Raw genomic sequence first — 72,089 nt, 5'->3', positions numbered from 1 at the left:
CGTTGCGCGACCAGAAGGCATAGGCATGGCTATGCGGCTCGGTGTGCCCCATGGGTAAGCTGACCGGCTTTTACTGGCCCGACCGATTCTCCTCTGGTTCCTTTCCTGATGCGTTCCGGCTTCTTGTTTAGGCTTATTTTGACTCGTTTTTCGCCCTTTTCAACTACTATGACAAACTGAAAATCCTTCTTACTTTTTCAGGCTCTCATCACGACTTGACTCAAATTTTCGGGACGAAAATTCTTTAACATGGGAATGATGTGACAATCGTCAATTTCAGGTTAACCTCGTTAATTCAAACTTTAAGATCGTTGAATCTATAACGCATACTTCATTACATTTAAACTAGGGTTTAAATGACGCTTAACACTTACTACATGTGTAGTAGTCTTTCGGGATTTGCACCGAAACGCAAACGATTGAGGAATAAACGAAGCACACTAAAACACTAATGATGTGATAACTATGTGTTAGGATTATGTGTTATATTATTGTCATGATTATGTGCAAGTTAGGATAGAATGTTCTAGAAAAACAACACTTGAAAGTAGAAGGACTAGAGTGTAACTTGTTTGTTTATAAATATATCACTAATAAACAAACCCTAACCTATTATTCTAAACCTACAACACCACCGATCGGCTCTCTCTCCCTCTCTTGACCCACGGCTGCCGTCCACCATCACACACATATACACATCAAATCAAGATATTAATCCAAGAACTAGGTGCTAGGAAGGTATACTTGATCATCTCTTACCTCTTTGTTGTTTAATTTTGATGTTTGATGGGTTGTGTGAAAACCCTAAATCGGCCGATCTTGTATGTATGTGATTGTTATGATTCTTGTTAGTTGGATAATAGATTGATAACTAGATTGATATTGATACATGATTGATTGTTGTTCTTGATTTGAATTAAAACACAAACCCTAATCTTGTATGTATGGTGTGATTGATATGCATGGATAGTAGTTATAGTGTCTAGAGGGTTATATGGATGCATGATAGTTCATAGATTGTTATTATGATGAGTTTTGATGTGAACAGATTCTGGACAGAACGTATATACGATGTTTAACTGACTGTAACGAAGTGTAAACGTGAAAATTGATTGAGATTGTGGGTACTGCAGTAAACTAGGTTGAGTCTAGTTTCTATGAAGTATAAATTCGTAATTTTTGGATAAGTGGAAGTATACTTTTATGATTTTACAAAAACGTGATGCAAAGCTGAGCTGTTAGACCTGCTGTTAGGTTATGTTGTAAATGTTATATCTCATGAACTACGAGACCAATTGGGTTGGTTCCACTTCTGGAGGTTGACTCACTGAGTTAGGAACCAAACCCAAGTGGTCTTGCATTTATTGGATTTTTCGTTTAACGGGAATTGCAAATAACATTCTGATGTGCATGAATCTGACTGATATAAGTTAGCTGTAATGTTTTGATCATTATGAACAATCTATATGGAATAAAAATAAGATAAAAGATGTTCTGGAAACCTAAGATATGTATGCTCCTGTGGTAATTTTTGGTAAATTAATTGAGACGTTATAATCGGTAAACTAGTGCAATCTTTCAAGTAGAAATTCTGTCATAACGAAACTAGCTGCTGAGTTGTATAGGAATGCATGAAATATGATAGTTTTTATATAATTGTTGTATTTTGACCAAAATACCCTTGCGGGGAATAGTTGCTAGTTGATTGCCATGAATTGACCAAATTGCCCTTATGGGGAATAATGGTTAGTTAGTCTTTGTTTGTTGACCAAAATGCCCCTACGGGAATAATTGCTAATAAGTATGTTATTAATACGTGACACGAAAGTAATTGCTCACTCATGTATCGTATCACAATTTTACTTGTTTAAGTCACACACGATTCACAAACGAAACACGAAACATGTTACGTGCATAGGTATTATGTGCCGAGTCTAGAGACTCGTTAAACATTCCGATACTTAGAAAATCTCTTTGTTATTTTAGAACGCTAGAGAGTTTTCTACGACGCGCATCACTCGGTGATCTAGATCGGATATTCTTCGCAAACAGTGAGTTCACTTACCCCACTCTTAAACTGTTTTCAAACGTTTTTCACTTGGGGGAGATAACATACTCCGATAAACATATTTTCTGAGATAAACGCATATGAAAGATTTTGTTATAAATTATATATCACTTGTAAAGGCTAAGCGGCATACGTAACATTTGAAGTCCCACACATCGGACCGGTTAATATTTGGAATAGCGAGTCACTTTTGGGTAGTACTACTGGGTTTGACAAACCCCACCCGACGCTAAGCTCAACTGGAGGTTGAGTGGGTGTAAATTTTGGCTAACACTTACCATGGTCTGGAGGACCTGGTGACGGGCACTTGATAAACAGTCAGCTTCGGTCGCGAACCACTTAGCGATACTTGTTGTATAGATTAGATACCTATCGATATATAATTTGACATAACACTATCTGGTAATGCAAAACACTTAAACGCTGTAACGTGGTTACACACTCAAACGCCGTAACGGGGTTACGCAACACTTAAACGCTGTAACGTGGTTACACACTCAAACGTCGTAACGGGGTTACGCAACATTTAAACGTCGTAACGAGGTTACGCAAAACGCTAAACGATTTATTTTATTTTACTTGTGAACTCACCAACCTTGTGTTGACACTTTTAGTATGTTATTCTCAGGTAGCCGAGGCGGGCGCGCGGTTTAGGAGCATGCATTAATGAAAACACTTTTATTCTGCAAACTTAATTTTAACAGTTACATTTGGTTTTAAGTCGTCCTGCGTGACGCAACTTTTGAATTAAGGTTTTACGCTTCCGCACTTACTTTCATTTAAACGTTTTTCTTTGGTTTGGTTATAACTAATGATTCCGATCCTGCCAGTTCACACCCTCTGACGGTAAAACTCCGTTAGTGGATTTTGAGGGTGTGACAGATTGGTATCAGAGCCATTGGTTATAGCGAACTAGAAGCTGCATGCATACTAGACTATAACCGCGACGACCCATTAGTTATAATGATACGCACTGCATAGGTTTGTGTAGTCTTGAAATCTTATTTCCTTATCTCCATCACTCATACGCGCGCATATACCCGGCTTACCTGTAGGAATGTCGACGCCACCCTCATCATCATCCGATTCGATGACGCATGCTCACGGGAAGGAACCGCAGTTACCTACTGCCTCGCCACCCCGTGTAGTCCCGGAACTCGAAGCTCCTGCACCAAAGAGGTACCGCCTATCCGGAGGCTTGTATGACAACAACGTTAGCTGGGAATGGTACCCCAACATGATCAGACGTATGGTCTACCGTGAACAAGTTCCCCCATTGCCTCACCCGAACCACCCTGCTTACCCTAACACCCTACCACCCATAACCGAACCTGTGGAGCGAGTTCTCGCAGCTGTCGTTTCTTGTTTGGAGCGTGATGTGGGTTACATGCGCTACACGAGAGAGAATGTTTCCAGACTGTTTAAAGACGGAACCGAGACTCAGGAGGAGATTGCCCGCATGGCAGCGGCAATGAAAGAAATGCAAGAGACTAGTAAGCAACAAACGAAGGTTATGATGAAGATGCAAGCCGAGATGATAGACTTGCATGAGCAACTCCAAGAAGCAAGGACCCGAACCGAAATAGCACTCGAGCGTTGCGATGACCTACAAATGCAACTTGCTCAGAACGCAGCAGAACCTGAGGCCGAGCCCGAGGCAGAGCCTGAAGTAGAACCTGAAGAAGATCCCGAAGAGGAGCCTGAGGAGGATCCCGAGGAAGATCCCGAGGAGGAACCCGAAGGAGAACCGGAGGAAGAACCGGCTGAGCCAGAGGCACACTCAGAGGTGTCCCCAGACGATGTGCAGATGTGCAAATTCTTGGATTGGAACTGGCTAACGCGATGAACTGGGAGGAGTTCAAGAACATGATGCGAGAGGAGTACTGTCCGAGAGAAGAGATTTCGAAGTTAGAGTCAGAATTTTGGTCGCTGAAGATGGTGGGCTCAGAAATTGAAGCCTACACTACTCGTTCTCACGAGTTGGCTGTGATGTGTCCGCGGATGGTGGATCCGCCGAGTAAGAGGATTGAAATGTACATTGAAGGGTTAGCACCGCAGATTCAGGGCATGGTGACGTCTTCCAGACCAGCCACGATCCAACAAGCGATCCGTTTAGCTCACAAACTGACGGATCAGGCTGTGACCCAAGGTGCGTTACCACCTAGGGGTTCGACCACTAAAGCCCGTGACAACCCGAGTAATGACCACGTCAGCAACAGTAACAGCAACAGCAACCCGAACAGCGGGAAGAGAAAGTTTGACAACACCAGATCTTCATCCTCGAACCTTCCACCGCAACAACACTACCGTAAGCCCGAGTTCACTCGGAGTTTCAACACTCAGAATCACAACAACAACAACAACGACGGTAGCGGGCAGGTTTCGAGCGGATATGCTGGGAAATATCCAAAGTGCAACAGGTGCAACTTTCATCATGTTGGCCAGTGTGACCGTGTCAAGTGTCAAAGATGCGGAAAGATAGGTCACCAAGAGAAGGAATGTAGAGTTGACCTTGCGGCGAAGGGTGCTCCTAAGCCACCGATGACGACTAAGGGATGTTTTGAATGCGGACAGGAAGGTCATTTCCGGAAGGATTGCCCCAAGCTGAAACAGAATGACAATATTGGGGGTAATGGAAGTGGCAGTAACGGTGGAGGAAATGGCAAAGGAAGAGCGTTTGTGATTGGATCGGGTCAAGCCCGCAGAGATCCGCATGTGGTGTCTGGTAAGTTCCCTGTAAACGATTGTTTTGCTTCTGTTTTGTTTGACACTGGAGCTGATAGGAGTTTTGTGTCAAAGGCCTTTAGCCAACTTTTAAACCTTACTCCAACCCCGTTAGACGCTAAGTTTCCTGTTGAATTAGCTAACGGTAAAACTGTAATAACAACTCATATACTTGCGGGATGTAAGTTGAAACTGTCAGGTCATGTCTTTGACATCGACCTTATTCCTTTTACGCTTAGTAGTTTCGATGTCGTTGTCGGCATGGACTGGTTATCCGAGAACCGAGCGGAGATTATATGCCATGATAAGATAGTCCATATTACCACCCCTTCTGGCGAGATCATTTCGGTCCGAGGCGAGAGAAGCGGCATGACCACCAGCGTTATTACCCTTTTGAAGGCACAGAAGTATTTACGAAAGGGTCATCCGGCAATTTTGGCGCAGATTGTTGAGAAACCCGCGGAGGAGAAACGAATTGAAGACATACCGGTTGTGTGAGACTTCCCGGAAGTTTTCCCGGAGGATTTACCTGGACTCCCTCCTATTCGTCAAGTCGAATTTCAGATCGAGTTGACACCCGGTGCAGCACCCATAGCACGAGCCCCGTATCGGCTCACACCGGCGGAACTTCAGGAGTTGTCCACCCAGTTGCAAGATTTGTTGGATAAAGGTTTTATCCGACCTAGCTCATCGCCATGGGGAGCCCCTGTCTTGTTTGTCCGAAAGAAAGACGGGACTTTCCGAATGTGCATCGACTACCGGGAGTTGAACAAGATGACGGTCAAGAACCGTTATCCTTTACCCCGAATTGATGATTTGTTTGACCAGCTTCAGGGATCGAGTTACTACTCGAAGATCGATCTACGATCCGGTTATCACCAGGTGAGAGTGCGCGAAGAAGATATTTCAAAGACGGCTTTCAGAACACGGTATGGTCACTACGAGTTTTCAGTTATGCCTTTTGGCCTAACCAACGCACCAGCCGTATTTATGGATCTCATGAATCGAGTATGCAAGGCGTACCTCGACAAGTTTGTGATTGTTTTCATTGATGATATTCTCGTCTACTCCAAGAACGAGACTGACCACGAAGAGCACTTAAGGATAATTCTGGACTACTGAAGAAGGAACAACTGTATGCTAAACTCTCGAAATGTGAATTCTGGCTTCGCGAGGTTCACTTTTTAGGACATGTGATCAACGAGAATGGTATCCATGTCGATCCCGGTAAGGTAGAGGCCATCAAAAACTGGGAAGCACCTAAGACTCCGACTGAGGTGCGACAATTCCTAGGACTGGCCGGCTACTATCGGCGTTTCATCGAGGGATTTTCAAAGATTGCTCAACCCCTCACCGCTTTGACTCACAAGGGCACTAAGTACAACTGGGGTGACGCGCAAGAATCCGCTTTTCAACTGTTGAAAACCAAGCTTTGTAGCGCCCCTATTTTAGCTCTCCCCGAGGGAACGGAAAACTTTGAGGTACACTGTGACGCATCTATACAAGGTCTCGGTTGTGTGCTGATGCAACTCGAGAAGGTTATAGCCTACGCCTCTAGACAACTACGGGTTCACGAGAAGAACTACACGACCCACGATTTGGAACTCGGAGCTGTAGTGTTTGCTCTTAAGATATGGAGGCATTACTTGTACGGTACCAAGTTTACCATTTACACCGACCACAAGAGTCTCCAACATATCTACGATCAGAAGGAGCTGAACATGCGACAGCGTCGTTGGGTCGAGCTGCTTAAAGATTACGATTGTGCCATCAAGTACCACCCTGGCAAGGCCAATGTGGTGGCCGACGCCCTCAGCAGAAAAGAAACAGATAAACCCAGACGGGTGAGAGCATTGCAACTTACGATTCATGCCAGCTTACCCGATCAGATTCGCGATGCGCAACTGGAAGCGTTGAAAGATGATAATCTTCCATCGGAACTCATGCGGGGCATGAGCAAGCAACTTGAAACCAGATCGGACGGGGTCCGATATTTTGAGAACCGGATTTGGGTTCCACGATACGGAGAATTGAGAACTCTAGTGATGGACGAAGCTCACAAGTCCCGATATTCTATCCACCCTGGCTCAGATAAAATGTATCATGATTTAAAGGAACTTTACTGGTGGCCGAACATGAAAGCCGACATTGCCACCTACGTGAGCAAATGCTTGACTTGTGCCAGAGTCAAGATAGAATACCAGAAACCATCTGGTCTACTGCAACAACCGGAACTCCCAATGTGGAAATGGGAACACATCTCAATGGACTTTATTACGGGTTTGCCTAAAACACCGACGGGATGCGATACCATCTGGGTGATCGTTGACCGGTTGACTAAATCGGCGCACTTCCTAGCGATTAAGGAAACAGACAAAATGGAAAGACTGACTCGTGTCTACATGAAGGAAGTAGTGTCGAGACACGGAGTGCCTGTCTCGATCATTTCCGATCGAGATTCTCGTTTTACCTCACACTTTTGGAAGTCGCTGCAAAGCGCACTGGGCACACGTCTCGATATGAGTACCGCATACCATCCTCAGACGGATGGGCAAAGTGAACGGACTATTCAGACCCTGGAGGATATGTTGCGTGCATGCGTCTTAGATTTCGGAAAAAGTTGGGAACCCCACTTACCCTTGGTAGAGTTTTCGTATAATAACAGCTACCACGCAAGTATTAAGGTAGCGCCGTTTGAAGCGCTGTACGGACGGAAGTGTCGATCACCACTCTGCTGGGCAGAGGTGGGTGATAGCCAAATCACTGGTCCGGAACTGGTACTCGAAACCTCGGAAAAGATTGTTCAAATCCGAAATCGCATGGAAGCAGCACGAGATCGCCAAAAGAGTTACGCCGACAAGCGCCGAAAACCTCTCGAATTTCAAGTAAACGATCGAGTGTTACTCAAAGTCTCACCTTGGAAAGGTGTGGTTCGCTTTGGAAAGCGAAACAAACTCAACCCACGGTATGTTGGTCCGTACCGGATAACTGAGCGCATTGGCCCGGTGGCGTACCGACTGGAACTACCAACAGAACTCAGTGGCGTACACGATGTATTCCACGTATCAAATTTGTAGAAATGCCTATCTGATGAATCCCATGTAGTCCCTTTGGAGGAACTACAAGTTGATGAACAGTTACGTTTCATTGAAGAACCAGTCGAGGTTTTGGATTGGGAAACCAAAACGCTCAAACACAGCAAAATTCCAATCGTTAAGGTTCGTTGGAACTCGAGACGTGGACCGGAGTTCACGTGGGAACGCGAGGATCAAATGATGAAAAAGTATCCTCACCTTTTTGAAGGGCTGACCAAACACAGAAAACCGCGAAACCCGGCAAACCGTCAAACATCACCGGAGGTATGAACTAAATTTCGGGACGAAATTTCTTTCTACTAGGAGATGATATGACAAACTGAAAATCCTTCTTACTTTTTCAGGCTCTCATCACGACTTGACTCAAATTTTCGGGACGAAAATTCTTTAACATGGGAATGATGTGACAATCGTCAATTTCAGGTTAACCTCGTTAATTCAAACTTTAAGATCGTTGAATCTATAACGCATACTTCATTACATTTAAACTAGGGTTTAAATGACGCTTAACACTTACTACATGTGTAGTAGTCTTTCGGGATTTGCACCGAAACGCAAACGATTGAGGAATAAACGAAGCACACTAAAACACTAATGATGTGATAACTATGTGTTAGGATTATGTGTTATATTATTGTCATGATTATGTGCAAGTTAGGATAGAATGTTCTAGAAAAACAACACTTGAAAGTAGAAGGACTAGAGTGTAACTTGTTTGTTTATAAATATATCACTAATAAACAAACCCTAACCTATTATTCTAAACCTACAACACCACCGATCGGCTCTCTCTCCCTCTCTTGACCCACGGCTGCCGTCCACCATCACACACATATACACATCAAATCAAGATATTAATCCAAGAACTAGGTGCTAGGAAGGTATACTTGATCATCTCTTACCTCTTTGTTGTTTAATTTTGATGTTTGATGGGTTGTGTGAAAACCCTAAATCGGCCGATCTTGTATGTATGTGATTGTTATGATTCTTGTTAGTTGGATAATAGATTGATAACTAGATTGATATTGATACATGATTGATTGTTGTTCTTGATTTGAATTAAAACACAAACCCTAATCTTGTATGTATGGTGTGATTGATATGCATGGATAGTAGTTATAGTGTCTAGAGGGTTATATGGATGCATGATAGTTCATAGATTGTTATTATGATGAGTTTTGATGTGAACAGATTCTGGACAGAACGTATATACGATGTTTAACTGACTGTAACGAAGTGTAAACGTGAAAATTGATTGAGATTGTGGGTACTGCAGTAAACTAGGTTGAGTCTAGTTTCTATGAAGTATAAATTCGTAATTTTTGGATAAGTGGAAGTATACTTTTATGATTTTACAAAAACGTGATGCAAAGCTGAGCTGTTAGACCTGCTGTTAGGTTATGTTGTAAATGTTATATCTCATGAACTACGAGACCAATTGGGTTGTTTCCACTTCTGGAGGTTGACTCACTGAGTTAGGAACCAAACCCAAGTGGTCTTGCATTTATTGGATTTTTCGTTTAACGGGAATTGCAAATAACATTCTGATGTGCATGAATCTGACTGATATAAGTTAGCTGTAATGTTTTGATCATTATGAACAATCTATATGGAATAAAAATAAGATAAAAGATGTTCTGGAAACCTAAGATATGTATGCTCCTGTGGTAATTTTTGGTAAATTAATTGAGACGTTATAATCGGTAAACTAGTGCAATCTTTCAAGTAGAAATTCTGTCATAACGAAACTAGCTGCTGAGTTGTATAGGAATGCATGAAATATGATAGTTTTTATATAATTGTTGTATTTTGACCAAAATACCCTTGCGGGGAATAGTTGCTAGTTGATTGCCATGAATTGACCAAATTGCCCTTATGGGGAATAATGGTTAGTTAGTCTTTGTTTGTTGACCAAAATGCCCCTACGGGAATAATTGCTAATAAGTATGTTATTAATACGTGACACGAAAGTAATTGCTCACTCATGTATCGTATCACAATTTTACTTGTTTAAGTCACACACGATTCACAAACGAAACACGAAACATGTTACGTGCATAGGTATTATGTGCCGAGTCTAGAGACTCGTTAAACATTCCGATACTTAGAAAATCTCTTTGTTATTTTAGAACGCTAGAGAGTTTTCTACGACGCGCATCACTCGGTGATCTAGATCGGATATTCTTCGCAAACAGTGAGTTCACTTACCCCACTCTTAAACTGTTTTCAAACGTTTTTCACTTGGGGGAGATAACATACTCCGATAAACATATTTTCTGAGATAAACGCATATGAAAGATTTTGTTATAAATTATATATCACTTGTAAAGGCTAAGCGGCATACGTAACATTTGAAGTCCCACACATCGGACCGGTTAATATTTGGAATAGCGAGTCACTTTTGGGTAGTACTACTGGGTTTGACAAACCCCACCCGACGCTAAGCTCAACTGGAGGTTGAGTGGGTGTAAATTTTGGCTAACACTTACCATGGTCTGGAGGACCTGGTGACGGGCACTTGATAAACAGTCAGCTTCGGTCGCGAACCACTTAGCGATACTTGTTGTATAGATTAGCTACCTATCGATATATAATTTGACATAACACTATCTGGTAATGCAAAACACTTAAACGCTGTAACGTGGTTACACACTCAAACGCCGTAACGGGGTTACGCAACACTTAAACGCTGTAACGTGGTTACACACTCAAACGTCGTAACGGGGTTACGCAACATTTAAACGTCGTAACGAGGTTACGCAAAACGCTAAACGATTTATTTTATTTTACTTGTGAACTCACCAACCTTGTGTTGACACTTTTAGTATGTTATTCTCAGGTAGCCGAGGCGGGCGCGCGGTTTAGGAGCATGCATTAATGAAAACACTTTTATTCTGCAAACTTAATTTTAACAGTTACATTTGGTTTTAAGTCGTCCTGCGTGACGCAACTTTTGAATTAAGGTTTTACGCTTCCGCACTTACTTTCATTTAAACGTTTTTCTTTGGTTTGGTTATAACTAATGATTCCGATCCTGCCAGTTCACACCCTCTGACGGTAAAACTCCGTTAGTGGATTTTGAGGGTGTGACAACTACGATCAACTTCCGGAACCTACAAAACACAAATATGTTAGTAGTATATAAATATTAACTAAAAACGAACAAAAATTAATAAAATATTATATAAAATATAAAAGGGAAATATATATAAAAAATCATTATATCAATAATATTTATTATTATCAGTATCGATGCATTAATATAATTATAAAACAATACATATATATATATATATATATATATACATATATATATATATATATATATATATTGATATTGTTAGAATAAAAAAAAGATTTTTATAAACATTACAATATTAATACTAAAAGATAAATTAATAATAATATCTTAATAGTTTTAATTTGGTATATGCAATGAAAACTATTAAATGAAAAAAATATTATAAGGACTAATATGTATGTCAAATAATGTTAAGAGATAATAGTAATTGATTAAATAAGTTTAAGGGTGTGTATATTCAGTATAAATGGTATGGAAGGAGGCATACGTTTTATCAGCACCAAATACTATATTGCCTTTAACAACAATTTTCTTCACCTATTATGTTTTGTACAACAAGAATTAAGATTTTTAACTCTTAAATTTATTTTTTTAACGACTAAATCTTTTTACACTTTAAACTTTAATGGGAATATGAAATTTTAACCATTATTTTACATCCTAACCACCAATTCGCCATACCACTCTACCAAATTAGTAAAATTGATTTACCTCTTAAGCTTTAAATGTCTTTTCAATAATATAAATATAGATATTTAAAAACATATAATCAATTCAAAATTATAACTATATATTTCCTAAGAACTTTCATTAACAATTCAATTAGAAAAAGTTACTTAGATTACAGCTTAATTCATCATCGCTTAAAAGAATAACGATTTTTTTCTAACGGCCAAAGAATTCTTTAAAACGGGCTACTAACTAAATTTACTACATACATCGGGATACACTCGTCTTTCAATCCGGAAGAAAACCTTACCTAAGGCCAACGCCCGTGAACACTCGCCTGAAGGCACGATAGTGGCGTGATATAAAACTCGTTTAGTTCAAAGATTCAACTAGTAGAACCACATACTCGTCTAGTCTCTCACTGTCACTTTAATGTCTCTGATACTAAATGCTGGGAACAAGAATTGAACATGAGTTACATGAAACACACCCACCACTAGCTCATTGACAATAATAATAATAATAATAATAATAATAACAATAATAATAATTATAATAATAATAATAACAACAACGATTTAATAAAGTTTTAAAAAACATAAAAAGTGTTAATTTTGGAAAGTGATTTTTTATAGGAAAAGATTTATTTTTACTATATTAACAATTATTTTATAAGAATAGGTCATTCAAATTTGAACCAACTCAAGCGTTCCTCTCTCCACTTGTTGAACTTTTCAAACCCTAACCTATTCCTATTACTATACAATACATCCACCACATAACAGAAACATCCATCATCAACCTCCAAATTCAAACCCAAAACAAATGCAATGGAAACACGATCTGCCAAGAAACGAATGCTTCAAAACCATTCATTCGATAACAACACCGGAGAAGATCGAATAACCGATCTTCCGGATGCTATCCTTCATCACATCCTCCTCTTTCTACCGATCAAAACCATTGTACAAACAAGCGTCCTATCAAAAAGATGGAGGACTGTTTGGTACGCGTTTCCAGATCTTGATTTCACCTCCATTGTCCCATCAGACACTGCATTAAACAAGATTGTTAGCTTCAAGAACATTAATGTACGTAATGGTAATGTGATCACCCGGATCTTATCTCTACGTGACAAGGTTTCTGATATTAGAAGCCTTAGGTTTAATGCATGCATGCGTTTTTCGGGGCTGCAAACACTTATCTGGAATGCGGTCCGTCTTAGTGTTAAAGAACTCAACATTCGGGTTGAAACGAGTGATGTGTTTAATTTTCCTAGAAGCATAATAACTCATGATTGTTTGAGGGTTTTGAAGGTGAAAGCTTACCCTAGTTTTAGGCTACCACCATCTAGAATAATGAGATCAGGGTTTCAAACGCTTCAAACGTTATCTCTTTCGTATGTTTATCTAGACAAACAATCATCTTTATTCGACATGTTCACGGATGGTTCGTTTCCTCAGCTGAAAACATTGCACTTAAAATGCTGTTACAATTTGATATGCCTTAGAGTTGGTTGTCCTTTGTTGGAAGAACTAGTGTTAAAGAAGTGTTCAGTGTTACAAGGTTTGGAGATTTTGTCTCCTAAATTGATGACATTAAAGGTTTCACATTGCTTTGGTGCTTTTAATTTTGATGATATATGGGTTCGAATCGATACACCGAGATTGCACACGCTTGTTTGGGTGAACAATCCGATTTCTAGCAAGAATTGTTTACAAAATCTAGTTTGCTTGCATGAGGCAACCATAGGGTTTCTTGTAACTCAACAAAATCTAGATGCTAAGAAGCTGCAAAGTGTATCTGGTTTTCTCTCTAGGCTCTCTCATGTTGTGTCTTTAACCCTAGAAGGCCAGTTTGTTGAGGTAATTTTCAAATTTAGGGAAATTGGATTTTAATAATTCAAAATAGAACTCGTTTAATTCGTTGATAATACTTATAAATGCTTCATACGAGACAATAAACCAATGGCACTTCGAACTTTTAGAAACTCAATCACATAATTATCATAGATTTAATTACCCTTGATTTGAAATGAAAAACGTGTCTTTTTTTGTAAGCCAAGTTAAGTGGAAATTAAGGGTAAATCTATGTGCTTGTTTAAAAAGGGGGATTGCCCTTTATAATGAAATTGAAAGTTCGATGCGTCAATTTAACTATACGAATTATTAATTATTGACCAACTAGTCATAATTTATATTATTAAAATCCAGTTAGCTTAAAATTTATAATTTTTAGGTACTTTCATTGATGGAATATATGCTTTTTAGTAATAAGAGTTGAGTTTTCTTGGAATAGATTATAATGAAGAACAATCCACTTGTGGCTACCCTTTTCAATCCATTCACGAAGCTCAATTCATTGGAATTGCACACTAGCGAGGTTATGTCCTTGGCAAGTGTACTCCAGGCCTGCCCGATTATCCACACATTGATTATCAAGATTACCTACAGTTACAAGCATGAAAGAAGAGTAAGCATTATACTATTATTATTCACATAATCTAATTGTCACACTTTAGGCCGTACTGGCCGAAAACTCCATAGTTAAGACCTAAGGGTGCTCGAGTGGGAGTAAGTCCATGATGAGTGACCTCCTGTAAATTTCCACTCGAACAACTAAAACCAATTCCGAAAATACTAACTGGTATGAGAGGTTGGATGTTGCAGTTCTTGTTTACAATTACAAGCTTATTTAATGATTTATTAACCATTCTTGTAGCGGAACAGACTCTCTGAGGGTTTATTAAGCTCTTGGGCAGAAAACTACTGGGAATCCCAACCCAAAGATCTGAAGCCCCTTGTACATCATCTAAAGATTGTAAAGATTCAAGGCTTTTCGGAACATCACATTAGTCTAGTTAAGTTTTTGCTCCAACATGGGATGGTCTTGCAAGATCTCATGCTCAATTTTGGAGAAAACAACACAAGAGGCTACCATGAAAAACTGAAAACACTGATAATGGGATTTTCAAGAGGTTCACTTGATGCTAAAATATCATTTCCTTAACATGACATCAGAACAGGTTCTACTTTTAGCATTGTGTTCTTGTTAGGGTGTACGTGTTTGGTTTGAATGTGATCAATGTTTAACCACTTTAATCACAAATACTCCATGAACCAATGGCCTATGTAATACCTTTTTATCATTTATGCTCTATGCAAAATAGGTATCTAATTAATGTGTTTGTTCTCATATTTTGGATTTTCCCTATAATGACAAGAGATATGGTTAGGTTAGAAAGTTCTCAAATTTATGTCTTTATATGTTAAAAAAAATAAAAATAAAAAGTTACCAAAAGTTATAACCAGTGTTTTCACGCTCAATCGATCGGACTAATCTGACTAGGAATTTCGGGTACCTAGCTTATCCAATTATGTCTCTTTGAACCATTCCCATTTGAACCGGTTGTCGGCTACCAGTCAAAGGTGAACTGGATTTGGTGGTTAGACTTGAAATTTCTTACGGCTCACTATGACCATGGTGGACCTATTACTAAAGCATGGGGGCAGCCACCCTTTATAATAAAAAGTTGGTGTTATCTCTATACACTAAAATCTCAATCGCTCCCCACAAAATTTTGATTAAGCCACTTGATTGTCATCCACCATGACAAAAAGTTCTAGGTCTGCCAATGCCCAAGTAGATTGTACATTTAACTAACTTGCGTGAAATTTCATTGAAACTTGACGTGTTGTATTGAGACTCATAATTGTATTTTATTTTTTTTTCAACTTGCAACTAGTATCAATCACAATAAAGTTCTTCACATAGTCGTTGGTGTAAAGTTCCTCCGATATTCGGGTTCACGGTTAGAGATTTGTTAGACCTTCATAAGTCTATTGATTTGGGCAAAATTGAGAATGAAGTTTTTCATGGGATCGTTATTATTACTTGATGTAATATTTGGAATGCGAGAAATGAAAAGGTCTTTGAAGGCAAACATATCAAAATCGAAGAGATTATAGAGGAAATAAAGTCGAAGGGGTTTCTTTGGTATAAGTATAAAACAAAAAATAGGCATATAGATTGGACGAATTGGTGTAAATTTCTGTTAATGTAATTTTCCTTGTTGTTGGTAGCTTCTCTCCGGGTGTGGAGGAAGTGGTTTCCCGTGTTTGTTGGTTGTTTATAAAAGTTTACGGTTTCAATAAAAAAAATCACAACAAAGTGTTATAATTAACTGTATCTGAACATGAAGATATCAAATCATATAAGTCAAATATTATGTGTTTTTATCTGTCCCCTAGATAGTTAGCCATGGTCAGAGTTTTGGGTTAATAATAAAAGCTATTGGGTCTGCACATGCTTCAAATAATAAAGAAAATAAAGGAAATTATCACCAATGACTCTAGTTATGAGGTTTATAAAAATACTATTATTCATGATTCCAAGGCTAGCTTTAATTCCATCTGCAACTTATTATGAGATGATCAATTCAAAAACAAAACATAAAATCATTTCATATCAAAGAATTAGAAGTCGATCAACATATATCGGACTTGAATTCTTGTTGCAAAGCATGATCAAGTAAAGCCTCAGATTCCATCATCAACTCCGGACTTAATCTGAACATCAACACACAAAACTCCATCTGATTCAATGCACCATCACCATCATAATCACCTTCTTTTAACATGTTCATTAATTCGTCGTCTCGTAAATCTTGCAACCCAAGCAATGAAGAACTGCACTTCAAGCTTTCAAAGGTGATCACACCTCTCTCTTTATCCATCAACAAGTTGAACCCATTGCATAGCTCTTTTATTAAACCTTCACCACCCAATTTTTCTGCCATTTTTGGCAGCATATCTTCAAACTCATCTTCCCCACAAAACTCCACTTTTGCTTCTGATCCCATCTGTTTTTGGGATTTAGCTTTTAAAAGTGTTGGGTGATGGATGGGCTGGTCTTATGGCTGAGGGCTAGTTTAGTTTATATACAAGGAATATTTCGTTTTGCACCCTGACTTTTTCATATTAGACGTAATATATGGTTCCTGAAAAATGAATAATGACATTAATTTGTAACACTCGACGTGTAACCATACTAGTCAATATATATATCAATATCATGTTGGGTTTGACATTCTCACATACTTTAAGATTGGAAAGTTGATGCTTTGAATAGTTGAGGGATACAAAGAGTAACTTTCTGAAGGTATGACCGTTCGAAGAAACTTTGTAGATGCTCTGATAAAATGAGACAATCTGAGGCCAACTCTTTCCTAGAAGAATTTATGTTGCCTAATTGCTACCCTCCTCTCGTTTTTTTAATATGGACAGATTCACACATCCCAATTTTGTTCCCATATTTCAAACATCATACACCTTCCTTGTTCATTACTCTTATTAGTTATTACATTTGCACACACAAACACATCTGTATGTATTGTATATGCATGCATGAATCTTGATAGGTTAAAAAATGGTTTGGGCTGCTTTCCCAAAAATTATATAAAATAGTTTGGGAATGGTCCCAAAATATTGCGCGGTCGGCTGGAACAACCAACTCATATATAGTTGAGCGTAAACACAAAAGATAACCAAAGAATATTTTTAAAATATTAGTATATGATCGAGCAAGGAAAACATCAATACTAAGACCCTCTTATAGGGGATTCTAGTTGATGGAATTAAAGACATAAACAAACATGGCTATTAGTGGTGTTTTACACTATAAAGGAAAGACTTAGAAACCAAAGCTCTAATTAATGAAACTCGGGTCTGACTGTTGGACCCAAGCCGCCTATGGTTGTTGGACCTTTTTGTCCCTTAACTTCAGGCGTAGGCGCGTAGCCCAAATAATACCCTTTTTATCTTGGGCTTTGACTAACTTTTGGATTAGCTCCATTTCATCAACCCACTAATAAAGGGGGAAAGTTAATTATATATTCTTTATGATATATACCTCATTGTTCATATTTGTTTTAAAGTTTCATACGCCTCACAAAAACATGTTGCAAAATCACATGTAAAACATGACACTCATAATGGGTGGTTTGACTTTGACATAGGGTTCAACATCTCTAGCTATCTTGGCTCTACTTTGGTCATTGTAACTTCATTATTGGAGTGATTACTCGACATCTGAGAGCGCCTATGAATCGTATAAGCCGGCTTGTTAGGCAAAGGTACAGTTGCAGTTTCATTGCTCAACATCAGAACAACTTCTGACATTGTTGGTCTGTCATCCATGTTTTCTTGAACACGCACAAGTCCAACATTAATACACTTCACTGCCTGTAGAACACTACAAGTGCCCCTCATGGAAGGATAAATTAACTCAGCACCTCTGCCTTCCATCCACTTTTCCCATGCCTAAAAATGATTTTGAAACCTCAAAATTAAACTATTATTATGTAATAACTGAAAGAAAAGAAGAACCCCAAAAAAATAATAATAAAGTACCCATTCAGATATTGTAAGAGCATCTTCTGTGTAATCTGAACCGGAATTCCTTTTACCAGTCACAATCTCTAGCAGTAACACCCCGAAGCTATATACATCAGATTTCTTAGAAAATCGCCCATGCAATGCATATTCGGGTGCCATATATCTGCTGTAATTTACAAAACAACGATATGAACCGAAGTTGACAAATTTCTACACATTTATGGGTCAAATGGATAATATCAAATAATAAATAAATTAGAAGGAAACGGGTTCAAACGGGTCGAAAGTCACTAATAGTGTATTTTCGGTACATAAATGTTTTAAATAGTTTATTCAAAAGATTAGATAATTATCATAATAACACTTTTGTAGTCATATTTGAACCACTAACTTACTTAAAAAGAGGATAAAAATATATATAAATTTTAAACAAAAGGTGTTTTGGGTTAACCTGGCACACACCCATTTCAACATTTGACTCATTACCGAACCTACATTAACCGTCCACTTTACCACCTCTGATACAAATTGCTTAAAAAGAAACGAGTCAAACATGTCGAAAGTCACCTAAATTGAATATTCAATACATAAATCTATCTTGAATTGTGTTTCTCAAAATATTATTATTATTATTATTATTATTATTATTATTATTATTATTATACTTTTGCAATCATATTTGAGCCACTAACTCTCTTTTGAAGAACTTAATTTTTCTGAATAAAAGGTGTTTTCAGTTAACCTGGCCCAGGGCGTTTTAACAAGTACAAAAATGATTCGTTTTAACTCATTGCCCAACCTACTTTAGCCAGCTCATTTTGCTACCTGTAATACAAATGTTAAGTTGTAATTTTGATGTTAGGAGAATTTTGGACTTACTAGGTACCAACAACTCTGTTGGTTTTATCTTCAATTTGGTTCATCCCAAAAATCCTTGCCAATCCAAAATCAGAAATTTTTGGAGTCATTGTTTCATCCAAAAGAACATTGCTTGTTTTTAGATCCATGTGAATTACTCAATATTTGTGCAGATAAAGAAGTCCTTGAGCTATCCCTTCTATTATTTTGAATCGTTTGCTCCCATCAAGATGAACACTCTCACTTGGATCTAATTACAACAAATAATATAATTTAGCAATGTGTAATGAAGAGGTATGCACCCGCCTTAACATCGAGCGGGGCGGGTCAACCCACAAGATATAGACAAGAGGCTTGAAATCAGGATGTCATGAAGGCACAAAGCCAAAACCTATGCGCATGGCGCATATCACATATGCTCACGCATATCACATATGCTCACGCATCACATATGCTCACGCGTATCACATATGCTCACGCACCATATATGCTTACGCATATCACATCTGCGCGTGGCGCATATCACATGCTCACGCATCATATATGCTCACGCATATCACATCTGCGCGTGGCGCATCTGCGCGTGGCGCATATCACATATGCTCACGCATATTACATATGCTTGCGCATATCACATCTGCGCATGAAACATCTGCTCGTGAGAATAAAGAGAAGACTTCGCGCATCCCCAGGATAGGCGCATATCACACATGCACATAATCAATCACATCCTTATCCAAATCAGGATAAGGACAACCATGATTGTGCTCATCAGACAACCTTCCAGAAGGTATCCTTTAAGGAATAAAGAATATGCTGATGTTGACAGCTGCCAATGAAAGGTGGACAACTCAGCAAAACCCATGTGCTACCACGTGATTGCACATGGGTCAGGTGAAATACCTTGGTCAGAGAATAATCAATGAAAAAGCACCAGGTGTCCTAAGGACACGTGGCGCGAAGCAATAGGAGGAGGCCAAAAAGTCCCTAATTGGGTCTGAGCCCAATCATTGGAAACCCTAACACTATAAATACCACATCACCTCCACAAGGGGAGGTAAGCAAGAAAATACACTCTAAATCCTTACTCACTTTCAAATTATTATCTTCTCCTACAATCTCTTATTCTCACACCGGAGGGTTACCCCAAAGAGGACCCCTCTGTCCCTTTCTAAGGGGTAAGTTCACGGTGCTGCTCGTTTTGTAGGTAGAAGAATTCATACTCCGGAGAACCATCGGTGATATAGCATACTCATACCCGAGAAAAGCCGATCGTCTACTAGCGAGTCGATCCACGTTTCTTTATTGGCGCCATCACCTGTTACAACGGCAACAAAACCACTATCTCATCAGTTCTCTCTGAAAATCTTCACCATGGTTTCTGGTGTTCGAAACAGCGATCAAGTTCTGGAGGATAATGAGCTTGAGGATGTTAATGAGGGACAGCAGTTTCTGAGGGCGCCGTGTGATACTGCGCGCACCACCAGTAACCATCCCTTCATCACAACACCTCATAGCCAGACTGAAACTCCTCCAGACGATCTCACGTTCCAAAATCTGACTGGTACAAAACAAAAAGGACCAATGGGTCCAGAAGTTGAAACCAATGACCCTAAAGAATGGCTCATAAACGAACAACGGCGTTTAATGGACAAATACAATGAGCTGGTCAAACACAAAAAGTTAGCCGACTTAACACAAAGGCTCGCATTTGATAAGCAAACCATTCAGGGAACAACAAAAAGGGCTAGCGCGCCGGAATATGGTCACTCTGTTCACACCGAACACGCTGATTTTAGTGATGAAGAAGTGCACAGCATGAGGAAGACGCGAGATACTCATGCAGGAGGCTCACAGCTCCGCGCGCACATAAACATAGCGCATGGAGCCAAAGCCGATATGGATCTATACACACCGTACAACCCACCAGCGAGAGGGCAAGTGGACGTAACCACACCATATAGGCCAGCCATCTTGGTGAAGCATTCAAAATTCACTGAGCGCATCACGAAGGCTCCCATTCAACACAAAACCAAGATGCCAAGTGTTTTGGGCAAGTACGATGGCACAACAGATCCAGACGATTTCTTACAAGGTTTTTACAACACTGGAAACCTAGAAAGCTGGACGATGCCAACATGGTGTTACATGTTTGCTCGCTGCCTCACGGGCGCAGCGCGTGTCTGGTTCGAAAGCTTGCCGACTGGACAAATCGATGGGTTCGAAGAGCTATTGGAGAAGTTCCAGGCTCACTTTGTACAGCAGCGCAGACACACGCGCGACCCCGATGACATCATGCACTGCGTGCGCAGGAATGATGAAACCATTGAAGACTACATAACTCGTTTCAATCAAGAATCTCTTGCAATTGGAGGTATCACTGAACAACTCTTGCGCGTGGCCTTTATACAAGGTGCGCGCAGTGATCAACTCCGCAGAGCTCTCGTGAGCAGATATGGCATGCCAACCACTTGGGCTAAGCTTATGGAAGCATCGTGAGTCTTCGCGCGAAATGAAAAACAAATTGCCCAAGACAGAGCAAGAGATAGAGGGCATCAAACAGAAGCACCACGCAACAATGAAAGAAGGGGCAAACAAAACTCCGTATGGTCCAGGTTGCAACAAACCAATTATTCTCCCGCAGAAAAGCAAGCGCAACCAAGTTCACCCCAGCCCCAAAAAGACATTCGTAATCGCGGAGAGGGTGACAAGAGGGAAGGCGGCAGAGAGCCTAACAGACCTCTACCAAGAATATGGACTCCCCTCACCAAAACGCCTTCACAAGTGTTAAGCACAGAGAATGTCCAGTTTAAAAGCCCCAAGCCATTACTCCATAAGGGACCACCAAACAGTGGCAAGTATTGTGAGTTTCACAAGTCCACAGGGCACAACACCGATGCATGCCACCATTTGAAGGATGCGATTGAAAGAGATGTGAAATCAGGAAAGTTGGCTCACCTGGTGAAAAACCCAAGACCAGAGAATGAACAACCAGATGGAGCCTCAGCCAGTAAAAAATTCAAAAGAATCTGTGTAGCCGAGGGAGGAAGGCAAGGGCAAAGATCGAGAAAGAGAAGCGCGCAAGTCCAAGGAGACTGGCGCGAGCAACAAGTAATCTTCCCAAGAATCAGAGGAGGCCCGTCTATCAGCAGTCCTCTAGTCATCACTACACACATTGCTCATTATGAGGTGTCAAAAGTCCTGGTGGACACCGGCAGTGAATCAGACATCATGTATGAGCAATGTTTCAGGAAGTTGGATCCAGCAGACCAAGCAAGGCTCGAAATTTTGAATGCACCAATCTCGGGTGTCTCAAATGAAATTATTCACCCCCTAGGTCAGATACAATTCGAACTAACTATGGGGGATGAGAAACACAAGCGAGCTGAAATTGTCAACTTCTTGGTCTTGCCCACCACTTCATGCCATAATATGATCTTGGGTAGAGGAACGATTGCCCAATTCAACGCCATACCGTCACCATCGCACGGCGCGTTGGGGTTCCCAACACCAACAGGTGTAACATTTGTATACCGAGATCATTTGTGCGCAGTGACAAGTATACCGCGAGAAGGAAGAATGAGACTTCCAATGGCAAACAACGCGCCGGAGGAATGGATTCTCAACCCAAAATTCCCAGGGCAAACAATCACAATTGGAGCTACGATATCAGACGACACAAGGTTGAGAATGAAAAGATTGCTCACAACGTATATGTCGGTCTTCGCGTGGCAACATTCTGATATGACTGGGGTTCCGCGAGACCTGGCGCAACATTCTCTCAACACGTTCAAGTCTGTAGAGCCAATTGCTCAAAAGAAGAGAGTCATGGGGGATGAGAAGGCAAAGGCCATGAATGAGCAAGTAGAAGATCTACTGCGCGCAAATATCATCCGCCCAATACGATACCAAACATGGGTAGCCAATCCTGTGATGGTAAAGAAGAGCAACGGGTCATGGAGGATGTGCATTGATTTCAAGGACCTCAACAAAGCATGTCCAAAAGATTGTTACCCCCTCCCAAACATTGACGCGAAGGTGGACTCTGTGGCGCCATTTAAACTCAAATGTTTCCTGGACGCCTATAAGGGCTATCACCAAATTCAAATGGCACCACAAGATGAGGACAAGACTGCCTTCAGAACTGACAAGGGTGTTTTCTGTTACACAAAAATGCCCTTTGGTTTGAAGAATGCAGGAGCCACTTACCAAAGACTCATGGATGCGGTTTTCAACGAGCAAATTGGGAGAAACTTAGAAGTCTACGTGGATGATTTGGTGATTAAAAGCAGGGAGGAAAAACAAATGCTCAAAGACATCGAAGAAACCCTTGGGCGCCTAAAGGAAGTAAACATGAAGCTCAACCCGAGCAAATGCACATTCGGTGTAGAAGAAGGGAAATTTCTCGGTGTAATGGTCACCAAGGATGGTTTCAAGGTGAACCCAGAGAAGGTGGAGGCTATCCTTGACATGCCCTCACCATCCACCATGAAGGAAGTTCAAAAGTTGAATGGTAGATTGGTATCAATTAACAGGTTCCTAGCGAACCATGCAAGCAAATCTACCCCATTCGTCAACACATTGAGAAATTGCTTAAAGAAAAGCCAATTCAAGTGGACGCCCGAGGCCGAGCAAGCTTTCAGTGAGATAAAAGAATGTCTGATAAATCTACCTGCGCTCACAGCTCCACTTCCTGGTGAAACTTTAACGTTGTACCTGTCAGCAGGAAAGCGCGCCATTGGCGCAGTGTTGTTGGTGGATCGCAAGGGAATCCAAACACCAATCTATTATGTAAGTCGGGTGCTGACAGATCCTGAGACGCGCTACACCATCATAGAAAAGTTAGTTTTATCACTAACACATGCGTCGCGCAAGCTTCATAGATATTTCAATGGTCATCCCATTGAAGTCCTGACTGATTACAACATCCAGCAAGTCTTGCGACGTCCCGCGCTATCAGGAAGGCTGACAAAATGGGCGCTGGAGTTAGGGAAGCACACGATCACCTACAAACCTCGTCCAGCAATCAAGGGACAAGTTTTAGCTGATTTCATTGCAGAAATCCCTGAAGGAAAAATTGAAGAGGCCCAGCGCGAGGTAGACCCTACGCAAGCCAATAATGAAGAAAATGTTTGGAGATTATTCACTGATGGAGCTTCAAACAACGAAGGGTCCGGCGCAGGCCTCAAACTGGTGGATCCAGAAAATCATGAGTATACTTACGCAATCAGGTTGGATTTCAAGAGCACCAACAATGAAGCTGAGTATGAAGCCCTGCAGGCTGGTCTGCGCATCGCGCACAAGTTCGGAGTTAAAAAGCTAGAGGCCCATGTTGATTCATACTTGGTAGCAGCACAGGTCAATGGCCTTTATGATGCCAAGGAGAACACCATGCCTCTGTATCTAGAGCAGGCGAAAAAACTCATCGAGCAATTTGACTTCTTCAGAATCATACATATTCCGCGCAGTGAAAACAAGTCTGCCGACGCGCTGAGCAAGATGGCATCAACCAGCTTCGATCACTTTGGCAAAGATGTCAGGGTAGAAGTAATGAGCAACCCGTCGGTGGGAGCGAAGTCTGTCCTTGTAATTCATACAACACCTTCATCATGGATAACTCCAATAATGGAATTCTTGAAGGAGGGAAAGGTACCGGACGATCGCGCACAGGCGAGGAAGATAAGACACAAGTCGCAAAACTATGAACTACTTGATGGTACGTTATATCGACGCTCTTATCTTGGACCGCTCATGAAATGCTTGGATGCCGAGGAAGCAAGCTATGTGATCAGAGAGATACACAAAGGAATCTGTGGAATACATGCTGGCCCGCGTATGGTGGTTGCCAAAGCAATGAACGCAGGTTACTATTGGCCAGACATGTACTTGGACGCGTTAAAAGAGATCCAAAAATGCAAAGCGTGTCAGAGCTATGCGCCAAACACCATGCGGCCAAAAAACAACTTGATTCCGGTGACCTCCGCATGGCCTTTCCACAAATGGGCAATCGATATTGTGGGTCCCTTACCACAAGCGCAAGGGCGAGTAAAGTTTTTGGTAGTGGCAGTAGACTATTTCACAAAATGGGTTGAAGCCAAGCCACTAGCAAAAATCACAGCCGAGGCAATGAAGCAGTTCATTTGGAGCCACATCATATGCCGTTTTGGCCTGCCAATGGAAATTGTGAGCGACAATGGCAAACAATTCACTGACAGGAAGATATCCAGTTGGCTCAAGGAATTGCGCATCAACCAAGTCTTCACTTCAGTATACCACCCTCAAGGGAATGGCCAAGTGGAGCGCGCGAACAAAAGCTTGCTGAATGGGCTGAAGAAAAGGTTGGAGGGAGAATCCCATTCATGGGTCGAGGAGCTACCTAATGTCCTGTGGGCGCACAGGACATTAAGCAAAACCAGCAATGGCGAATCCCCGTTCAACCTAACCTATGGAACGGAGGCAATGATCCCAGCAGAAATTGGATGCCCATCCCATAGAGTGCTCATAATGAGTAAGATGGATAACGAGCACGAAAGGAGGTTGGATCTCAACTTACTTGAAGGGCGCAGAGAGGCGGCTATCATCAGTGAAGCCAAATACAAGAAAAAACTAGAAAAATATTACAATCAGCGCGTGAAAGAATGCCACTTCAAGAAGAATGATTTTGTCCTTCGGAACAATGAAGCTAGTCGCGCGATACCCCCGGGAAAGATGTCCCCCAACTGGGAGGGACCTTATCAAGTCTCGGAAGAATTGGGAAAAGGCGCATACGCTTTAAAAGATTTGAATGGAAAGAAGATCCCGCGCGCATGGAACGCAGCACAGCTTAGAAAATGTTTCATGTAAAAATTGTCAAGTTTGTAATCAAGGCTTTTTAAGCCATTATGAATAATGATACGCACTATTTTCTCTTAATGTGTGTTCTATTACCTTTTGCATACATGTTTCACACTTCTCTTTATTAATTTTGAGCAATATGACAACATTGTATTGACATCAAAACTAAAAATAAAACGAAGTAAAACATACATGCGCGAGCTCCAAGCTCAAATGCGTTAACGAGTTTTAACTCTAAAACGTCAGGGCCTTAGCCCAATAATATGAGCCTTAGCTCAGGGCCTTAGCCCAATAATATGAGCCTTAGCTCAAATTACTCACAACATTCATCCTACATGCTGCACAGCTAGACCATAAAAATACCTAAGCACAGCTAAGGCAAAGCGCATGCCAAAACATAGTTGTTAAGGTCTCAGGTCGAGGTCGCGCATGAGATTGTAATGGATATCAGAGTAACACATACTGACACGTAAAGGCTAAAAAACTCATAATTCCCTATAATAAATGCGCGATAACGTCGCGCAAAAGAGGAATAATGAAATGCCAAAGCACGTGTCAGCATATTCGGAATATTGCAAAATAACTTGAAATATGACAAGGACTAAGTAAAATAATTTCCTTACAACCTTGTTCAAGTTTCAATGTGCAAGCATATCTTATATTCAACAAGCAAACACATGCAATATAAAGAGATGAATTGGGAATGCGCAAGATGCAAATAAGGGAAAAACAAAATTTCATTCCAAAACATAGAAGTTTACAAATTTACAAAATGATGAGATAAAAACTACAAAAAAAAAAAAAAAAAAAACATGAAGGGCTCTTCAAGTCTCTATATCAACATCAGCCTCTTCACCGTCCTCATCATTACCCCCTCCCTCAGCATCTGGCGCAGCCCGCTCCTCGTCATCTCCAAACTTACCATAATCAAGCTGTTCGTCTTGAATGGAGTCGTCTTCTATCACGATAGTGTCAGGAGTAGGTCCTTTGGCCACGCCAGAGCCGCTAGCAGAGGCAGCATTGCCCGCGCCATCATCGCTGCCACCAGTCCCTTCACACTCGTCAAGTAATTTCTTTAGCGCGCCGAGATCGGGCTGGTCAGCAAGCGCGGCTATCTGCAAGTCATAGAGAAAAGTATGAGTACAAAAGACTAGGAAAATAAGTCAAGGTAAACTCATTAAGGTTAAAATACCTGCTCAAGGATGGGAATTGGAGTATTCAAGTACTTCTCCCCCACCTCGGCCATATCAGCGCAGACAACGTCGAGCTGATAAGGGTAGTCGGATGGATTCTTCTTCAGCATGCTATATTCATAGCCATCCTTAAACCCTTCAGCTCGACCCACCAAGCGCGACGCAGCATTGCAATCCATCACAAGGGTCTGAAACTCGTCTGAGTATTTCATCGCGTAAGCGCAACGAGTCACACCCTGTGAAACTAGCCATTGGCGATCCTGCGCGAGGGAAGAAACAGACTTCTCAAGAGCAGGAATCTGAGAGTTTAACAACTCAACAGTTTCCTTGGTCTGTTTTAGCTCTTCTCTGTCGGACGCTGCTGCCGCCAAGGCCTCATTTCTTTCCGCTCGCGCAGCATCGAGCTCTTCACTGTTAGACGCTGCTGCCGCCAGGGCTTCATCCTTTTCTGCCCGCGCAGCTTCGAGCTCTTTCTTCAGGCGCGCAACCTCACTCTCTAATAAAGATTTGTCAGTGATAGCCTGCACAAGAGTTTGATCACGCGCCTCTGCCTTCAACTCCATGTCACGCGCTCGGCGCGCGTACCTGGCCGCATCCGCCTCTGCCGCCTGCAGCTTCTCCTGCGCAGCCTGCAGCTCATGCCCGCGCTTCACAAAGGCAGCGTTGGCACTTGCTCGGTTCTCGCTAAGTTCTGCTTGGAGTTTCTCAGCTCTCTCTCGAGCGTCAGAAAGATTCCAAGCAGAAACCTTAGCCTCTTGCTTGGCCTCCACAAGGGCATCACGCACTTTTATATAATCATTGCGAAGCTCTTGGGAGGCAGCAAAGAACGCAGACCCAGCAAAAAGGTGGTCATTGAGCAAGTCCACGCGAGCGCGGTCCTCCTGAAACATCCTTTCAGCCGGAGGCACAGAGTGAGCCCAGAAGTCTTCACACACACCCATGGATTGAAATGAGCTATCCTCAGTGATATTCCATCTCGGGCGGTATATGTGATCGGCTTCCTGCAAACACAAAGCAACGCAAAAGCAACGTTTTAGTCATCTAAACATTAATATGGAAGTCCGCATAGCGGAGCAAAACAAACTTATACCTGCGGAGAGCCAGCAGAAAAGTCAGCGCCAGCCCCACGAGAAGGCTGCGCCACGAAATCTCGTGGCGCTACAGGGCTTGCGCGGCCGCCATCGGAATCTTCAAAATTGACCTCCTCATCATCCTCTGTAACAGGTCTTTCTCCTGCGACTTGGAAAAATCAAAAACAGTCTCGCGAGGAGGGCTGCGCGCAGGAGGAGGTGAGGGAGGTCTCGACGCCGTTAGATCAGCGCGTAAAATGGTCTCCTGCTTCTTAGTAATCCCAATGAGAGGAGATTCAGTGCTTGTAGGAGCAGGAGCAGAACTAACGGCGCCGGCGCCGGCTCCAGCAGTGCCACCAGCAGCTTGTGTACCAGCTATAATTCCTATGAAAAAACCAAAGAGAAATGATTCATGACTTGATCTAAAAAAAAATCAGAAAATCAAAGCGCAATAAATACCTTGGCGCACCGCCGTCCGCGAATTGAGCATCGCCATGAAGTCCATTTTCCCCCTTTTCGAGGGTAAAATAGGGGACTTCAAAGCAACCTTCGGCGCAGCCTCGGTACCTTGCTGCGCCTGAGGTTGAGCCACCAAGGTCGCCGGCTCTACAAACATTTGAGTGAGCAAAGATTCATTAATAACTCTATCGGAATCACGCTCATAAAACCACAAAATATAAACAAAGTATACCTGTTGGAGAAGATGAAACAGCAAGCGCAGCGCCGCTTCCCTTGTCCGCCGCGCGAAGAGATGAGGTGGCGGCACCATACCTCGTGTGGACAGGAGGATTGCCCACACCTCGAGGCAAAGAAGACGAGGAAAACTTGGAGGTAAACCCCTTGGTTTTCTCAAGTCCCTTCGCTTGAGTAGGAGGATCCTGAGCAGCAGGGGCATCATTTTTCTTCTGTTTTTTACTGGCCCCTGCGCCAGTTTTGCCTTTAGCTTTGCGCTTGAGTTGTGGCGCCTCAGCTTCTTCCTCCACCTCTTCTTCTGCGAGCTCCAGCTCATAGTTCTCGAGCGCATCTACAATACGTGCAACAGAAATGTTAACCAAATTTGGTATTCTAAAGGCATAAGCATAAGTACAAAGGCTTACCAGGCGCATCGCTGTCAAAGCAAAATCCCAAATCAACAGGGATGAACATATCATCGAAGCGATCAGGGAAAGCAACTTCCCCAGCGCCCAGCGCGACAGAGCCACCCTCCATATGCTCATCATAGGCGGCGTGGACGTATTCCTTGCTTACTGCATAAAACAAGACAAATGATATTAGCAAAACGAATTATATTCGCGCAGAAATAATGCAATGAGCTAATAACTCACCTAAGCCATCAACTTGAATGACAGGCTCAGTCGCGCTGTCGGTCCACCTCTTGCTCATACCAACCCCCACCAGCGCCTCCTCGCAAATATTCTTGGCGGGGGATGGTTCAGCAATTAACTTGTTAACCCACGTGCCCGTGGGGTTCTTAAGAACATTCTCATCCGCGGGCGCAGAAGTAATCGCGCGCATGGTCATGCGGATTGGAATCACACCAGCCTTAATATAAAAAAATTTCTCAGACCAGTCATGAAGGCTTTTGAATGAAACAGTGCAGCACTTAACCTTCTGACTGCGAGGTATGAATGAGAACCAAGAATCTTGGATTTTTGGCTTGTAAAAATATTGAAAGCGCCGAGGGGTGGGCTCCTCGCGCTGAGCTTTGCACATGAACTCAAAATGAGTCATGCGCACTAGTCTACAAGGATGGACTTGGGATATGTGAATCCCATAAAACTGAAGCAGCGCACCCATAAACCTTGTCATCGGGAGACGAAGGTTACAGTGAGTGAAAAAGTGACAGTATAAGGAGATATAGCCGGTGGGCGGATCTGCCGCCGTTTGCCCGGCCGCCGGGAGCAGACAGCCGTACTCAGGGAGAAAACCCTGAGAGGCGATGAGATTGTCGAAATCAGACTGTTTCAGTTTGCAGGGAATCTCATCCCATCTCTTCACTGTTTTGCTCTTCCCCACCTCCTCCGATGAGGCCTCGGCAGCCCGTTTTCCCTTGCCGGTCGTCTTCAAAGTGGACATAACTAATGATTTTACACGGCGTTTGCTGGGGGAGATTGTGGTGTCTGGGTTATCAGACATACAACTGTGAATCAAACAGCGGTTACTTCAAGAACGGAAATCCGGAAGCAAAAGACAAAGGCTCTTAATCGGAATGAAAATTGAAGAAGAAAGAGCTCTGAAATAACAATGAAGATGAAGAATAACAACTCAAAAGGCTTGCTTTTATAGGCCCAGGAGAGAGAAAGAAACAGGTACTGATCAGAGTTCACGCGTCCCCACTCGCAGGTGCAGGCCAACACGAGCGTGACACGTGTTCCTGACACTGTGTGAGGAGACATGAAAGGCAACTGTAGCACCTCGAGCACACGAAAAGTCTGACACATGTCTCCATCTCTGACGCATGTCAGCACCAACCAACCACGTACATGGACGATTCATTTCAACCAAAAGGATAGAATTTCGCGCAACGCACATATGAGAAACAAAAAAGAAAAAACAAACCCTATTAAAAGAGTAAACTATTAAGTCTAATATCTATCTTACCTCACTCGCGCGAGACAAGACACACATTAGACTGGGGGGGCTTGAAGAGGTATGCACCCGCCTTAACATCGAGCGGGGCGGGTCAACCCACAAGATATAGACAAGAGACTTGAAATCAGGATGTCATGAAGGCACAAAGCCAAAACCTATGCGCATGGCGCATATCACATATGCTCACGCATCACATATGCTTACGCATATCACATATGCTCACGCATCACATATGCTCACGCGTATCACATATGCTCACGCACCATATATGCTCACGCATATCACATCTGCGCGTGGCGCATATCACATGCTCACGCATCATATATGCTCACGCATATCACATCTGCGCGTGGCGCATATCACATATGCTCACGCATATTACATATGCTTGCGCATATCACATCTGCGCATGAAACATCTGCGCGTGAGAATAAAGAGAAGACTTCGCGCATCCCCAGGATAGGCGCATATCACACATGCACATAATCGATATAAGGACAACCATGATTGTGCTCATCAAACAACCTTCCAGAAGGTATCCTTTAAGGAATAAAGAATATGCTGATGTTGACAGCTGCCAATGAAAGGTGGACAACTCAGCAAAACACATGTGCTATCACATGATTGCACATGGGTCAGGTGAAATACCTTGGTCAGAAAATAATCAATGAAAAAGCACCAGGTGTCCTAAGGACACGTGACGCGAAGCAATAGGAGGAGGCCAAAAAGGCCCTAATTGGGTCTGAGCCCAATCATTGGAAACCCTAACACTATAAATACCACACCACCTCCACAAGGGGAGGTAAGCAAGAAAATACACTCTAAATCCTTACTCACTTTCAGATTATTATCTTCTCCTACAATCTCTTATTCTCACACCGGAGGGTTACCCCAAAGAGGACCCCTCTGTCCCTTTCTGAGGGGTAAGTTCACGGTGCTGCTCGTTTTGTAGGTAGAAGAATTCATACTCCGGAGAACCATCGGTGATATAGCATACTCATACCCGAGGAAAGCCGATCGTCTACTAGCGAGTCGATCCACGTTTCTTCATGTAACAAAATAATGTATATAAGAAATCATAAAATGTACCAAAGATGAATTTGTCGAGGCTTCGGTTAGGCATATATTCATACATTAAAATATTTTCATCTCCTTCAACACAACATCCTAATAATCTAACAAGATTTTTATGTTGAAGTTTTGCAATAAGTTTTAATTCATTCATAAACTCATCGCGTCCTTGTGATGATTTTGTTGATAGTCTTTTAACAGCTACATGTCTGTTTTCGGGCAATGAGCCCTGCATCGTAACAAATCTTTCTCATTTTAACAATTGAAATCTAATGAGATAAAAACTAGTGTGTTTGTTATGTAATCTTTTTGGTGATTAAGAGATGTACCTTGTAAACAGGGCCAAACCCACCCTCACCAAGCATGTTTTTAACTGAAAAGGAACTTGTTGCAGCCAATACACTCTTTAAGCTAAATGACACAAGCTCGGTATTGTTATGTGCATCCCCGGAGGGGGTGCTCACAGAATCAAAGCCAAGCAGTTCATTCTTTATTCTCTCTGCAAAAATCATAATATTAGTAATCTTGAATGGATAAAATCTTACAAAAGATTGCAAGTATTCAACTGTCACCTTTTCTTATGAGCCTTTTTCTTCTCCATAAGTACACAAACACACTCATAAGAAGCATTCCTATAGAAACAACCGCGAGAGCACCTGCAATCAACGGTCTCCTTACGTGAACCGAAGCATGTTCTTTTCCATCATCGGCTGCATGTTCAAACCTATGTACACGAACAAAAAGATCATGACCCGTACCCGAGTTTGTTGAGATATCCACAAGCTCTCTAAACCAATTCAAACAAACTATTGTAACTTGATATGTCACATTTTCATAAGCATAAGCTAAGCATGAGCAGTTTTTAAAACATTCGATTTCACATTCAACAACACTTTTATTCCCCATGTTAACTGCATAATCAGGTAGTTTCACACCTTCATACTTCAAAAACTTGTCTCCTTTGTCACATTTTAACGGCTTATTCCTCACACACCCACCTGCCCAATTTCCTGAACTCCATTCTTTGGGCGATTTTGGGTCAAACCCGGTCAAACACTTGCAGGGTGAAATGGATTCATTATTATGGCAAGCTGTAAATGGACCACAATGGCTATAAAAGTCACATGTAACTAAAGGCGCCTGGAATATAACTAACCATCTAGTTTTCATCCATATTGTTAGCAGAAGCCGCCCACTGGGATCCAAAGTGAACCGTGTGGTGACCAAATTTGAAGACACGCTATACACACCATAAACTTCATCATCTTCCATACCAAAACTAAAATATCCTGAAAATCCTTGTCCATATTTTACAAATCCACTCGCAAACGAAAAAGGAGCCGCGTAGACGTTGCTTCTCCAATATAGTTTGCCTTCCTTCATAATATATAAATGATATCTATTTGGATCTATCCCTAATAAGAACAGCCCGGGTCATGGATCTTCATCATCGATCCATGACGTGAGAACCATTTTTCGGCCCGTTTTCCTGTTTGAGCTAATTCTCATGCCGGAGACGAATGTGTCGGTTGGATGATCAAAACTATGCCAAACTTCTTCTTCACCATGTCTAAGGACAAGATTTCCATTATCAAACAACACTGCATTTGCTGAGTGCATGTTCAAGCCATTAACCGACACATTCGATGTCCATATGACCGTGCTTCCACTTAAAACCACAAGGTTTCCGTCTTCTGAGAGGCGAAATGCGGATGGTGAATGTTTGGGTATTGGTGATGCTCTATTGGCAATCCATATGGCTGTTAGGCTGGGGATTGTGTTGTACCATATCCCTAAATAGGTGTTGGTGGAGTTGTTTAGAGTAAAGAAGCCTAATACAAACTTACCTCCTTCTGAGATTAAGGTTTGGTTGGAACTAATGGATTTGGTTATGGTGATGGTATCCTCACTTGCATAAAGTGGTGAGATAGAAGATGAGATCATAATGAGCACAAGACACCATAGCCATTGCATTTGCATTTGCATTGATGGTTCATGCGGTTTGAAATTTTGTTTAATCATTTCTTTAACTTAATTGCTTACAAGAATACTTTCATTTCATTTGTAAATAAAGCATTTGAACTTTGAAGCATTGGTTGTTGGATTATGTCAACGTGTGTGAAATCTTTATGATTTTTGAATATTGTATCATTAGGTAGGCCTTTGGACAATACTACATTTTGGCATACATAGCCTATAGGTACGAGGGAATCATTGAACTTGCCATTTACCTTTTTAAAAGTATGTATACAAACATGTCTTAAATTTCTTTACAAAAATGAAACTTTAGTAACTTTAGCCATCTTTCGGCAGTTTATGATTATATTAAATAGTCAAAATGAACATGTGTTCGAATAGAAGGATGCCACGTGGACCTGTAAGATGATGACGACCATGGGTGTTCAAAGTCGGATGCCTGGATTTTGGATATCTGGACCTTTCGGATAGTGGATTTCACTATCCGAATCTGAATCCGAAGTTATGATATCCGAAATTTCGGATATCAGATCGGATAATGAACCGAATATCTAAAAATAATAATTATAAAAGTTTTAAAAAACTACTTTTAAAAATAACTTTAATTTCGGAACTAAATAAATGAACATCACCATATTTTGGATATCCGAATCCAAAATTTCAGATATCAAATCGGATAATGACAGGATATCCGAAAATAGTAATAATTATAAAAAAATTAAAGAACTACTTTAAAAATATTTCGGATATCCAAATTATCCAAAAGTTATAATTAATCAATATTCATAATTTAGTAATTAAAAAAAATTAGATAGTACGAATATCCGAACTATACGGATTTTCGGATATCCAAAATTTCGGATAATTCGGATTCAAATTTTCAGATATTTCGGATACATGTTTGGATTTTTTTAAACACCCCTAATGATGACGACGCGTTAGCGACCTAGGATCATTATCGCTGTATATTATTGTAAAGCTAATAGGGCACGTAAATGGATATACATTAGATGTTAATGATTATTTTCACAATATGCAACATGAAATTATAAAAGAATGGCATACCTTTCTCATGTTTTGCATTAATGACAAATTTTTTTTTGAATATTAAACTTCATTCAAAAAAACGAGAGAGACCTCAAAACTAAGGCCCCCTCAACAAACCAATTACAACATGTACAAGGGGTACTTGACCCAATCTATCTTATCTATATTCGATCTAGCCTTTAACCATAAAAACGACATAGCTTTAACTACCGCCACAACCTTAATTACCTTCGGGTCCGAATTGTGAAAGACTTTCTTGTTTCGCTCTTTCCAAATAGCCCAACATGTCACCATAATAACACATCGAACAATCCTTTTACCTTTACCCGCCACTGAGGAGAAATCTTGCCAAGTCTTCAAGTCTTCGATAGTGTTACTAGAGGCCGGAACTAGGCGGCACCAACTCCACACCTTGCTCCAAACACCGAAAGCAAAACCACACGCAACAAAAATATGGTTGACTGTCTCCTCACCAACATTGCACATCGGACAATTTACACTAGGCAAATTCAATTTCCGTTTTACCAGTTCAACCCGTGTAGGGATTCTCTCTTTTTCCAGCCTCCAAACTAGCGCATTAACTTTGATTGGCACCCAGCTTTCCCATCGCATTCCTTGACCAGGATGCCCATAAGCATTTTGACGCATAGCCGTTTTAACTGTTGCCACAGAGAAGCCGTTGTTGGCGTTTTGATCCCACAACCAACAGTCAACAACCTTAGTAATTCGAACGACCGAAAGCATGTAAGCCACATCTTGAACCTCGGAAATCCCTTCAACGGAAGTCATACCCAGCTGCCAAAGATCCTTAATCGATGTCTGATCGCCTTCTGTCTTCAAACGAGCAGCAACCGTGACATTTTTTGGTCATTTATTGCGACCTCCATGAAGACTGATAATAACTTTTCGCCACATACTCTCATGCTCGTTTTTGAATCTCCATGCCCACTTTACCAGTAACGCCGCATTCACCTCGGAAATCTTAGAAATACCCAACCCCCAGAAATTTTTTGGTCTCGTGACAACTTCCTAAACAACCCAATGAACCCCTTTCCCATCCTTATTTCCAACCCATAAGAACTTTCGCGTCAATCTCTCAATGATTTCTACCATAGTACTAGGCGCTCGAAATATAGATAAATAATAAACCGGTAGGCTCGCAAGCACTGATTTTATTAACGTGATCCGACCTCCAATGGAGAGGACCTTCGCCTTCCAAGATTGCAGCATGCTTCTAACCTTTTCAATCACCGTATCCCAATGGGAGATACGGTTCATGTTAGCACCGATTTAATCCCCAGGTATAGAAATGGAAATACGCCAACGCTACATCCCATAGAGTCTGCCAAACTTCTAACTTCGGCTTCCGGAATCCCCACGCCATAAAGAAACGACTTGTGGACGTTTATTTTCATCCCGGAAACAATATGAAAAATATGGAGCAGCCTTGTAACTTGAACAATATTCTCGGGGGACCAAGAACCCATGATGAGAGCATCGTCAGCATACAACATGTACGAGATAATAGGACCATCACCCGGAGCCGAAATACCTTCAATGTCCCCCAACTGAACCGCTCTAGATAGTAAAGACGCCAAAGCCTCCATGACTATCAAACAACAAAGGGGACAAGGGGTCGCCTTGTCGGAGACCTTTTTTACAATCAAACTCGAACGTCGGGGACCCGTTCACTAGAACCGCGGACCGAGCAGATTGAATAATACCTCTAACCCATGAACACCATTTATCCGGGAACCCCATTTTTTGCATGATGGAGATGAGGAACTCCCAATTCACGTTGTCATACGCCTTCTCGAAATCTAACTTAAATAGAAACGCCTTTTTCCCCACCTTCTTCATCCAACCAACAAGTTCATTAAGGACAAGGGGACCATCAAGGATGAGTCTGTCCTTAAGAAAAGCCGACTGTGAATCGGAAACCACATCTCCCAACACTTTCTTAGTCCTGCGAGCCACTACCTTCGATATCACCTTATTTATAACCCCAACCAGGTTTATAGGCCTGTAGTCCTTTAAACCCAAAGGCGTTTTATTTTTAGCGACCAATGTAATATATGACAAACTGCACTCTTTGCTGATCATACCCGTGTCATGAAACTCGGCAAAAACCCGCATAAAATCCTCCTCTAAGTCCTCCCAAAAACATTTAATGAAACGAAAATTAAATCCATCAGGACTTGGAGCCTTATCCGACCCACACTCGAACACGGCGTCTTTGATCTCACCCTTCGAAAACGGAGCAGTCAACATACTAATATTTTCTTCGGATACTTTTTTCAACCCAGGACAAACTAAACCTGATCTGCTGACGTGCTTTTCTTTAAACATCTCTCTATAAAACCGCAACACTTCTCTCTTAACTAAAGAAGGTTTTGAAACCCACTTCCCATTCACCAAAACCCCTCGGATCATATTAGCCGCTTTTCTCCCATTCACACAACGATGGAAGTAAGCCGAATTATCATCACCAAAGGAGGCCCACTTCACTCTCGATTTCTGCTTCAAATCTTTATTTTTCAGCATCGTTAAACTAGCCAACTCTTTCTTGCTCTCCTCCCAAATCCATAAGTCTTGTTCATCAAGAGCCTTGTCTTCCATTTTATTTTCCAGCCGAGATATATCCTTCTGAAGCCGACTTATCTCCTCCCCTTCTTTGGTCGACCCACATTTCCACCAATTCTTTAATTCCCTTTTTACCTCAGCAAGCTTTTTAAATAAGGAGATATCTGCAAGACCCGCATAATAAGCATTGGAGAGAGCGTTTTTAACGACATCAAAACAATCATCCCTGTCCAACCAAGAGTCGAACCATTTGAATGGTTTGGGCCCATAGTTAGTATCAACAACTGTCAACAAAATCGGGTTATGATCTGATAATTCCCTGTTTAAAGCCCTGAAACAAGCCCTGTGCCATCTGTTAAAAAAATCTTGACAAACTAGGAACCTGTCTATCTTGCTCATCTTAATCGAATCACCAATACTCGTCAAATAAGTGAACTTGTTTCCCTGCATATTAAATTCTTGGAGACAAGCTTCATCAATAAAATTGTTAAAATCGTGAGCCGCTCTAACATTAAACCTCGAATTTTTTCTTTCCTCCACCCATCTAACCGAATTGAAATCTCCAAAACATATCCACATACCCAACTTACCCTGCATCAAACCCAAAAGGCTATCCCATAACACCCTTTTCTCCCCAACCTTCGGTGGCGCATAGACATTCACAATGTTAACCAAAGACCCATCTTCTATTAAGTTACCGGACACCAAAAGAAAGTGTTGCTCCTTAATAGAAGACACTTTCTTAAACTTCCTATTGTTCCAGACAGTAATAAGGCCACCTGATTTACCCCTGGCCCCAACTATATCAGCTTCAAAACCACCATTCCCCCAAACCGAAGCTATGTCGAAGTTACCCACATCAGCCAACATCGACTCTTGTAAACCCAAAACATCTACTTTATGATTAGACACCAATTTTTTCACCCAAGCCGGTTTCCCAACCGACCCAATGCCTTTAACATTCAAGGACAAGAAATTCATTTCAAACTTGTTTGTCGCCTTTCACCTTCAATTGATTCTTCAATAAGCTGTTCGAACCCTTGTAAGTTCGTCCCTAGCCGATCTCCAAATTCGATAGTTGCTTCCATTTCGCTTATCTCCAGATTCAAAACTTCTGTTGAAGTGGTAGTTTCGAAATTGTTGTTAATCAGTTGTTCCTTATCAGTGACTTCTTCGTCTTGTTCCAGATTATCCACCAATACCTGAAACGGGTTAGTAGAGCAAATTGGGCCCTCTCCTCTATTTTTCACCACATTATGGTCATGGGCTAAAATAAACGGTTCCAGCCCAAAAGGATCCTCAGTGACTTTGGACCCCTTATTGGGCCGATCGTTACTGCTCAAGTATTCACTTCCAGAAGCCTGGTCCCACTTCCCTATTTTTCTTTTTGTCTTTCTTACGTTTGTTATTTCTAAAAGATACTGGTTGACTTCGGTCAAGACAATTATTTATCAGAGAATCATTCCTTTCCAAACAATCCAGCTGTAATCTCTCCTCATAACTCCCACCATTAATTGCAGCATTAAATTCTCCTTGATCATTGGTCGAAAAATCCTCAGTTTCCAAATTATCGCTGACCGGAGGTACCACTGGAATTTCCATGTCAACCGGATTCCGATCACAACCATCCTCTGACTGACTCATCATATTATCAGCACCTTCAACGAAACTTGAAATCCATTCTTTCTCTTCCTCCTCTATCCAAATTTTATACGATTTGCCACGCCATTTAAGAAAAATAAATCCTGAATTCGAGAACCCTGATCAACTAACACTCCGAGATAATGGGAGGAAGAATCCACGTCCAGTTTCTTTATTAAGATTAATTAACTGCAGTTTTGTTCTTTTAATTTGCCCAAATATGCGGTTTTAGTTCAATAGTTTCAAATTTGTGATTTTCGTCCATGTGGTTTCATTTCACTTGCAATTAAACTCGAATTAATTAACCACGTTAAGTCTGGTCGTTAAACTCATCAGCATACTCCTCACGTGAGGAGCATTTTTGTCATTTTTCTCTCCAGATAAACCTCAGTCCTAATTCGTAAGCCCCCTCACGTGAGGGGCTGATGTGTATTTGGATAATAAAAATGAACAAAACTGTCCCTCTCACGTGAAGGGCACACTGATAGGTTTAACGACTATACTTAACGAGATTAGTGAATTCGGGTTTAATTGTAAATGAAATGAGACCATTGGGACGGAAATTTGAAAACTTGAAACTATTCGACTAAAACCGCGTATTTGGACAAACCACATGAACAACAAGTACGGTTCACTATATTATTAAAGTAAAACTTATTTTTTAGCCATAGTTCTAAAAGCCATCATGCTAGAAATTGAGGCTATATATGGTGACAGAAGAGTCGTCACTATAGACCCTAAATGTCGGTGTCCCCACGACATGCGGTCGTCAATGAGTTCGTCGCCATAGCGTCGGCTCTATTGGTGGCAAAAGTCATCGCCATAGACATTTAATTCAAAATAAAAGAAAGAAAAAAAATAATGTAAGCTATGATGACAATATGTCACCATAATACCTTTTTTAAATGTCGGGTTATTTTTATAAATCTCTCCTAAGCTATGATGACGACATGTCGTCAGGGAAAATAACAAAAGGTCAAAACCCTAAAATTTTAAAAAGCCTACAATCGACAAGGTGTCATCGGTATGGTTATCGTCACTATAATCTCAATTTTTAACCCATATATATTGGATGATATAACTCATCATCTAAGAATGACAAATCAACTCTTTTATATTTGATTACTAATAACTTATATCATTATTCATTAATATAGTCATATATTACTTAAAGGTGGGTTACCCTCTTATGATGACACCTTCGTCTTTTGGGATCAAAATATATGAGAAATTTATTTATATTTCGCTTTTTCTTTTAGGTGTATACAAGACATGATTGTTAATTATGAGACCAAAACCTTTATGGATTACAAAATCCTCAAATAAGTTATGAGAATCACAAAAACAAAAAAAACAAAATAAAAATGGAATGGAGAGTCAATATATTAGATTAACATATGCAATTTGTGATGTGAGTGCTTCTTAGTAATGGCAATCTTCTCTTTTGGGAGCAAGCGGCTAATTTAAAGTCCAAAATCACTAGTGGAAGGGGCACTACATATATACTAGCTAGGAGCCTAAGCATATAAAATGATTTGCCCTATAAAGTTGATGTGATTTAGCAAAAGGATTATGAACTTGGATCTGTAAAAGCTTTACATTATTATTATTATTGTAACATCCCAACCCGGAACAGGCTGACGTGTCACTTTTACAGATATCAAATCAATGCCACAATCTAAAATACAACAAAAATCAATGTAACCTATATCATATTCTTAAACCAAAATAAATTAACTTTTAAAAGCTTGAACTCCATTATTTTCTCTCATCACTAAAATTCCCCGAGTCCCGGATTGCCTGAAAACAAATAGGAAAACACAGACAAAGAAAACACGGCTGAGCCAAAAATTGCCCAGTAACGGATAGAACAACAGTACATGTAAAGACGAACTTACGTAAAGAAATATACATACTGAACTGAAACTGAACAAAGTTGACACTAAAACCCGATTCGGATATAAACTCAGAATCAACACCAAGTCAGAAACAAACGCTTACCAAAAATCCGATATACGATCGGAACATAATCAGATGTAAATATATATAAACATATTAAAACATATCAGAACTATAACAGAAGCATATACAGATACTAAACTACACGACTATGATGCAATAATAATAACAAAATAAGTCGGGTAAACAGAAACACCCAGATCCAGAAACAGAGGGGTACACAGTTAGCTACTCCATGCACCAATGAGATGGTACGTGTGGCGTACACGCATTATTCCATCCCCCAGAAATCAGAAGTCAGAAACAGAAATCAGAACATGACTAGGATCGATCCATACGCCCCTAAGTGGCCCTAATACTTCACAAGTACTAGTTAGAGACGCCGTGAACTTTAATTACGCACCGTCACGACAAGTGTCATGCCGTTGACGCCCCAACGACAAGTCAGAAATTGCTCGGGTAACAAAGTACTAAAACTAAAAACATATAACTAAAATATATTATATTAAAATAACTGAACTCAAAATATAACTGTCGCGTAAAGAAAATCCGTACTACAAAGTAACGGAATAGAGTCAATACTATAAGTAAACGAAAACAGAAACCGTAACGAAGTAACGGAATATAATGTATACTATGAGCGACAGAAACCAGAAACTGTACCTTAATATCAAGCAAAAATAAACTAGTTGGCTAGTCTTCAAGAATTATGAGAACCTACGGTTTATTTACATTTTGATTTAGTGACACCAACTTAATTTGCATCGGCCGGTTAGTTCGTTGATTTTCACCCACGACATACCATTTAAAATTCATAATTTATTGTTGAAAGTCACTGTCATAAGATCAGTTTATTCATTATCCAAGGACTTTTTAGCTTCAAATATATATGTGTTCATTATATAGTTATGAATCACTAAATCTTTACCTGCTTATTATAAAGGAACAAAAGTTAGCTTTACTCACATTATTATTGAAACCAACAAAACTCTTAGTTTACTTAATCATTCCTAAGTTTGGTTACTCGTTATTCATACCAGATATATATAAAAAAAGTTCATATCAGTTACATTATGGCTATTATGTTACGAACAGGTTATACAACATTCATGAGCCCTTTTGTGTAATTTAACTTAGATTTTAACAAAAACTTCTAATTAAACAAGGTTTTACGTCGTGGGAAATTGATCAACGATCACTGAGTTATCGGCTAAGATATATTAAAAACACAGACGAAACAGAAATACAGATCGTGTTCAGTACCTCGGCGGATGAGCGATAACAAATTCTAAGGAATAAGACAGCGGCTGCGCCGGCACAACACAAACGCTTACGGCTGGGTACAGAAATCATAAGTTAAACGGCTTCGATTACGGCAGAGATGCCGATCGTTGTATTTCCCCGAGTGGCGGTTTAATGCGGTGTGGTTTCCTGATAGTGGTTCAACAGATCCGGCAAAGGGTCGAGGGCAGCGGCGGTAATGGTGGCGATTTGTAAAGTGGTGGTGGTGGTGCGATGGTAAAGCAGGGAGCACAATCAAAAGCTGCTGTAGGGTTTCTGATTGTATGATATTTAAAGGAGTAATAAAGGCCCAAATTTTCGATTTAATGGTTTAGCTTTGAGATTAGGATAACTCCAAAATTAGTTTTGGATAGAAAAACGTAGATGACCATCGGTGCATGTCTCAAACTCGGTTTTAAGAAACGGCAATTTATTTCCTCTTTTACACAACAAACCTTTTACTTTATTATTTGTTTTAACTAACCCTAAACTTATAACTACTATATTTAAGTTATATATTCTAATAATATTTACTTGAAAACGTTAGATTATTTGTCATTAACGCTCTACCAGTTTAAGCAGACGCTAACACTTTTAATTATTGCCGTACTCGACAATTGTTATTTTATTGTTAAAAAAATTCCGAGTATTACAATTATTATTAAGAAAATTGGATTCTAATAATCCAAACTATCACACCAATATTAATCCCAATTAACAATCTAGCCAGTGTTAATCCCAACTTTCAACTAACGATCCCATGCTAACGAATCATTAACTCCGTTTATTTTTAATTACACAAACTGTCCCTGTTGTTTACACATGTTACAAATTTATCTATCACAGATCTGCGATTCACTTTCTCTCTATTTCTGACCAACACAACTGTCACCGTTTTCTTTCTTACTTGCCTGAACTCTGAGCTCCTTTGAATTTGCTCAACGACCAAAATCACAAGCCGGTGGATTTCTACAATATGCACGGACGTCGACGGATTTGAAGCATCAACGAAAGGAATTGACGATTCAGACTTTCTCCGCCGTCAACGGTGGCGATTAGTGGAACTTGTTAGGGGTGCCCGACGATGTGAAATTATTAGGGTTTTTCTGGTTTTAAATTAGGGATTTTTGTTTTACAGATAACGTCTAGAGATTCTCTCCATTCAAGACATTTTTGTGTTAAATTTAAATTTTAGATTCAGCTGATAACTAGCAAAAGTTTGATATTAAATTATCACCATCAGAGTTACTCATATAGTTGATTAGCACATGTGCACGAGGAAGAAAGTAAACAATGATGGTGATGCGCTGTGGTCGGTGGTGGTTGCGGCCGGTGGTTATGGTGGCTGGAATTACAGAGAAATTGAGAATCGCATCTGATATATCCATATTCCATAATGATTCAATGTTTTTCTTTTCTCTGTCTAAACAATAGGGATCATTTTTGTAATTAAAAACAAACGGAGTTAACGATTCGTTAGTGTGGGATCGTTATTGGTAATAAAGTTGAAAGTTGGGATTAACACTAGCTAGATTGTTAGTTGGGATTAATATTGGTCAGGTGATAGTATGGATTATTAGAATCCAATTTTTCTTTTTATGATTATTATTATTATTATTATTATTATCACATATGGTCGGTTTCTAAACTTATAAAATCATGTGTACCCTTCTTTAAAGTTCTATTGATCATTATATATTTGTTTTAAATATAAACGTGTTTAGTCATTAACCACATTATATTTTCACTCATTAAAAGGCTAATTTTCAACAAATGAAATAATATTCGTCTAAACTAAGTCTCGTTGCCGAAAGCAAATGTATAAAAGTTCCAAACATTGTTCAGATCCTTCAAAATAAGTTAAATACGATCACAGTTCTATAACATTTAAATTACTCCATTGATACGTATGCAATTTTTATTGTTAGTTAGTTTCTATAATCCGTAAGGCTCATAGAGGTCATGTGATTAGTAGATCATATATACTTTTTTATTTATCCCCTTTAAACATACTTTATATTTTTAGAGCATTCTCATTCAATTCCCTATCATATATTTATATACTAGTTTTTATCCTCGTATTACGGGGTTGTTTTATACTATTTGATCTAATATTTATTTATTTTTTGAATTTATATTTTTTTATTGTATAAAAGTTAATAATAAACTTATGGTTTGATAATAAATTGTTTCACAAATAAATGAAATGTTATAACCCGTTTTAAAATCTATATGGTTTTGATGAGACCCAAGACCCGTTTATTTTTTTTACTATAAAACTGTTTTTTTAATTATAAAAAATATTTATGAAAGTTAATAATATACTAATGGTTTGATGAGTTACGGGGGCTGTTTTACATTATTTGTTTTTAATATTTATATACTTTTTTGGAGTTTAATTTTATTTATTATAAAGAAATTCATAATATATTTTGAGTTTGATGATAAAAGTGTTTCACAAATAACTAAGATGTTATTACCCGGTTTAAAAGTTATTTGGGTTGGGTGAGATCCAAGACCCACTTATTTTTTTTTACTAAAAAATTGTTTCTTCTTTTTTAAAAAAAAAATCATATAATAATTTTATCTTGTTCTAATATTTATTTTTTTTTATTTTTTATTGTATGAAAGTTAATAATATACTTATGATTTGATGAAAAATTGTTTCACAAAGAAATGAGATGTTATAACACAGTTTAAAAGTTATATGATTTTGATGAGACCCAAGACCCGTTTATTTTATTTACTATAAAATTGGTTTTTAATTATAAATAATATTTATGAAAGTTATGTTTCACAAATAAATGAGATGTTATAACCCGGTTTAAAAGCTATATGATTTTGATGAGACCCAAGACCCGTTTATTTTATTTACTAAAATATTGGTTTTTAATTATAAATAATATTTATGAAAGTTAATAATATACTTATGGTTTGATGAGACCCAAGACCCGTTTATTTTTTTAATATAAAATTGGTTTTTTAATTTAAATAATATATATATCTTTTTCAAAATAAATAAGATATTAATTTTTAGTATATCATATTTTCTAGGATTTTTACATCAATAATTTGGTGAGAATAATTTTTAATTTAATGTGATTTTATAACCCGTTTAAGGAATATCTGGGTTTGGTAAAACCCATACCCATAAATTCGGGTCAAATGCATGAGAAGCCCCCATTTAAAAATCAAGCAAAACTGGTGACTCCTAAAAAAGGGGGAGCGACCACATCGCGACACATATGATTTTTATGTTTTCGTTTATATATATTATAGATATATATATCATATAACTATACTAAAATCATTGTATTTTCTTTCTTCTGTTCAATTAAATAATATTTTTATATCTTTATCATTATCTTTTATGCTCTATTTCACTCACAACCAATTTTAGAAAATATTATAATATTATACGGTATGAACAGTTAAACCCCAAATTTAACTTTTTCATGTAACATTTTCACTCTCTTCTACTTATAATCACTCATAACCATACCATATAATTTACAAAACTCCCTCACACAAATACTAGGAATATGTTGATAATGCTCTTAATAGGCAAACTATTTTATACTTTTATTTAGAATTACATTGATGCCATTACCACACGTGTGTGCATGTCTACCATCGAAATCATTACTTAAATCATGGTTTTATCAGGTCTTAAACATTTAATTAGAGTGAACCAAAAGTCACAAGACCAAAAAAAAGAGATTCCTACCTCTAAGTTTATGATCTACGATGTGGTTTGAGTCAGGTTAAACAACGAAAACTCATAACTCAATCATTTATATTAGCGTACCTACACATAAAAATCAACTTTGAACAAATAAAGACACTATGCGAGGGGAAGGATAAGTACATGGGAAAAAAATCACAATTCAGCCCGACGACCTATAAGCTCTTTAAACTCATCAATTACATATGTCGAGTTAAAACTTTCAGCAGATTTTCTCTTTCATTGTAAATCACCAAGCTATTTGCGAGATAAATCATCTAATATGTACGTTATTGGCTTATTGTGAAGATGATTCTTTCATAATTAACCTAACACATCATCACAACATACAATACTAGTTTTTATCCCCCGTATCACGGGGGTTGTTTTATATTATTTGTTTTCGATATTTATTTATTTTTTGAATTTTTATTTTTTTATTGTGTGAAAGTTAATAATATATTTATGGTTTAATGATAAATTGTTTCACAAATAAATAAGATGTTATAACTCGGTTTAAAAGCTATATGAGTTTAATAAGACCAAGACCCGTTTATGTTTTTTTACTATAAAATTTGTTTTTTAATTATAAATAATATATATATTTTTAAATAAATCAGATATTAATTTTTAGTATATTCCTACTTTATAGGACTTTTATATTAAATATTTGATGAAATTAGTTTTTAACTTAATGAGATGTAATAACCCGTTTAAGAAACATCTGGGTTTGATGCGACCCATACCCGTGAATTCGGGTTAAATGCATGAGAAGCATCCATTTAAAAATCAAGCAAATATGGTGACTCCAAAAAAAGATGGAGCGACCACATTGCTACACGTAGGATTTTTTTAGTTTCGTTTATATATATTATATAGATCATTAGATGAGATCCAAGACCCGTTTATTTTTTACTATAAAATTGGTTTTTTAATTATAAACAATATTTATGAAAGTTAATAATATACTTATGGTTTGATGAGACCCAAGACCCGTTTATTTTTTTTTACTATAAAATTGGTTTTTTAAATTAAATAATATATATATCTTTTTTAAAATAAATAAGATATTAATTTTTATTATATCCTACTTTATAGGAGTTTTACATCAATAATTTGGTAAGAATAATTTTTAATTTAATGAGATTTTATAACCCGTTTAAGGAATATCTGGGTTTGGTAAGACCCATACCCATGAATTCGGGTCAAATGCATGAGAAACCTACATTTAAAAATCAAACAAATCTAGTAACTCCAAAAAAGGGAGAGCGACCACATCGCGACACGTAGTATTTTTATGTTTTCATTTATATATATTATAGATTCTCAAAAATTTCACACATTTAACAAATCAAACTGAGAAAAAAAAACATAGCCCACTACTTTTAAGTTTTGATCCAAAATCAAAACACATCAAATTGACATTTGAATAACGAATTCACATAATCAAAACACACATATTCATAATTCTTGAAAGGATGCCAAATTCGAGCACCAATTCTTACAATAACTCTAAACCCTAACTTACTAAATTGAAAAAAATACCAAATGGTGAAAATCAGTGGCCGAACTTGATCTTTGAACTTTGAATCTTCGTTCATAGTATGTGCCAAGCGCCGAATTTTAGTTGCATGCTTCTGTTATGTTCGATTTCACACCCCATGACATAACAGCAACAACGCCTGTCACACTCCAACCTAAGGCGGAAATTTCGGGGCATGAGTTGTGTAAGGCTCCGTACCCGGTAGCCCTACTTTAGCGCCGGATTTACTCATATACACAGTTCTTACAATCAGAGTTAATTAAAACTTTCGCGGAAACGTCAACTTAAATAATTCATTACAAAACATTAGATCTTTTCTTTGATACCATAACACAAAACGTTATATTTAAAACATCTTTTCTTCCATCTTCAGATGCCAGCCTTTCAATCCATGCCATGTGCCATCCTCATGCTAGTTCTTTGGTCTGATCACCTGCGTGCATACTAAAAGTCAGCTACGCTGAGTGAGTTCTAGTTAATTATGCAACTTATCATACAACCACTACATGCATCATATACGTATCCGAAGACACGTAGTCCACTATCTATCCTGCTCACCTTACCACTTAGCCTCTTATTTACACCTACCACTTTGCCACTTTGCCACTTTAATAACGTATAATGTTATGCCACTTTGCCACTTTAATAACGTATAACGTTATGCCACTTTGCCACTTTAATGACGTAGTCACGTATAGGCTTACCCTACCACGTACTATCGTCATGCCACTAACACTCTTACTAGACTCTTGCCACTTCTAACACACTCTACCTCTACTTGTCTACAACACGCTTCATATCATTTACATAACAAGCAAGTCACATCATAGCATTCATACACACTAATAACCACTTGGCAATCACTATCCTTGGCGATACGTGCAATATCCGAAGATCGTTCACGTACCGACAAACATCGTATAATAGCTACCTCGTATAAGATCTATAGCATACACTTACCACTTAAGGTAAGTGTATTAACTAATCACATCAAGTATGCACACAGCCCCGAAAACATAACACATAAATGGGGCTAGAAACTCACCTGAACTTGGTTACTTCTTCTGCTACTGGTTATTCCTTCTTTAGCTGTGCACGTCTAACTCGGGTCGGTGCTCGGTTTCCTTCTTGATTTCGGCTAGAGATAAGGAAGATCTAGAGAGAAATATTAAGTGTGTGTTTTGGTGGTGTATGGAATATGTGAGAATGAGGATTAAATGGTGATTAATGATATTTATATTTAGGGATCATGGGCTCAAGCCCATGGACTCTCCTTCCTTCTTTCATAACCCAAGTCCATAACCCATATCCATTACCCAACACTAGCCCGACCCATACCAACTCCTACTCTATTTATTTATTTCCCGATAACCCGAGTAAACTTTCCCTCTATTATTAAGTAATATAATTAATATTATTTTGGAAATTTCGGGATGTTACAAGTCTTTCCCCCTTAAAGAGGTTTCGTCCCCGAAACCTAACTTATTCCTTGTAAAAGGAAAACTTCTTATATTTACACACTTTATTGAATCGCCTTTGCTTTCTGGGTTATCCTTCTTACTCCTGACTTGTAGTCATCGAGCAGTGATCATGTGTTTTAGCTATTAAGGTAGCTTGTCCATGAGGCCCTCGATGTACCAAGTCTCGTCTCGCCTTCCCGAGGAACCTTGTTTTATATAATAACGCTAACTCCTAAGGCGACGCTTTACCATCACACAACTATTTATCATAACCAACACGCATTCAAGATAAATTCATAGGTCGTTCATACAAAATCACAAGAAGTCACAAGTACTTCATAACATAAGAGGAAATCATTCAAGCTTGCTAAACAAACATAGGTTCAACTGTAACATAAAACACTCTTTAACTACTAGACATAAAACAACTGTGACATGCCACTTATTCTCCTGCAACCTCCTCAGCAGCTAATAGACCATCCTTTCACGCATCTCCTATTCTTTCCCCCACTGCCACGGCTTCTCCACACTCCCTAGCTATGTGACCAGACTTACCACACTTGTAACATTTCTTGTCCTCGGTGCATTCACAAGAGATATGTCCCTTCTTCCCGCATCGGTAGCACTGGTTTGGACCAGCCTTGCATTCTCCCAAATGCATCTTCCCGCACACCTTGCATGTTTCCCTATCTGCCATCTTCTATGTCTTTCTCCCTGCATGCTCCATGACATTTCCAGATCGTTTGGTTCCTTTCCCTTCTTCCTTATCTTCCACTTCCACATCATCCGCCGCCAGATCATCATAAACCATCTCTGCCAACTCAACTGCAGACTCAAAGGTAACAGGTTTGTTGGCCCTGACTAACATGCGGACCTTCTGGGGAAGTCCCCTGACGTAGCACTTGATCCGTTTCCCCTCAGTGTTCACCATGTCTGGCACCAACCTAGACATGCGGTTAAATTCAGTGGTGTACTCGCGATGTGTCATCATGCCCGCCTTCAGATTCAGAAACTTCATCTCGGTTCTCTCAACCTCAGCATCAGCACAGAACCTTTTCAGCACTAACTCCTTCAGGTCATTCCACCTCATTGCCCTAATCTCTTCTCGGGTCTTCCTTTGTTCCACAGTTTCCCACCAGTACATGGCCTCATCTTCAAATGACTGAGTTGCATAGCCCACTGCTTGGTCGGGACGGCACTCGCTAATTCGTATAATCTTGTCCATAGTGGTTATCCATTGGAGAGTAGCGACTGCGTCTCCTAGACCGGTCAGCTTCGACGGGTCGCATCCTTTGAAGGACTTGTAGTTACACCCACCCCGACCTCTCTTTCCATCATCAACCTTGATAGATCCAGCTTCACTTGAGTCACCCTTCCCTCCCTCACCATCCTTCCTACCATTCTCTCCTGATCCTTCAGCAGTTCTTCCAGCAGATCCTTCGGGATTCCCATTCTTCATGGCAGTTGCCACAGCTTGGGCAATGGCAGCTAGAACAGCAGGGTCAAGTTGATGTCCTTCGTTGTTGCTCGGGTTTCCTCCAGCTGCGCCTCCTTCGTCTCCGGTGTTGGAAACTGCTTCTACAGAGGGTTGCCGGACAAGACGAGGCCTGCCACGACGTCCAGTGCGACCTCTAGTTCCAGCAATTTCTCCAGCTCCAGCCATTAGTATTCTAAAAGGGAAAAACACAAACGTCATCACTCAAGGAATTATTTAGCACGTGATTCGTAAGGTAAGTAGCTAATGACATTGATCAAGTGTAATTAACTATTTGCATTACTCCTCAGGTTCTACATACTTCCCTTCATGATTTCACTTGTGCTAGTTTCTACATATAAACAGTTAATCAATCAAACACTCGAGAAATCCTATCCCTAACCTGCATATATCCTTTCTTTAACAATTAAGTGAACATCCTTATACAATATTTAACATACTTTACCGTTACTGAGCTTGCTTGAGTGACACATGGCTATCTTGAACTGGCATCTTCTTTCTTTTCTTACTAAAATCCCATTCTCTGTTCGAGTCTAAGCATGTAGGATGCTCAAATCTCTCGAACTTATGCTCTGATACCAACTTGTAAGGCCCCGTACCCGGTAGCCCTACTTTAGCGTCGGATTTACTCATATACACAGTTCTTACAATCAGAGTTAATTAAAACTTTCGCGGAAACGTCAACTTAAATAATTCATTACAAAACATTAGATCTTTTCTTTGATACCATAACACAAAACATTATATTTAAAACATCTTTTCTTCCATCTTCAGATGCCAGCCTTTCAATCCATGCCATGTGCCATCCTCATGCTAGTTCTTTGGTCTGATCACATGCGTGCATACTAAAAGTCAGCTACGCTGAGTGAGTTCTAGTTAATTATGCAACTTATCATACAACCACTACATGCATCATATACGTATCCGAAGACACGTAGTCCACTATCTATCCTGCTCACCTTACCACTTAGCCTCTTATTTACACCTACCACTTTGCCACTTTAATAACGTATAATGTTATGCCACTTTGCCACTTTAATAACGTATAACGTTATGCCACTTTGCCACTTTAATGACGTAGTCACGTATAGGCTTACCCTACCACGTACTATCGTCATGCCACTAACACTCTTACTAGACTCTTGCCACTTCTAACACACTCTACCTCTATTTGTCTACAACACGCTTCATATCATTTACATAATAAGCAAGTCACATCATAGCATTCATACACACTAATAACCACTTGGCAATCACTATCCTTGGCGATACGTGCAATATCCGAAGATCGTTCACGTACCGACAAACATCGTATAATAGCTACCTCGTATAAGATCTATAGCATACACTTACCACTTAAGGTAAGTGTATTAACTAATCACATCAAGTATGCACACAGCCCTGAAAACATAACACATAAATGGGGCTAGAAACTCACCTGAACTTGGTTACTTCTTCTGCTAATGGTTATTCCTTCTTGAGCTGTGCGCGTCTAACTCGGGTCGGTGCTCGGTTTCCTTCTTGATTTCGGCTAGAGATAAGGAAGAACTAGAGAGAAATATTAAGTGTGTGTTTTGGTGGTGTATGGAATATGTGAGAATGAGGATTAAATGGTGATTAATGATATTTATATTTAGGGATCATGGGCTCAAGCCCATGGACTCTCCTTCCTTCTTTCATAACCCAAGTCCATAACCCATATCCATTACCCAACACTAGCCCGTCCCATACCAACTCCTACTCTATTTATTTATTTCCCGATAACCCGAGTAAACTTTCCCTCTATTATTAAGTAATATAATTAATATTATTTTGAAAATTTCGGGATGTTACAAGTTGATTGCTCACAGCTCTCAAGGTACTAACATACAATATTTAAAAATTATAATATCTATTAAATTAATTTCAAATAACCCAAAGATATTTAAATACAAAATCCATAATTCAAATTCTTCAAACAAAACAAATATATCAAAGTTCAAAATCTTGTTTATTCTCTCTAACATGCAAATCCTAAGTTTTCTTCCAAACAAGCTTGAACATCACATCACACGATAACCTGCATATGCATTAAAAATACAATAGGTTTGTCAACACGAGGTTGAGTGAGTAGCACACCAGATTTGGTGTATATATAATAATAACTAAAATGCAACAATGTTAAATGAGATAAGCAATTCAAACAATGAGAAAGTAAATGAGATGTCGATAAGCACGATGCCATATAAACTGGACGATGACTATTTGCGACGGGCGTATGATCATAATGTTCTGAGATTATGTTGGACCTCTCCGAATGCGATTCAAATAGAGCATATAAACACATAAAAAGTAAGTTATAAATTGTTAAACACAAGTGACAAAGAGTTGCAATTTGCATATTAGATAATAGGAAAATAACGCATACATCCCCAAAATAGTATAAAATGAGTGTAAAAAGAGGGAATGTGATCCTCACCTGATCGGATGAACGAATTACAAGTGATGATGTGAAAAAGATAAATCTTTTGGGATCTACTGTCAAGGATTTCTAGTTAAATAATGGTAATAAGATTTATTATAAAGATAAAACATGATTTAATGAATTAGGATTTCGGTGTGATTTGAGTTATGATTGGAATTATAATATTATAGATTTGAATGAGTTATTTATAGAGTTAGAATCATTAGTCTTATTGATTACCAATAAGCATACTTGATAAAATATATAACTAAATACTTAAATAATTTAATTAATATAAGATATGCCTAAAATAATAAAATATAAATTAAATATACAAATTTAATAAAATAATTTGCATAAATATAAAGTGAGATATATAAACAAATTTATAAAGACGTTCAATGACGATAAAACACGAATATTGGTGTCGGGTTTTAATAAAGTAACGTTAATTTAATATTATTAAAAATATATTTAAAAATATACTTATAGGTAATATTATTACATATATACACACACACACACTAGCATAAGTGCCCGCGCATTGCGGCGGGATCGTATTAAGGTGGTGGCGATGACGTGTTTGTTGATATATCCGTAGGACCGGTTGGATCAGTCGAACCAGAGTCAAGAACCGGATAACTATATATATATATATATATTTACACAACTTAGTATATAAATTAATATTGATGAACCGTTAAATTGAATTATACCATAAACTTTGTTTAGAGTAAAACTAACTGAAGTATTATCCTTAACTTCCTTGATCTTGAACTAACTTGATAACATTATCTACCATTGTTGGACGCATGGACGTCTTACCCAAATATTTTATAGTTACATGAATTAATAATCAATTAACTATAACTTAACAAAATGATTAAACTACATTTAATATTTTGGTTCAATATTTTTCAACCAAATGATAAACTCAAGAAAATGGTTTTCAAAAACTTAAAAACCAATAGAAAACTGGACTTTTGTCATCTCTCTTCTTTATTTTGAGCAAGCGTGACATAAAACGATTTATTTTCATAATGAATTTCAATGTTACTTTGTTTGATAACAACCATTTTCTTATTCATACCCATAAATTATATATTAAGTCTAATGTATTGCCAAATTATATTAATTACTTTGCACGGTTAAAATGTATATTAACATTACACAATTTAGTTAAAATGCCACCTAGAGTTTGAGAATCTATTTAAGGAGTTGTTGTCCAATATTACCTGTTAAATTATCTCAACTCATATAAATATAAAATTTAACAAAACCTTAAAAATAATTGAGCAACAAAGCGACAAACATTGCATGAGGCAATTGTACCAAACTCGAAAACAATTCTTTACATAATCCAGTCTGCCTTATGTAACATATTGTTGTAGAGATTATTTGAACAGGCGTGCTGAAGGTCTCATACACCTGACGTGTTTATGCTAATTCAAGTCACACTGGGTCCGCCAGTTATGTTTCAAATATCAACACCCGAAACTTCAATCTATTTATCGACTTGTATTCATTTTTATATGTTATTTAACTATTATCTCAGCAGTTGCTCATGGATTAAAAGATTAATGTGTGCAAAATTAAGGAAAATTCAAATCCACGAAACAAAATAACACACTTATAAAATAACTCGTTTTGACCTGAACCAAGTTGACAACTTTTTAAAATGCCTCCCTTTGACCTGAACTAAATCGATATCTTTCTAAAATGACCCATTTTGAGCCAAACCAAATCATTAAGATTTCAAAAAGACCCGTAAAGACCCGAACCAAATCGATGACTTTTTATATTGATTTGTTTTGAGCCAATCAAATCGATCAATCAATCAATCAATCAAGCCCTGTATATCCCACCGCATAGCACGCTATCGGTAGGGTCAGGGGAGGGTGGGATGTAGGCAAGTATTTCCTCTATTCGTGAGAATAGAGAGGCTGCTTCTAGAGAGACCCCCAGCTCATAAAGCTACATACAGGTAAACAGAGTAAACATACATCCTACAAGCAAAGACACTTAGCAATACATAGAATAGTAAACTACCAAAATAGCAAGAAATCTGTAACCAATAAGATTTGGGCATAAGAATCACAAGACAACATCAAACAAAAAATATACATAAACAACAAGGAGTCAAGCTAGCCAAAGTAGACCCTAAATACAAAGCTAAGATAACTAGGTACCTTCCCCTAGAAAGTCGCTAACCTTAATCCTACGTCTCCACGAATCTCTATCCTGGACCATGTCCTCAGAGAGGTGCAACTCTATCACGTCATGTCTAATTCTCTCATCCCAAGTCAATTTACGCCTGCCTCTACTCCTCTTTCCTTCCACAATGAAGGTTTCCACTACTCTAATTGGCGTTGTTGTTGGTCTCCTATTCACATGCCCAAACCATCTCAATCTCCCTTCCTTTATTTTCTCTGATATGCTAACTACTCCTAACCTTTCCCTAAAGACCTCATTTCTAATCCTATCTAATCTAGTGTGTCCGCACATCCACCTCAGCATCCTCATCTCTGCTACTTCCATCTTGCGCTCCTGTGTCTTCTTGATGGCCTAACAGTCTGTTCCATACAACATTGCAGGTCTAACTGCGACTCTATAAAATTTCCCCTTTAATTTAGATGGGAACCGAATAAAACCCCAGTGGCTGCTTTCCACCTACACCAGCCAGCTTGTATACGGTGGCTTATGTCACTGTTTATCTCTCCATTGCTTTGGACAAACGATCCTAAATATTTAAACTTCATGGCGGGGATACTAATTGTTTTGTGTACCTATATTCGTAAATTGCGAATGTATATTTCTAAGCACTATTGCAATGGGGGTTTGAAATTTGTTACGAGGAGTTGGTAGCAATTTGGTTCATTATAGTATGACGTTATTACAAGAACAATGTTATTTAACGAAACTTATTACATAAAAATATATTGAAATGATGGTTTTTACATTACGGAAACTATTACAAGAACACTTGTTTCGATGTTTATATAAATCAGCTAGTTCAGTTGGCATGCATATAAATTGCTAAACTAATTAAACCTCTAAAGTTAAAGTAAATCAGTCATTTAGTTGCCTCTTTACTGATTAATCTACTAAAGTTAAAGTAAATAAGTTGGTTTAATTGATCTAAAATGTAAATGATTTGTTTCATGGTTCACTGTATAAAGTGAATACCGCATCACGTCCTTTGCACTAAATGTTATATATCAACTAAAATATGCCTTGGTGATCATGATGTATATATATAAATATAAGTAATTGACATTAGCTAACGATTCCAAAAATCTATTAAAACTATGTTATAAGTGACCCAACCAACTCAATTTCTGTACAAATTTATCGGTGTTTAGTGTTTTACAAATCATGATTTTGTTTTTTTCATACACAGTGGATAAACATTGATGACATATATAAGTCAATTTTAACCACATCCCATATACAAAAAAAATCTTATTCTCTCATTGTCTCAGTTATTTACTTCCCAACAAAAAAAAAATATTGTCTTTAAAGCTGTTTAACAAAAGAAAATGACTAAATTATCACCAATTTCTGTTAAACAATTACCTTTCACATACTCATTTCATCACAATGGTCATCTAATTCCTACAAAAATGTACCATTTTCAACAACATGTATAACCTCATAAAACTAAGGTTTTGACCATTTGTGAAGAAATCTAGATAAACCGATAAACATACCAAGATTGTGCTTGGGATCCTATGGTTAGAATGAAAGAACAAGGCAGAAAAAATATCAAAATAAAATATATGAATCTCGGGGTTACACGCCATCCGAATGATCATAGTCGTCCATGCTTCTAGTTCCATTTTCATAGCTTGCCAAAAGAAAAATAGCCCATTAACATATAATAATCATAATGTAACAAAAATTATAAATTAAGAACAAATATATATATATATATATAATCGAAAACCAACCTCAGATTCCACTGTAAACCTTGGCTCTAGATTCTCATCAAACATGAAACAAGTCACTTGATCTTGAAAAAATATATCCGCCACTTTGGGTATATCTCGTATGATAAAAAAAAGACACACGAAAAGCCTTATCGGATAAGACAAATTTTATAATATTTTCAGTAGCAACAACGACCGAATGCATTTCGAATGAGTTCCCCTCAAGCGGCAAAACCACCATACAAGTAGTTCCCGCTTTTCAATTGATTTTTCTAACCAATAGAACCATCATTGACATATACATATAACATAATCACTTTCACATGTGAGGTTGTGACCAAGAAAATGTTTCATAAACAAAAAGTCTAATATCCAAAGGCTTAGAAAATATAATAATTAAATAAACTTCCAAAAAAAATTAGTCTAACATCCAAAGGTATATAAAACACATCAGTTATATCAAAAAGGTAATTTTCCATGAGGAGACTCTGCATAAAGGATTATATCAAAGGCATAAGCATGATGCCTGATTATATGCCCTACTTGCGGTGCACACATATAATTTATACACGTGTGGGCCCTCGGGTGGGCAAAAGTGAAACTGCACTAATTTTTACGTTATTTTACTAATTTTGTGAAAATAACGTTAAAAGTGGCGTAAGGTTATTCAGACATCATGTGGTGGCATTGATGGCCGATAAACAAGGGTACATGCATCAATCAGCATGTTTCTGAATGGTTGAGTGTTATGTGCCTTATGTCTAAGGTTTGATGCAAAACTACTATCGAGTCGGGGGTCTCACCGGAAGTGGCCTCTCTATTCCTACGGGGTAGAGGTAAGGATGTCTACATCTTACCCTCCTCAGACCCTACCATAGCTTTGCTATTGTTAGGATTTACTAAGTACGATGATGATGATGACTGCTTAACTCATAGAGGTTTAAATTATACTGAATGTAGTCATCATTAACTTCATAGTAAATTCATTTCCTCTCAAATTGCAAAACCATGAAATCCAACTGTATCGTCCCCATCAGAACCACAAACATCAGTAGTGATCAGACTCCTCATTGTCTATTTCAATTCATCTTCTAAAAAACATTATGATAATACACCACATAAGAGTATAACTAACAGAGAAGCGCATTTTATTTTAGAAGAAAGAAGTATATATCAAACTTATTATGAGTTGATGCCATAAGAAAACATAACTGGTTTGAATTTAAGATTCTAAAGAAAAATATACAGCGTTTATAATAACGGTTACTAGAGCCGGGGCCGGGGGCGAAGCAAGCATGTACTTAGCAAGTTGCCATTGTGGTTTTGCCTGAAGAGCCACACTCACATCATACTGCTGTAGTTGCGTATAATAATAATCAGGGTCAGTATGGTAATAAGTTTGACTGTATGCTTGCCATGGCGACGGTAGTTGATGTAAACCAAGACCTCTATGCCTCTTATATATATTGTAAATTGTAACCTGTGATCGGCTTAAAGGAATATGAAAGGAAGGAAACATCAAGTATCCATAGAAATGATTGCATAAGTATGAATAGAAACTGACTGAAACTGAATGTTGATTCCATAACCGCTATCATCATTGCAATACCATGATGAAACCGACGAATTCATTGGTGTGTTAATTGGTGGTGTTAATGTCTATGCTAATGGTTATGTTTCCAATTATGTCCTTGTGTAAACATTTCAAATCAAATGACGTTCATGGTCACAACCTCTTGTTAATTTAAATCACCAATTTCATAAAAACATTAGTATCTAGGAATGGAATGTTTTGAAGTTCTTAAACAAATTCATGAATAAATAATTGAAATCAAATCAGCTATGACATAAAAAACAACCCAATTTAAGAAATATATAGTTCTTTACAAATACAAAGAGGTAATAATACCAAAAAGACACAATCCGATGCGATAGTACAAAGATGCGGCAAATCAAATAACGCCGGAAACAATCCACAAAGACATTGCCTGAAACTCCCCACTAGACTGCTGCCACATGTCTGAGGTACTTAAGTTATGATGATGATTTGCAACTCAAATAGGAAAACAATAGTTAGATAATTCCAATCGGTCTCATTCAATTGCTTTCATATACATTTAATTTGAATGGTTTCCATTGAATTTCAGACAGTTAGTAGAAAGGTTGAAAGGTTGGCGAGTTGTGCACGGGTATTAATACAATGTTAAATTATCATATTGCAATTTTGCCCTTCACACCATTGCATTAGAGGTTGTGCAACATGCATGAGACTTTCAATAATCACACCTTCTTGTTAATTTAAATCACCAATTTCATAAAAACATTAGTAGCTAGGAGTGTTCTGAAGTTCTTAAACAAATTCGTGAATAAAGAATTGAAATCAAATCAGCAATGACATAAAGAACAATCCAATTCAAGAAATCTATAGTTCTTTACAAATACGAAGATGCAATAATACCAAAAAGACACAATCCGATGCGATAGCACAAAGATACATCAAATCAAATAACGCCGGAAACAATCCACAAAGACATTGCCTGAAACTCCCCACCAGACCGCTGCCACATGTCTGAGGTACTTAATTTATGATGATGATTTGCAACTCAAATAGGAAAACAATAGTGGGAGAATGCCAATCGTCCCATTCAATTGCATTCATATACATTTAATTTGAATGGTTTCCATTGAATTTCAGACAGTCCAGTTGAAAGGCTAGCGAGTTGTGTATGGGTATTAATGTTATGTTAAATTATCATATTGCAATGTTTCCCTCCACACCATTGTATTAGAGATTGTGCAACATGCATGAACAGGTAAAAGTCTAACAAATTGTTCTTACCATGCAAGTAAGTATAAGATAGATGTATGGGTAATATAGATAGATCATATAAATCCACGCTTCGCGGCGGGTATTTATTTTTGAAACTAATGAAAGGTTAAAAGTTTAATAAAGAAAATGCCTCAAAATGATTTTATTGTCATATTTATTAAAGATATAAGTATCATCTAAAGAAAAGAAAACTGAAATTTTAAATATTGAACGACCCCCACATTATATATATATATATAATTTAAAAACATAGTCAACTTTACATAATCTTGATTATACGTCATCATATATGTACGTACATCACAAATATAGCCCTTTGATGGAAATTGTTCACAATCAAACCTACCCTATTGATCCTTCAGTCACATATTCCCATCCAAAATGTTGATGAACTCAATAATCCAAATTAATTATGCATCATGCATTCCCTTACTCCCTTTTCTGCAATCACCTATACACTTGACCAATAACAGGATATTTCCTAAAAAGAAAAACTATTAGAAAATGAAATGAAAAGATTTTAAACTGATTAATATTTTACATCCATTGCTTAGAAGAATATGAAGTAAATGTTCAGTAACCCGTTCGGTGAAAAGTTTGTTCATTTAAACGAACACGAAAACCAATTTTTGATCATTTAACTAAACAACCATGACCAAATGCCTGGTTTGTTTATGTTCATTCGTTTACATTCACGAATACTTGTTTGTGTCAGTTAATTTATGTCCGTTTATGTTATAAATATAAGTTCATTTATTTTGTTTCATTTATGCATGTTATTTGTTAATTCGTTAGAATATTCATTCAAATATTTGTTTAACTAATATTTATATTGAAATCGATGGGATTTACATATTTTAGAACGCTTCATCTAGAAATATGAACTTTGAAATGTTTTATGTGACGACGATATAAAATTGAATTAGATTTCAACTTTAACTTCTTGTTTGTTCATATTCATAATCCATTTGTTCATAAACATACATGGCATGCTCATTTTTTTATGACTGAACACAAATAAAAAAAGTTGTCCGTTCAAGTGTTTGTGTTCGTTCATTTGTTTGGGTATTGTTAGATAAACAAACATGAACAAACCCTAATCGTGTTTCTTCGACAAATTACGGAAATAAAGTTGTGGTAAGTATAAATCTAACTTACCATATGCGTGTACGTCTTATTTTCTGAAGTTCAATGGTACAACCATAACCCAAGTTTTACCACCGCTGCAGTGAACGCGATTATGGAAAACCATAGAAACCGCTTGGTTGGTTTATTTTCAACTAATTGTTCTATAGCCTGAATTAGTACTTGAAAGCTTCAAATAAACCTCAAAGGTGAACTTTTATTATCACTCAAACCTATATATCTTTTGGTAAAATTAAATCTCAACATAACGTACCAAGTGTAGCCGTAATTGCAGCAAATGTTTCATCCCGAGTTTACCAAAAATTGGATACCGGTAAATGTTGTTTTTGCATAGAGAGATGGGGGAACCAGATGTTGTATTTTTCTATAATTTTTCACATAATATGAAAGACTTTTATGCAAATGCATCAAATTTAATATCAAAGAAACATATTTCAAAGCATCACTTCCAATATCAAGCCCAACAAAAGTTCGAGATATAATAAAGTCAGGATTTAGAGGAATCACCTCGCACCATGAACCCTAAACTTCATTGATTATGCAATTAAGAAACTGAATTTATTATCCATTGAACTGAAATTGAACAAGACATACCAGAATTACATGGGGTTGATTAGAGAATGATAGAACCGATTATTGAAGACGAACGGAAGAGAGATCCATGTTTCCGATGATCGAGTGCCATCGTGATAACTGGGATAACTAAATAGAGGTCTGAACAATAATGGATCAATCGTTATTGAGTTGAAACCGATCACTCACTTCTTCAATTATTGAGAACTGCATTCAAGGCCTTCAATTGTACGCCTTAATTGAACAAGTCAGTTATGATCAGGAAAGGGTACGTATGGGTAGAGTAAGCGACAAGGATTGGCATGACAATTATTATGTGCGGATCCTGTTAATAATAACATTCAATTGATTAGTTTCCCGTTCATACACCATAAGTTTACATTTATAATTCACGTCATCTAATTAACTTTAGTTTTACATAATGTGTAGTGAAGTTTTTTTTACTCTTTTTTTCATTTTTGCCCTTTGCATTAGAGGTTCTATAACATGCATATAATATTATGTAAAACTTTTAAAAAAAGTTCTTACATTACCCTTGCCTCAGGTTATAATATAGTATAAATATGATGTATGGATAATATATAGATAAATTATATTGATAGTTAGGTATTTTTATTATTTATATTAAACATTAATTATCATTATAATCATCAATAGCATTATTACATAACTTAATATAATATAATTAATTACTTGTACATTATTATATGTACTTAATGTAGTTATTACTAAATAATAATTATTATTATTAGCTAAAAGGAAGGAAGGATAATTTCACAAAAATTGAAGGTTCATCAAGTTGTACCAAACGTTTTAAGAATGGATCGAGATATTGGCAAATTAATTTTCTTGCCCAATTATGAAATTTCATTTTTGTCCTTGTCATGTAATTATAAAATGGCATTTGTGCCCATCACGCTTCCTTTATATATAACATATATATATGTGTGTGTGTGTGTGTAAACGAAAGCTTTTACGAGATTTGACAAGAAACACAAACTCCAAGATGTTAGTTTTAATAAAATAATATTTATTTAATTATTAATATTAATTATAATTAACTAATTAATCATTTAAAACAATTAAAAAACAAAAAACAAAAATAAAAACCGCCTCTGCCTGGATTCGAATCTGGGTAGAAGGCTGGTTCATGTGAACAACACACACACACACAGCAACCACTGGGCTGGTTTGTTCAGGTGATTATAATCTCCGAACAAAAATTAAAATCTGACAACTGGTAATATTCTCAAATCCATAAACCCTAATTATCTAAATCGTTCAATCTGTCATGTTATAGTTAAATAAATGTTAGGGCGTTTGTTCACTGATCAACGACGAATTAAACCCACACAAAAATTACTTGTAAGGATGATAAAACGATGATGATCGACGGGTTAAAAGATGCGCCTAAAGGGTGATGCGGAACGAACAGTAGAAGCGACGGCATGGTAATTGAATAAGGGGGTTAGGTTGGCGATGTCATAGAGGAGATACGGACGGGTTTTATTCAGTTTTTATGATCCGCAAAGGGTTTATCACAAGTTTAAGAAGGACGGTCCAAGTAATAAATCAATACGAATTATATTTGATCTTGTTTCTCAATTAAATTGACAGTGTTAGTTATAATATGCGTATAAACAATCTGAAAAGATAAATTCCGACTAAAACGCGAAGATTAAGCTACAAGAATACGAAATGGGTCACGGGTTGGATTCATAACGGGTTTCCGGGTTTGGGGATTTGGATCCTAAATAATATATATTATTATTAGACAGATTTACATTATAGCCCCTAAAGAATGAATTAAAACTATGTTTAGCGGGGTATTTTGCTTATAATTCAAAGTTATATATAATAAATATAAAATCTATATATTTAAATAATATAATGAGGAAAAAGAAAAAATAAAATATAAAAATTTAAATATCTTATTGATTAAAATTACCCGAAAATAAAAACAAGTTGATTATTGGTATTTGTTTAATAAATGAAAAAATCCGTGTTATTACAGCGCCCAAGGTTGTTCAAACTTCGACGATCAATTAGATGTTAGGTGTTGCCTTTCGGCTTAATGTTTGCTTATTTTTGTTTAAAATTCATTTGGGCTTGGCTTATGGGGTTTTATTCTTAGGCTTTCATTATCTTCACGTTTATTATGTAAATGGTTTCTCATTCATCGGGTTTAAACAAACTTTATTGTATAATAAATTTCAAGGGTGGGCCGGACTCAAATAATCTGGATGGGCTGGACTCAAATAATATGGTTGGAATGGACTCAATCCATATAATTTTTTTATATTTTCGAAAAAATGCAAAACTGAGCGAAAAAACTAGTGGGGCCGTAGCCCAGTTTGGCCGTGAAAAAATCCGCCCTTGGCCGTTTTATTATTCTATAAGTATATATATACATGTTTGTGTATGCATACAATGATACACATATATCACACATACACGGTATAAAATGCACACGTATATTTAGGGCAAGAGGCCGTCTTAGGTAATCGGAAATCGGGTATATACCCTAATGGGGGTACACCGCCGCCTTCAATTAAACTCATGTTGGGGTATCATATTTCGGTGTATAGTAACCGATTAAATACGGAAGAGAGAGATGACATGTGTGTGTGGAGAGAGAGAGAGAGAGTTTCGGTAGTTGGAAGAAGTGTTACATAATGTTTAAAGTAATATCTGATTTAAATAACATGAGATTATAGGATAATTAATAGGGGGAAGGTTCATGTACATTTTGATCTTAACATGAGTACGTAGGAAATAATGTCAAGTTATTTAAAAATGCGAACGTAAGAAAAAATACAAACTACAATACCAATTTACATAAACAATGACTTATAATAACAAAGAAAAGAACCTAAAAATTACAACAAAAGAATCAAAATCAAGAACAAAATAATAACAACATATACCAACAAATATTTATAACAGCAAAAGAAAACATCAAATAATAACAAAATATAAATAAGCAAATACTTATAACGTCTCATAAACGAAAATTAGCAAATACGAACAAAAAATAACAGCAAACACCTATAAAAACAAACATAATCATAACAACAAATTAGTTCTTACTGTTTTCATGTTAATAAAAATGTATTTGATATTGAGGTATCTTGAAAGACCGCGCTAACTTACCTTTAGATTACTTAAACAAAAGTTGAATAAAAATATCGTACAATGAATCTGAGCTCTTAAATTTTTTTGAGATTATAGTTTAATATAGCAAAATATGCATACATGCGTCTCGATCGTGGATGTCTCCAATTATTTTATTGTTTATTTGTTTACCATAAAACTCAAAAAATAAAATAAAAAATACACATTTTACTATTGGTCCTGTTTGATATTGAAAAACAAACGAATTAGTTTTAATCATGCAAATACTTTTATTTATCGAAGCAACGTACATTCACGTCACGTACATGCAAATCGTTTTAAATGGATTTGGTTCGGTGGGTTTGATAGTACAAGTCGATACCCTTTGTTTCGGTTTTTCATTATATGCGTACAAAGACTGTTATTTGTTATGTTCATAATATCTTACTACTATAATAAAATGCTAATAAATTTTGCCACTTGTCAACTTCTCACATCTTTAACTCATATTCACTAATTTAACCCATATTCACAAAAATAGTATTATTTCGGATCAACCCGCCCATCTAATGTTACCGAGATCGTATATTATTCTATCCATTTGTTTCCTCTTCCAAATAAAAAAACCCTACGCTGCAGACCCTCAATCAGGTGTCGTGACCCCTTCGCTGTCAATCTACCATTACTTCGCCGTCTTCTCCCTTATCTGATTAAACCTACGAGGCCGTTCATCTTTACCGCTGTTATCGTTCATCTCCACCATTGCTTTAACAAAATCACTCAAGATACATTTGGTCAAAATATATAACTGAATTACAGATAAAATTTACACACCATTATTTTTTATAGTCCTTGGTTATTAAGAAACACGTATCCGTTAATACTCAATTTGCACACCACTATTTTTTATATAATTTTTATTTAACATATTATATATGTTTTTATAATAGTTATTAAATACATGAAAATAAATAGTAAAAATAAGTAAATCATTTATATTGTTTATACAATCGAATTTCAAAAGTGTTGTTTGCCTCATGCTCATATGTGCTTATTTATGCATGCCAATCATAAGCTTCCCGATGTAGAAGACGTTGATCCTTTTATTTATGCGGAGATTCCTGATAATAATGAAGACCCTGAATTACATAACCTTGTGAATGAGTTGATGATTCACGGTCCATGTGGTGCCCATAATCCGACTTGCTCGTGCATGTTTGACAACCAATGTTCAAAAAAATTCCCAAAGAACTTTCGTGAGGCAACATATGTCGATTCACTAGGTTATCCCCTGTATTGAAGACGCGATTCTGGTCAATTTGTTCAAAAAGGAGACATTCAATTAGATAACAAAGTGTGGTACCCTACAACAAGTGCCTGTTAAGACGATATCAAGCACACATTAATGTTGAATGGTGCAATCAGGCGTCATATATAAAGTATTTGTTTAAATACATCAACAAAGGACTTGATCGAGCTATTGTTTATTTCCAAAAACGACACACAAGCAAGCGTGGAACAACCAGAAGTTGATGAGATTGAACAAATTTATGATTGTCGGTATTTATCTGCTTCTGAGGCAGCCTAACATATTTTCGGCTATGATGTCCATTACAAAATGCCTTCTGGTTACCTGACTACCTTTCCATCTTCAAGGACAACAACATGTAGTTTATAGTGCGGACGATGATATTGATAATTTCTTGGACAAAGTTGAAAGTGTCTCCTCTTCCATGTTTACTGCTTGGATGAAGTGCAACCAAAAGTATGCTAATGCGCGTAAATTGACTTATGTTAAATTACCTTATGAATTTGTTTGGCATGCTCTACCCCGTCGTTGGGAACCAAGAAAATCGGGATTTTCCATAGAAAGAATTCATATCGTGTCTCCTGCTGCTAGGGAAGCGTACTTCTTACGAATTCTTTTAAACATGGTTAAAGGTCTAAAATCATTCGAGTAAATCCGTACCATTAACGGTCGTCTTCAACCTTCGTTTAGAAACGTGTGCTACTCTCTTTGATTTTTAGAAGACGATCAAGAATGCATTGAGGCAATTGAAGAGGCAAGCCATTCATCGTTGGGTCACGGAGTACGCACGTTGTTCGCTACAATGTTGTCAACGGATAGCCTTTCTAGACCAGAGCATGTCTGAATAAATACTTGGAAATGGCTTTCAGATGACATTCTTTACAACCAACGATGTATTTTAAGTCACAAGGTATTAATATTTTGGAAGTCAGTTTTACAATATTTATATTTATATATAGTCGTTAATATTGACGTGAGGTCGAAGACTCACTCAAAAATAAACCGATTACAACTATTAGATAGCGCTAAGCGGGTATCGAACACAGGGAGTTTGTGGAATTGTGTTATCAAGTAGTTATGTAATTTATCTAAATTAAACTAAATGCAGAAAGTAAATTCAAAGATTTGGTTGTTTGGTTTTGAAAACAAAAGGAACTAAGCAATAAACGAGTTTTAATCAATATGCGAAAATATGCCTTCCTTCGGTTTCAGGTTTCCATGAATGTTACAGTTGATGTTTAAACTGAGTTCGTGTTTATGTAAACGAATGCGATAAATGAAGATCAAGTACTTGGATTATACAACGCAAGGTGATCAATCAAAAACCAATTAGTTTATCTAACCCTAAATCCCTCCCGATTAATCTCGATTACTTAAAAACCAAGAACTGACGGTTTAGAACATAAAATCGATAAACTAATAATCTATCAATCAATACATAAACATCATAATAATGAAATCAATAAGATCAAATATTATCTCAGAAATTGATAAACATTCAACCAAACAAACATAAGAAACCTTACAATCCGAGGGAAAACACAAAGGAATTTAGCCACACATGTTTCGGTTCATCATTCCTTCGATTATAATTTGCATAAGAATCAAAAACGAGTCTTTAATGATTACCACACTCAAAATATTGTTCTTGCACTCCAAAATCGCCTCTTGGTTGCTCTAGGGTCAAAAGATGTGATAAAAATATCAAAGGCCGTCCAAAAATACATAAAAAATAGCAGTTACGAATTTCAGTTACACGTCCACCGTAAGCTACGGTGGCCACCGTAGCTTACGGTGGCTTCCAAAAACCCGACGGTGGCTAGTGTCTGCCTTACGGCAGCTAAAATTCTCCAACCCCACTGTAGCTTACGGTGGGTACCGTAAGCTACGGTGGTCTTCACACCAACTTCTTGTTTTCTTGATATTTTCTTCGTTCCAAGTCCGTTTTCGCCACCGTTTTCGCCTACGTTCTCGTAGTTCCATCATCTAGCTTCTAATACCTGCCATTACACGAGTAAACGTAGTTATCTAATTCAACCAAATAAACCAACTAAGCGCATGATTAGTAACGAACTTAAACTACTTAAGGGTTGTCCCATGGACCACCTGTCAAATATTACCAAATTAATTTTTTATTCAATTTTCACAGAGTTATCGCTAACTAAAGATCAAATCAAGAACCTCGCTTTATTTGTGATTGAAAAAAATCTTGTTGCGTAACAACTCAAGCTTAAGAAAAATATCAAACCATGCCTTTCCCCCATGCTGAGTATATATCTATTGCATCTAATAGCTTGATTCACGAAGAGTGCCATACTATCAAAACTTGATTTTACTAGAATTCCAAACTCTATTTAGTTCAATTACTCAAGAGCAAAAAACTGTTTTTGATCGTATAATGATGGTTGTTCAACGGAATAAAGGGGGTGTGTTCTTCATATATGGTTACAGTGGAACGGGTAAAACGCACTTATGGAAGACCTTATTAACTGCCATAAGATCAAAATGTGAAATAGTCCTAACTGTTGCTTCAAGTGGAATTGCTTCGTTATTGTTAACCGGAGGTTGCACAACACATTCCAGGTTTCATATTTCGTTAAATCTGAATGAGGATTCTACTTGCTACATGGATCCAGACACAAACGAGGCACAACTATTTGAAAAAACCAAATTAATAATTTGGGACGAAGCTCCAATGGCTCACAAACATGGCTTTCAAACTTTTGACAGGTCTTTAAAATATGTTTTATCTTCTAATTTGCTATTTGGAGGAAATGTTGTTGTGTTTGGAAGAGACTGTCGACAAATCCTACCTGTGGTTGAAAAGGGCACTAGACAAGTCATAGTGAATGCCTCTCTATGTTCTTCTTACATTTGAAGTGAATGCAATGTCTTGAGATTAACAAAAAAGCCTAAGGTTAACTATGGGTACGCCATCATCTGATGTTGAAGAAACCAGATTGTTTGCGAAATGGATTTTAGAAATAGGTGAAGGTAATATTGGCGGTCCTATTGATGGTGTTGCAACGATAGATTTACCTGACGATCTACTTATAAAAGATTTTGTTGATCCTATATCAAACCTTTTTGACTTTGTATATCCTGATATTCTACAGAATTACGAGAACCAACATTACTTTTAGGATAGAGCCATACGTGCACCAACAAACGAAACTGTTGATGAGATTAATAACAGTTTGCTCAAGTTTTTTCCAGGTGATGAAGTCGAGTACTTAAGTTCAGACACAATATGTAGTTCAGAATATATCAACGACACTCTTGATACAACTTTATACTCTCCCGAACTGCTTAATGGTCTAATAATATCCGGACTACCAAACCACAAGCTTGTGCTAAAAGTTGGTGTTCCTGTTATGCTTCTTAGAAATCTTAACCAGAAAGAAGGCTTATGTAACGGTACTCGACTATAGATTATATCTTTAGGTACTTGTGTGGTTGAAGGTAAAATTATTTCTGGAACTAACATTGGTCATAGAGTTTTGATCCATATATCGCCACTGACTCCATCAGACAACAAAAAATAGCATACAAATTTCAAAGACGACAATTTTCCCTTGCAGTATGTTTCGCGATGATGATAAACAAAGCCAAGGTCAATCATTATATAGGGTTGGTTTGTACTTAAAAGAACCCGTGTTCTCACATGGACAATTACACGTCGCCTTGTTAAGAGTTACAAGCAAGTGTGGGCTAAAGATTCTGATTCTTGATAAACATGGTAATCTAACCAATACAACCACAAATGTTGTGTATAAGGAAATTTTTTCTTATTTGTAAAATACTTGGGTAACTATTCTTTTGTAATTTATGTAATTTTAATTTAAATTGTAATTGAATTAACAATATATGATAATTTTGTTATTGATTTATTTTGCTTAATGTTTAAATATTAAAATTTTCATTAATTATCCGTGTAATACACGGGTCTCAAACTAGTTTTATATATATATATATATATATATATATATATATTAATTTGGAAGTTGCTCTTCTCTCACAAAATGCTACTGTTCTACCGCTATCACCTTTTATGCGTTTCGTACAAGTTGTATTTGCACTAAAATGTTGACACGTTTGTAATGCGTGTTTCTTACTTCTCTCCACTGCCTCTCAATCTCATCAGTCTCACACTCTCCTGCATTTTGTCATGTTCAATGCTTTCTCTCTCTAAATTAAAAGCTCTCTTCTTAACTCTCTCTCTCTCTCTCTCTCTCTAAGCCCTCTCTCCATATTTAGTTCCCGGCAGTCGTGCCTTTTCTTCGGTGACTCCATGGTTGTCGTCTATATTATTGACGATGTCGGATCTATGGTTATTTATCTAGAGAGAGAAAGAGGGATGGAGGGTGGGCTTTAAAAAGGGAAACAAAGAGACGGGAGTTGTGTAACATCCCGTTTTCTCGTTTCGGTTAATAAAATAAAATAAAATATGAGTTATTATATGTCGGGCTTTTGTTGGGTTAAGTAATATGGGTAATGGACTTGGGTTATAAGCAAAAGAGAAAGACCATGGACTTAAGCCCATTATATAAGTACCATTATTATCCATTAATTCCCTCATTCGCATCTATTCCATACACCATCGAAAACACACACTTAAGCTCTCTCTCATCTCTCTAGCCGAAGTAACCAAGGAAAACTCGAGTATCGATCTGAAATAATGATAGTATGATATTGTATGGATCCAAACCCGCTAGATCTAGTCGCGAAACGACGAACTGACACCCTAAACCGTTAAAGTCACGAGATTCTGATGGAATCGGGTATAAACCGATCAAAATATGAGCTTAGGGGTCACTCTAAATCAGATTTGGATCGAACGGGACGAAAAACAGTGAAAAACGGTGTGAAATGGGGTAAAATACGCTTTTCCAGCCACCACCCGGTTTTCCGGCATGGTGGCGCCAGAAAGGAGGCGTACGAGGTTAAGGTTTTGTCAAAGAATGTTCTGACATTCTTTGACCTAACCCTAATTCGTTACCGGAATAATAACGAATTAGCAAGCAATTCGTTATGCCCATTTGTTAAAAAGAAACAACGAATTAGCAACAGTTCGTTATGTAATTCGTTACAGAGAGATAACGAATGAACCCTCATCCGTTAAAGGTCCATTCGTTATAGAGGGTCATTCACTATAAAGACCAGTTAGTTATAAAGACCAGTTCGTTATAAAGGCCAGTTCGTTATAAGGACCAATTCGTTATGAGGGTAAGTTAGTTATAATTTAATAAGTAACGAATGAACCCCATTCGTTAAATAACTGGAAAACGAATTAAAGTTTAAAAGAATGACAGAAAGGACCCTGGACTTATAATAAAATGGATTAATTACAAAGAAGCCCTCACTTTATGGAGTAGCAAATGAAATAATAAATAAGAATTCTAATGAAAAATGTTTTAAGACAGTTATTGCAAATAAAATTTTTCCAAGCTGACCTGGCAGCTCGACTCCAGCTAGGAGCTATGCCCCTAGGACCCTGCAAAGGGCTGCCGCCCCTAGAACCTCGCTGCCAAGGGCGCTATGTCACACCCCGAAAATCATAATTAAGACAGCCGAAGACTTTGACCAAGTCATTCGGATGGTGACGGATGTCGTTTCAGCCAATCATACTTAGTACACATTTATAACGAAAGTTGAACTTTATTTAACCATCAGAGTCATTACGCGTGTCATATTACACAATTATTATTCAAACTACAAGTTCAATATAAAGTCAACATTTTCCATTCAAAAACACGCCACTATTTTCCCGAGTTCTTCGCGAAGCTTCAATACTTCATTTATTAACCTGAAAAGCATATTAAAATAACGGTCAACACAATGTGTTGGTGAGTTTCCCTTTATAACAAAATAATCCAAATATATATATATATATATATATATATATATATATGAATCGAAAACAACATCCATATAATGATCTTCTGTCCTTATATCCGATATCAATTCGTGTGTAATCGTCACTACACCCCGAAATATATCCAAAATATCCAGTGTATAATGGTCTAACGCCATTATATCACCAATCCGTGTCTAATGATCTACCGTCATCGCATCACAAAACAATAGGCATTTTACTTCTTAAACAAATCGTGCTGTTCTAGACGAGCAAAGAATACAACATTACGTATGACTATCATAGTTGATAACTCGATACATACCATACTCAAAATATACCCACTTTTAACCCAACGCGATTGGAAGTGGGGGGCGTCACCCCGATAGATCTACCCATATTTCTGTGCCCTTACTAATTCGGTTAACAGTTATTTAGCCAACTAGACTCATCCCGCATTAGACACAGTTTGTAAATTAAATGCCTTTACAATATTAATAAAAATCATATGAAATGAAGAATATGCTTTT

At 37.9% G+C, this 72,089-nt stretch overlaps 3 protein-coding genes and 3 pseudogenes across 3 annotated transcripts; 2 read left to right on the top strand and 4 right to left on the bottom strand.

The window, feature by feature from the left end:
* Window positions 1-12,262: 12,262 nt before the first annotated feature.
* LOC143589649 (putative F-box/FBD/LRR-repeat protein At4g03220 pseudogene) lies at window positions 12,263-14,515 on the top strand (annotated as a pseudogene).
* A 1,597-nt stretch (window positions 14,516-16,112) lies between these two features.
* Window positions 16,113-16,525, bottom strand: LOC143589561 (calcium-binding protein PBP1 pseudogene; annotated as a pseudogene).
* Window positions 16,526-17,670: 1,145 nt separating this feature from the next.
* LOC143592893 (G-type lectin S-receptor-like serine/threonine-protein kinase At1g11330) lies at window positions 17,671-33,034 on the bottom strand (annotated as a pseudogene).
* A 51-nt stretch (window positions 33,035-33,085) lies between these two features.
* Window positions 33,086-33,637, bottom strand: LOC143592799 (S-locus-specific glycoprotein S6-like). The gene has a single exon (XM_077072646.1). It carries the CDS (start codon window positions 33,635-33,637, stop codon window positions 33,086-33,088), a length of 552 nt encoding a protein of 183 aa, XP_076928761.1.
* Window positions 33,638-34,795: 1,158 nt separating this feature from the next.
* On the bottom strand, window positions 34,796-35,464 carry LOC143592712 (uncharacterized). The gene has a single exon (XM_077072587.1). The coding sequence runs from the start codon at window positions 35,462-35,464 to the stop codon at window positions 34,796-34,798; it is 669 nt and encodes a 222-aa protein (XP_076928702.1).
* A 33,165-nt stretch (window positions 35,465-68,629) lies between these two features.
* LOC143592521 (uncharacterized) lies at window positions 68,630-69,136 on the top strand. Its single transcript, XM_077072448.1, has 2 exons — window positions 68,630-68,800; window positions 68,849-69,136. Exons 1-2 carry the CDS (start codon window positions 68,630-68,632, stop codon window positions 69,134-69,136), a joined length of 459 nt encoding a protein of 152 aa, XP_076928563.1.
* The last annotated feature ends 2,953 nt before the right edge of the window (window positions 69,137-72,089 follow it).

The sequence above is a fragment of the Bidens hawaiensis genome, unplaced genomic scaffold, assembly GCF_021521415.1.
Source record: "Bidens hawaiensis isolate Kalapana, Puna unplaced genomic scaffold, B.hawaiensis_p1.1 tig00000190_1, whole genome shotgun sequence".
Taxonomy (NCBI): domain Eukaryota; kingdom Viridiplantae; phylum Streptophyta; class Magnoliopsida; order Asterales; family Asteraceae; genus Bidens; species Bidens hawaiensis.
Note: the sequence above shows the minus strand (reverse complement) of the source record. Positions and strands in the feature narration are given on the sequence as shown.

Excerpts from the sequence above, each read along its gene's own strand:
- LOC143592799 (XM_077072646.1), bottom strand. The coding sequence starts at position 33,637 with ATGCAAATGCAAATGCAATGGCTATGGTGTCTTGTGCTCATTATGATC.
- LOC143592712 (XM_077072587.1), bottom strand. The coding sequence starts at position 35,464 with ATGACTTCCGTTGAAGGGATTTCCGAGGTTCAAGATGTGGCTTACATG.
- LOC143592521 (XM_077072448.1), top strand. The coding sequence starts at position 68,630 with ATGGGTACGCCATCATCTGATGTTGAAGAAACCAGATTGTTTGCGAAA. Across the intron at positions 68,801-68,848 it reads TATCAAACCTTTTTGACTTT|GATAGAGCCATACGTGCACC; the intron begins GTATATCCTGAT and ends CATTACTTTTAG.